Source organism: Drosophila serrata, unplaced genomic scaffold (assembly GCF_035046125.1).
Source record: "Drosophila serrata isolate PLE 108 unplaced genomic scaffold, ASM3504612v1 contig_293, whole genome shotgun sequence".
Taxonomy (NCBI): Eukaryota; Metazoa; Arthropoda; class Insecta; order Diptera; family Drosophilidae; genus Drosophila; species Drosophila serrata.
In genome coordinates, this window is record NW_028257191.1 from 794,790 (window position 1) to 866,878 (window position 72,089).

The window sequence follows — 72,089 nt, forward strand, 5'->3', positions numbered from 1 at the left end:
TCCACCTCGTTGACCGTCGCCGCCTCCACCTTGTCGACCTTCGCCGCCTCCACCTTGTCGACCATTGCCGCCGCCACCTCGTCGACCGTTGCCGCCTCCACCTCGTCGAGCGTTGCCGCCTCCACCTCGTCGAGCGCTGCCGCCGCCACCAGGTCGACCGCCGCCGCCTCCACCACGTCGACCGACGCCGCCTCCACCTCCTTGACCGCCACCGCCTCCACCTTGTCCTGGGAGACCGCTGTCGCCACCACCGCTAGTCGCATTTCCTCCATAAAAATAGAAATTCATTTTCTGAAAAAGAAAATAAATTAAAATAATTAAACTACATTTTATAAAATAAGTATATTGCGCGCTTACGTTAGAACGCGTGCTTCGATTCTGGAAAATTGGATTTACCGGAATTTAGATCCCGACTTATTCATCGATAGGGCGTGGGAAGCGGCCCTATCGATATGGCTGAGTTGGAAAAAGAAATCGCTGATTTCTCAAAATCTGACGGTTAGATCTAAATAAGATTTAATTCGAAATTAGAGAATATGTTTCCCTTTCTTTTGAGATACCGTGCAAGTTCGCAGGCGTTCATTTAAGAGAGTAAGATTTTTGTAAAAGTTTGCGTCGATTTTGGTTGTCGGGGAGCGGCATAACGTACCGCCATGGTATATGCTAAAATAATCTAAAAGTAACAAAATAGATAAATTTTCCTTAATTTAGATGAAAATCACACTAAATTGTTTTGAATGGCTCTTCTATTTATTGTCAGTCACTTTTCTTAATATTTTATTCAACAAATTCCTATTTTCATTTAATTTTGTATCTTTCATAACATGGTTCCATGGTCTGGTTCAGCGAGTGGTTGTTTGCTGGTTCCCATCTGGTTTCATTTTCATAGTTCGCGCCTTGGATATCAGCCCAAATTCACCACCCACTGTTATTCGATTTTCTCGAAATCTGACGGTTAAAAACAATTAAAATTTTCACCAAATATTCCTTAATCTTCCCCTAGTAAGCCTATATACCGTGCATATGCGCACGCGTTCGTAAATCGAAGTTATATGCCTTACTATTTTTGATGCCCTATTTTGTATGAAGCCGACCCCGAGGTTGGACCACTGTAATGCAATTTGCTCAAAAACTGACGGTTTGAAAAAATTGAAACTTGGTACGGTAAAACTACAATAAATATCATTTATTTTGGCGTATCGGTTATTGCTGCACGCGTTCGATTAGCCGAGATATTAAGAAATCCGTGAAAACACGATTTTTCACATGCTTTTTTTTAATATATCCAACTGTCAAATACTTTCAAACCCAGTATAAAACAATAGTAAATTCATTTTTTAGCATTTTGAAACTTTATTTTATTCAAATTAGTGTCCAAATTACGAAATAAATTAAAAATTAAAGGTCCCCTCCGTGTTCCATTTCGACGCTAATTTGACGGACATAGGAAAAAATAAATACAAAAAATACCAACAGCGCGGTAACACCTACCAGTGGTGTATATATGTAAGTGGCAACATATCATATGTTCTATATTTGCCAATACTACCATCGCTATTGTACGTTAAACTACCATCACAAAGTAAAAAGTGCGCGTAAGTGGTGATTTACACACATTTACACAATGCCAAAAGAGTATAAGCAAAAGTGCCGTGATGTTTGGCTAAAAAGCGACGAATTTAAAGATACCACAAAGTTTTGGATTGAAGTTTCCACCTACAAGGACTCTGGTGGCAACCGCAGATTCTTTGAACTCTCATCTGTCGCTATGCAAATGCTATCGTTGCCATGGTCCAACGCTGAGATTGAGCGCGTATTCAGCCAGCTTAGCCTGGTAAAATCTAAGCACGACTAACAGCATTCTTAGCATAAGGTTATATTTTATTGTAAGTAAAAAGATGAATCCAATTTTTATATCTTTTATATTAATATACAGATATGGTTTACGAAGACTGGGAAAATGCTGCTATGACTACGAAGTTCCATTAAATTATCTTCGCATGATCGGGAACAAACTTATCTTATGATAGCGAAACTAATGATAGTCGCAATGAATTGGACGACTTGTTAAATATTTTATAAATTACACAATTAAAGAAGATTAAAAACAAACAAAAATTTGTTGCGCTTTTTTCTTAATATTTTTAGCTTTTTTTTCTTTCTCTCTAGTTAAAAACAGCTTTTTTTTTATCAAAAGTTGGCAGTACTGCCCCCAGGTAAACGGTTCTACTCCATGTTCATTATTATTTTTTTTTATTTAATTTCTATTCACAAAATTATAACTCTTTTTATAACAGCATCACCTCACTCCCGGAAAGAGCGTGGCCTCAGCCAGGGATGCGCTCGCGCCAAGGCTGCCTCTTTTGGGGACTCAAAATTCCCGGAGGAGCAGCGCCTGAATGATTCGGCCACCAAAATACGATTCCCTCTTTGGTCCCTAATCCCGGCTGGAGCTCCAAGAGAAATATAGGGGTACGGGTGTTTGCAAGAAAAAAAAGGAAAGAAAACGACTGGGCTTCTACTCCGTTCCCCTTTGATCACAGCGCTCGTGTTGCACTAATACCGGACCCAGGATACGGCAAAGCGGAGGACAAAGATAACGACGCTCACATAACAATAAATAATTTATACTAAACTAATTCAATTTTTGTCTTTGCTTCAGCATCAATGGGGTCTGGAAAGCGGCGCGTAGGGCCGAGGCAATAAAAACAACATATATGGCCAACACCCCTTCTGATGGCCCATTATCCGGAACGGACTCACCGGATTAGCCCCTGGCGGCGCTCTGGGCTTCTGCGGCGACTCCTGGGCTACGGCGGCTCTCTGCTACGGCTCCGGGCGGCTCTGGTGATGGCTCATGCGGCACTGAGCTACGCTAAGACGGCGCTACAGCGGCTCCGTGGTACGGCTCAGGCGGCGCTGAGGCGGTGGCACTACTGTATGGCAGCGATCGAGTCACATTTTTAATCTCGTAGCTTAACAGAATCTAGTCGTGCACGTTTTGCCTCCAATTTTTTCACTCTGCGCTTTTTCCTCTAGCACCTCCCTTTATAGCCACGGTTCCTTCCATCTGTTCCGGGGCTCCAGCCGTTACTTATCCATTCCCTCATTGCACTTGCCGAGAGAAAATACAGCAAAACTTTTTTGACAACCTAATATTTATATTTAACCTTCTTTTTTCTTCACGCACAAACAAATTATTCCGATAAATATGTAATATTATAAATTTATTGTGACAAGGATTCTTTTAATAATATATAAAACAAATTATTTTAATTGAACTTAAAATGTTGGGCTATAATAATAAAATAAAAAAGGTTACAAAAAAACCAAGGATTTTTAAATTATTTGATTTGCAAACATGAATACAGGAATCGGCTGTATGGACGATTGCTAAAACTTTCAAAAATATTAAGAAAAGTGACTGCCCAATAAATAGAACAGCCATTCAAAACAATTTAGTGTGATTTTCATCTAAATCAGGGAAAATGATCTATTTTGTTATTTTTAGATTATCTTTGTATATACCACGGCGGCATGTTATGCCGCTCCCCGACAAGCAAAATCGACGCAAACTTTTACAAAAATCTTACTCTCTTAAATGAACGCCTGCGAACTTGCACGGTATCTCAAAAGAAAGGGAAACATATTCTCTACTTTCGAATTAAATCTTATTTAGATCTAACCGTCAGATTTTGAGAAATCAGCGATTTCTTTTTCCAACTCAGTCATATCGATAGGGCCGCTTCCCACGCCCTATCGATGAATAAGTCAGGATCTAAATTCCGGTAAATCCAATTTTCCAGAATCGAAGCACGCGTTCTAACGTAAGCGCGCAATATACTTATTTTATAAAATGTAGTTTATTTTAATTTATTTTCTTTTTCAGAATTTTTTTTTTTTTTTTTTTTTATTATTTATTTACAATCTGTCTAATTAACAATAGGTAAATTTTATGAGGAGTGTTAAGCTAACAGAAATAGCAGTTCTCCAGTGAGCTCTGCTATTATATATTTTACATATTTACAGTAGTTTAATTTATCTGTCGAGAATGTGGTATCTTTTCAGTCTTCTTACTGTTAAACTATTGTCCACTAGATTTAAGGCTAAATTGTTTTCATGGTTATGGAGTCTGTCGATGTATTTTTTACTGATTTTATTTATTTCTTCTTTTATGGTTGGGATGTTGAGGTTTTTGTGGATGTTTGCATTAGTTACGTAGAAGGGAGCATTGACAATTTGTCTCAAAGTTTTGGATTGGTAACGCTGAAGAATTTCAATATTTGAGTTGCTAGCAGTTCCCCAGAGCTGTAAAGCGTAGGTCCAAACAGGCTTTAGTAGGGCTTTGTAGAGGCGGATTTTGTTTTCCAGAGAGGTTTCTGATTGTTTCAGAAAATGAATTTCTATTTTTATGGAGGAAATGCGACTAGCGGTGGTGGCGACGGCGGTCTCCCAGGACAAGGTGGAGGCGGTGGCGGTCAAAACTAGAATTTTTCCAACGAAATGTTTCTAGAATATAAAAGTAAAGGCCACTAAGAAGAGGCAAGCGTTTAAACCCAAAATTGTGAGGGATTTTCCGTTTTGCAAAGAATTACTTCAAAAAATGTACTTAATGAGACATTATATTTATTAAATTTTTATATTACTTATGTTATAAATATTTATTTTATTTAAGCTCCTCCTCCTCCTCCACCGGCTGCTGTTGTTGCTGCTGCAGCTCGAACCGGCAAAGGGCGCAGCACCTCCATTATGCCGAGTCGAACCCGGCGTTGGTCTTCCCTTGAATAGCTTTGGGCTATTCGAAATGCATAGGCCTGGCGTTGTTGCCTGTTTAGGCCACCGCGTACAGGCACTCCGCCGCCTCCACCTTGTCGACCTTCGCCGCCTCCACCTTGTCGACCGTTGCCGCCTCCACCTTGTCGACCATTGCCGCCGCCACCTCGTCGACCGTTGCCGCCTCCACCTCGTCGAGCGTTGCCGCCTCCACCTCGTCGAGCGCTGCCGCCGCCGCCTCCACCACGTCGACCGACGCCGCCTCCACCTCCTTGACCGCCACCGCCTCCACCTTGTCCTGGGAGACCGCTGTCGCCACCACCGCTAGTCGCATTTCCTCCATAAAAATAGAAATTCATTTTCTGAAAAAGAAAATAAATTAAAATAATTAAACTACAGTTTATAAAATAAGTATATTGCGCGCTTACGTTAGAACGCGTGCTTCGATTCTGGAAAATTGGATTTACCGGAATTTAGATCCCGACTTATTCATCGATAGGGCGTGGGAAGCGGCCCTATCGATATGGCTGAGTTGGAAAAAGAAATCGCTGATTTCTCAAAATCTGACGGTTAGATCTAAATAAGATTTAATTCGAAATTAGAGAATATGTTTCCCTTTCTTTTGAGATACCGTGCAAGTTCGCAGGCGTTCATTTAAGAGAGTAAGATTTTTGTAAAAGTTTGCGTCGATTTTGGTTGTCGGGGAGCGGCATAACGTACCGCCATGGTATATGCTAAAATAATCTAAAAGTAACAAAATAGATAAATTTTCCTTAATTTAGATGAAAATCACACTAAATTGTTTTGAATGGCTCTTCTATTTATTGTCAGTCACTTTTCTTAATATTTTATTCAACAAATTGCTATTTTCATTTAATTTTGTATCTTTCTTAACATGGTTCCATGGTCTGGTTCAGCGAGTGGTTGTTTGCTGGTTCCCATCTGGTTTCATTTTCATAGTTCGCGCCTTGGATATCAGCCCAAATTCACCACCCACTGTTATTCGATTTTCTCGAAATCTGACGGTTAAAAACAATTAAAATTTTCACCAAACATTCCTTAATCTTCCCCTAGTAAGCCTATATACCGTGCATATGCGCACGCGTTCGTAAATCGAAGTTATATGCCTTACTATTTTTGATGCCCTATTTTGTATGAAGCCGACCCCGAGGTTGGACCACTGTAATGCAATTTGCTCAAAAACTGACGGTTTGAAAAAATTGAAACTTGGTACGGTAGAACTACAATAAATATCATTTATTTTGGCGTATCGGGTATTGCTGCACGCGTTCGATTAGCCGAGATATTAAGAAATCCGTGAAAACACGATTTTTCACATGCTTTTTTTTTAATATATCCAACTGTCAAATACTTTCAAACCCAGTATAAAACAATAGTAAATTCATTTTTTAGCATTTTGAAACTTTATTTTATTCAAATTAGTGTCCAAATTACGAAATAAATTAAAAATTAAAGGTCCCCTCCGTGTTCCATTTCGACGCTAATTTGACGGACATAGGAAAAAATAAATACAAAAAATACCAACAGCGCGGTAACACCTACCAGTGGTGTATATATGTAAGTGGCAACATATCATATGTTCTATATTTGCCAATACTACCATCGCTATTGTACGTTAAACTACCATCACAAAGTAAAAAGTGCGCGTAAGTGGTGATTTACACACATTTACACAATGCCAAAAGAGTATAAGCATAAGTGCCGTGATGTTTGGCTAAAAAGCGACGAATTTAAAGATACCACAAAGTTTTGGATTGAAGTTTCCACCTACAAGGACTCTGGTGGCAACCGCAGATTCTTTGAACTCTCATCTGTCGCTATGCAAATGCTATCGTTGCCATGGTCCAACGCTGAGATTGAGCGCGTATTCAGCCAGCTTAGCCTGGTAAAATCTAAGCACGACTAACAGCATTCTTAGCATAAGGTTATATTTTATTGTAAGTAAAAAGATGAATCCAATTTTTATATCTTTTATATTAATATACAGATATGGTTTACGAAGACTGGGAAAATGCTGCTATGACTACGAAGTTCCATTAAATTATCTTCGCATGATCGGGAACAAACTTATCTTATGATAGCGAAACTAATGATAGTCGCAATGAATTGGACGACTTGTTAAATATTTTATAAATTACACAATTAAAGAAGATTAAAAACAAACAAAAATTTGTTTCGCTTTTTTCTTAATATTTTTAGCTTTTTTTTCTTTCTCTCTAGTTAAAAACAGCTTTTTTTTATCAAAAGTTGGCAGTACTGCCCCCAGGTAAACGGTTCTACTCCATGTTCATTATTATTTTTTTTTATTTAATTTCTATTCACAAAATTATAACTCTTTTTATAACAGCATCACCTCACTCCCGGAAAGAGCGTGGCCTCAGCCAGGGATGCGCTCGCGCCAAGGCTGCCTCTTTTGGGGACTCAAAATTCCCGGAGGAGCAGCGCCTGAATGATTCGGCCACCAAAATACGATTCCCTCTTTGGTCCCTAATCCCGGCTGGAGCTCCAAGAGAAATATAGGGGTACGGGTGTTTGCAAGAAAAAAAAGGAAAGAAAACGACTGGGCTTCTACTCCGTTCCCCTTTGATCACAGCGCTCGTGTTGCACTAATACCGGACCCAGGATACGGCAAAGCGGAGGACAAAGATAACGACGCTCACATAACAATAAATAATTTATACTAAACTAATTCAATTTTTGTCTTTGCTTCAGCATCAATGGGGTCTGGAAAGCGGCGCGTAGGGCCGAGGCAATAAAAACAACATATATGGCCAACACCCCTTCTGATGGCCCATTATCCGGAACGGACTCACCGGATTAGCCCCTGGCGGCGCTCTGGGCTTCTGCGGCGACTCCTGGGCTACGGCGGCTCTCTGCTACGGCTCCGGGCGGCTCTGGTGATGGCTCATGCGGCACTGAGCTACGCTAAGACGGCGCTACAGCGGCTCCGTGGTACGGCTCAGGCGGCGCTGAGGCGGTGGCACTACTGTATGGCAGCGATCGAGTCACATTTTTAATCTCGTAGCTTAACAGAATCTAGTCGTGCACGTTTTGCGTCCAATTTTTTCACTCTGCGCTTTTTCCTCTAGCACCTCCCTTTATAGCCACGGTTCCTTCCATCTGTTCCGGGGCTCCAGCCGTTACTTATCCATTCCCTCATTGCACTTGCCGAGAGAAAATACAGCAAAACTTTTTTGACAACCTAATATTTATATTTAACCTTCTTTTTTCTTCACGCACAAACAAATTATTCCGATAAATATGTAATATTATAAATTTATTGTGACAAGGATTCTTTTAATAATATATAAAACAAATTATTTTAATTGAACTTAAAATGTTGGGCTATAATAATAAAATAAAAAAGGTTACAAAAAAACCAAGGATTTTTAAATTATTTGATTTGCAAACATGAATACAGGAATCGGCTGTATGGACGATTGCTAAAACTTTCAAAAATATTAAGAAAAGTGACTGCCCAATAAATAGAACAGCCATTCAAAACAATTTAGTGTGATTTTCATCTAAATCAGGGAAAATGATCTATTTTGTTATTTTTAGATTATCTTTGTATATACCACGGCGGCATGTTATGCCGCTCCCCGACAAGCAAAATCGACGCAAACTTTTACAAAAATCTTACTCTCTTAAATGAACGCCTGCGAACTTGCACGGTATCTCAAAAGAAAGGGAAACATATTCTCTACTTTCGAATTAAATCTTATTTAGATCTAACCGTCAGATTTTGAGAAATCAGCGATTTCTTTTTCCAACTCAGTCATATCGATAGGGCCGCTTCCCACGCCCTATCGATGAATAAGTCAGGATCTAAATTCCGGTAAATCCAATTTTCCAGAATCGAAGCACGCGTTCTAACGTAAGCGCGCAATATACTTATTTTATAAAATGTAGTTTATTTTAATTTATTTTCTTTTTCAGAATTTTTTTTTTTTTTTTATTATTTATTTACAATCTGTCTAATTAACAATAGGTAAATTTTATGAGGAGTGTTAAGCTAACAGAAATATCAGTTCTCCAGTGAGCTCTGCTATTATATATTTTACATATTTACAGTAGTTTAATTTATCTGTCGGGGAGATCGAGAATGTGGTATCTTTTCAGTCCTCTTACTGTTAAACTATTGTCCACTAGATTTAAGGCTAAATTGTTTTCATGGTTATGGAGTCTGTCGATGTATTTTTTACTGATTTTATTTATTTCTTCTTTTATGGTTGGGATGTTGAGGTTTTTGTGGATGTTTGCATTAGTTACGTAGAAGGGAGCATTGACAATTTGTCTCAAAGTTTTGGATTGGTAACGCTGAAGAATTTCAATATTTGAGTTGCTAGCAGTTCCCCAGAGCTGTAAAGCGTAGGTCCAAACAGGCTTTAGTATGGCTTTGTAGAGGCGGATTTTGTTTTCCAGAGAGGTTTCTGATTGTTTCAGAAAATGAATTTCTATTTTTATGGAGGAAATGCGACTAGCGGTGGTGGCGACGGCGGTCTCCCAGGACAAGGTGGAGGCGGTGGCGGTCAAGGTGGTGGAGGCGGCGGCGGTCAAAACTAGAATTTTTCCAACGAAATTTTTCTAGAATATAAAAGTAAAGGCCACTAAGAAGAGGCAAGCGTTTAAACCCAAAATTGTGAGGGATTTTCCGTTTTGCAAAGAATTACTTCAAAAAATGTACTTAATGAGACATTATATTTATTAAATTTTTATATTACTTATGTTATAAATATTTATTTTATTTAAGCTCCTCCTCCTCCTCCACCGGCTGCTGTTGTTGCTGCTGCAGCTCGAACCGGCAAAGGGCGCAGCACCTCCATTATGCCGAGTCGAACCCGGCGTTGGTCTTCCCTTGAATAGCTTTGGGCTATTCGAAATGCATAGGCCTGGCGTTGTTGCCTGTTTAGGCCACCGCGTACAGGCACTCCGCCGCCTCCACCTTGTCGACCTTCGCCGCCTCCACCTTGTCGACCGTTGCCGCCTCCACCTTGTCGACCATTGCCGCCGCCACCTCGTCGACCGCCGCCGCCTCCACCACGTCGACCGACGCCGCCTCCACCTCCTTGACCGCCGCCGCCTCCACCTCCTTGACCGCCACCGCCTCCACCTTGTCCTGGGAGACCGCTGTCGCCACCACTGCTAGTCGCATTTCCTCCATAAAAATAGAAATTCATTTTCTGAAAAAGAAAATAAATTTAAATAATTAAACTACATTTTATAAAATAAGTATATTGCGCGCTTACGTTAGAACGCGTGCTTCGATTCTGGAAAATTGGATTTACCGGAATTTAGATCCCGACTTATTCATCGATAGGGCGTGGGAAGCGGCCCTATCGATATGGCTGAGTTGGAAAAAGAAATCGCTGATTTCTCAAAATCTGACGGTTAGATCTAAATAAGATTTAATTCGAAATTAGAGAATATGTTTCCCTTTCTTTTGAGATACCGTGCAAGTTCGCAGGCGTTCATTTAAGAGAGTAAGATTTTTGTAAAAGTTTGCGTCGATTTTGGTTGTCGGGGAGCGGCATAACGTACCGCCATGGTATATGCTAAAATAATCTAAAAGTAACAAAATAGATAAATTTTCCTTAATTTAGATGAAAATCACACTAAATTGTTTTGAATGGCTCTTCTATTTATTGTCAGTCACTTTTCTTAATATTTTATTCAACAAATTGCTATTTTCATTTAATTTTGTATCTTTCTTAACATGGTTCCATGGTCTGGTTCAGCGAGTGGTTGTTTGCTGGTTCCCATCTGGTTTCATTTTCATAGTTCGCGCCTTGGATATCAGCCCAAATACACCACCCACTGTTATTCGATTTTCTCGAAATCTGACGGTTAAAAACAATTAAAATTTTCACCAAATATTCCTTAATCTTCCCCTAGTAAGCCTATATACCGTGCATATGCGCACGCGTTCGTAAATCGAAGTTATATGCCTTACTATTTTTGATGCCCTATTTTGTATGAAGCCGACCCCGAGGTTGGACCACTGTAATGCAATTTGCTCAAAAACTGACGGTTTGAAAAAATTGAAACTTGGTACGGTAAAACTACAATAAATATCATTTATTTTGGCGTATCGGGTATTGCTGCACGCGTTCGATTAGCCGAGATATTAAGAAATCCGTGAAAACACGATTTTTCACATGCTTTTTTTTAATATATCCAACTGTCAAATACTTTCAAACCCAGTATAAAACAATAGTAAATTCATTTTTTAGCATTTTGAAACTTTATTTTATTCAAATTAGTGTCCAAATTACGAAATAAATTAAAAATTAAAGGTCCCCTCCGTGTTCCATTTCGACGCTAATTTGACGGACATAGGAAAAAATAAATACAAAAAATACCAACAGCGCGGTAACACCTACCAGTGGTGTATATATGTAAGTGGCAACATATCATATGTTCTATATTTGCCAATACTACCATCGCTATTGTACGTTAAACTACCATCACAAAGTAAAAAGTGCGCGTAAGTGGTGATTTACACACATTTACACAATGCCAAAAGAGTATAAGCAAAAGTGCCGTGATGTTTGGCTAAAAAGCGACGAATTTAAAGATACCACAAAGTTTTGGATTGAAGTTTCCACCTACAAGGACTCTGGTGGCAACCGCAGATTCTTTGAACTCTCATCTGTCGCTATGCAAATGCTATCGTTGCCATGGTCCAACGCTGAGATTGAGCGCGTATTCAGCCAGCTTAGCCTGGTAAAATCTAAGCACGACTAACAGCATTCTTAGCATAAGGTTATATTTTATTGTAAGTAAAAAGATGAATCCAATTTTTATATCTTTTATATTAATATACAGATATGGTTTACGAAGACTGGGAAAATGCTGCTATGACTACGAAGTTCCATTAAATTATCTTCGCATGATCGGGAACAAACTTATCTTATGATAGCGAAACTAATGATAGTCGCAATGAATTGGACGACTTGTTAAATATTTTATAAATTACACAATTAAAGAAGATTAAAAACAAACAAAAATTTGTTGCGCTTTTTTCTTAATATTTTTAGCTTTTTTTTCTTTCTCTCTAGTTAAAAACAGCTTTTTTTTTATCAAAAGTTGGCAGTACTGCCCCCAGGTAAACGGTTCTACTCCATGTTCATTATTGTTTTTTTTATTTAATTTCTATTCACAAAATTATAACTCTTTTTATAACAGCATCACCTCACTCCCGGAAAGAGCGTGGCCTCAGCCAGGGATGCGCTCGCGCCAAGGCTGCCTCTTTTGGGGACTCAAAATTCCCGGAGGAGCAGCGCCTGAATGATTCGGCCACCAAAATACGATTCCCTCTTTGGTCCCTAATCCCGGCTGGAGCTCCAAGAGAAATATAGGGGTACGGGTGTTTGCAAGAAAAAAAAGGAAAGAAAACGACTGGGCTTCTACTCCGTTCCCCTTTGATCACAGCGCTCGTGTTGCACTAATACCGGACCCAGGATACGGCAAAGCGGAGGACAAAGATAACGACGCTCACATAACAATAAATAATTTATACTAAACTAATTCAATTTTTGTCTTTGCTTCAGCATCAATGGGGTCTGGAAAGCGGCGCGTAAGGCAGAGGCAATAAAAACAACATATATGGCCAACACCCCTTCTGATGGCCCATTATCCGGAACGGACTCACCGGATTAGCCCCTGGCGGCGCTCTGGGCTTCTGCGGCGACTCCTGGGCTACGGCGGCTCTCTGCTACGGCTCCGGGCGGCTCTGGTGATGGCTCATGCGGCACTGAGCTACGCTAAGACGGCGCTACAGCGGCTCCGTGGTACGGCTCAGGCGGCGCTGAGGCGGTGGCACTACTGTATGGCAGCGATCGAGTCACATTTTTAATCTCGTAGCTTAACAGAATCTAGTCGTGCACGTTTTGCCTCCAATTTTTTCACTCTGCGCTTTTTCCTCTAGCACCTCCCTTTATAGCCACGGTTCCTTCCATCTGTTCCGGGGCTCCAGCCGTTACTTATCCATTCCCTCATTGCACTTGCCGAGAGAAAATACAGCAAAACTTTTTTGACAACCTAATATTTATATTTAACCTTCTTTTTTCTTCACGCACAAACAAATTATTCCGATAAATATGTAATATTATAAATTTATTGTGACAAGGATTCTTTTAATAATATATAAAACAAATTATTTTAATTGAACTTAAAATGTTGGGCTATAATAATAAAATAAAAAAGGTTACAAAAAAACCAAGGATTTTTAAATTATTTGATTTGCAAACATGAATACAGGAATCGGCTGTATGGACGATTGCTAAAACTTTCAAAAATATTAAGAAAAGTGACTGCCCAATAAATAGAACAGCCATTCAAAACAATTTAGTGTGATTTTCATCTAAATCAGAGAAAATGATCTATTTTGTTATTTTTAGATTATCTTTGTATATACCACGGCGGCATGTTATGCCGCTCCCCGACAAGCAAAATCGACGCAAACTTTTACAAAAATCTTACTCTCTTAAATGAACGCCTGCGAACTTGCACGGTATCTCAAAAGAAAGGGAAACATATTCTCTAATTTCGAATTAAATCTTATTTAGATCTAACCGTCAGATTTTGAGAAATCAGCGATTTCTTTTTCCAACTCAGTCATATCGATAGGGCCGCTTCCCACGCCCTATCGATGAATAAGTCGGGATCTAAATTCCGGTAAATCCAATTTTCCAGAATCGAAGCACGCGTTCTAACGTAAGCGCGCAATATACTTATTTTATAAAATGTAGTTTATTTTAATTTATTTTCTTTTTCAGAATTTTTTTTTTTTTTATTATTTATTTACAATCTGTCTAATTAACAATAGGTAAATTTTATGAGGAGTGTTAAGCTAACAGAAATATCAGTTCTCCAGTGAGCTCTGCTATTATATATTTTACATATTTACAGTAGTTTAATTTATCTGTCGGGGAGATCGAGAATGTGGTATCTTTTCAGTCCTCTTACTGTTAAACTATTGTCCACTAGATTTAAGGCTAAATTGTTTTCATGGTTATGGAGTCTGTCGATGTATTTTTTACTGATTTTATTTATTTCTTCTTTTATGGTTGGGATGTTGAGGTTTTTGTGGATGTTTGCATTAGTTACGTAGAAGGGAGCATTGACAATTTGTCTCAAAGTTTTGGATTGGTAACGCTGAAGAATTTCAATATTTGAGTTGCTAGCAGTTCCCCAGAGCTGTAAAGCGTAGGTCCAAACAGGCTTTAGTATGGCTTTGTAGAGGCGGATTTTGTTTTCCAGAGAGGTTTCTGATTGTTTCAGAAAATGAATTTCTATTTTTATGGAGGAAATGCGACTAGCGGTGGTGGCGACGGCGGTCTCCCAGGACAAGGTGGAGGCGGTGGCGGTCAAGGTGGTGGAGGCGGCGGCGGTCAAAACTAGAATTTTTCCAACGAAATTTTTCTAGAATATAAAAGTAAAGGCCACTAAGAAGAGGCAAGCGTTTAAACCCAAAATTGTGAGGGATTTTCCGTTTTGCAAAGAATTACTTCAAAAAATGTACTTAATGAGACATTATATTTATTAAATTTTTATATTACTTATGTTATAAATATTTATTTTATTTAAGCTCCTCCTCCTCCTCCACCGGCTGCTGTTGTTGCTGCTGCAGCTCGAACCGGCAAAGGGCGCAGCACCTCCATTATGCCGAGTCGAACCCGGCGTTGGTCTTCCCTTGAATAGCTTTGGGCTATTCGAAATGCATAGGCCTGGCGTTGTTGCCTGTTTAGGCCACCGCGTACAGGCACTCCGCCGCCTCCACCTTGTCGACCTTCGCCGCCTCCACCTTGTCGACCGTTGCCGCCTCCACCTTGTCGACCATTGCCGCCGCCACCTCGTCGACCGTTGCCGCCTCCACCTCGTCGAGCGTTGCCGCCTCCACCTCGTCGAGCGCTGCCGCCGCCACCAGGTCGACCGCCGCCGCCTCCACCACGTCGACCGACGCCGCCTCCACCTCCTTGACCGCCACCGCCTCCACCTTGTCCTGGGAGACCGCTGTCGCCACCACCGCTAGTCGCATTTCCTCCATAAAAATAGAAATTCATTTTCTGAAAAAGAAAATAAATTTAAATAATTAAACTACATTTTATAAAATAAGTAAATTGCGCGCTTACGTTAGAACGCGTGCTTCGATTCTGGAAAATTGGATTTACCGGAATTTAGATCCCGACTTATTCATCGATAGGGCGTGGGAAGCGGCCCTATCGATATGGCTGAGTTGGAAAAAGAAATCGCTGATTTCTCAAAATCTGACGGTTAGATCTAAATAAGATTTAATTCGAAATTAGAGAATATGTTTCCCTTTCTTTTGAGATACCGTGCAAGTTCGCAGGCGTTCATTTAAGAGAGTAAGATTTTTGTAAAAGTTTGCGTCGATTTTGGTTGTCGGGGAGCGGCATAACGTACCGCCATGGTATATGCTAAAATAATCTAAAAGTAACAAAATAGATAAATTTTCCTTAATTTAGATGAAAATCACACTAAATTGTTTTGAATGGCTCTTCTATTTATTGTCAGTCACTTTTCTTAATATTTTATTCAACAAATTGCTATTTTCATTTAATTTTGTATCTTTCTTAACATGGTTCCATGGTCTGGTTCAGCGAGTGGTTGTTTGCTGGTTCCCATCTGGTTTCATTTTCATAGTTCGCGCCTTGGATATCAGCCCAAATACACCACCCACTGTTATTCGATTTTCTCGAAATCTGACGGTTAAAAACAATTAAAATTTTCACCAAATATTCCTTAATCTTCCCCTAGTAAGCCTATATACCGTGCATATGCGCACGCGTTCGTAAATCGAAGTTATATGCCTTACTATTTTTGATGCCCTATTTTGTATGAAGCCGACCCCGAGGTTGGACCACTGTAATGCAATTTGCTCAAAAACTGACGGTTTGAAAAAATTGAAACTTGGTACGGTAAAACTACAATAAATATCATTTATTTTGGCGTATCGGGTATTGCTGCACGCGTTCGATTAGCCGAGATATTAAGAAATCCGTGAAAACACGATTTTTCACATGCTTTTTTTTAATATATCCAACTGTCAAATACTTTCAAACCCAGTATAAAACAATAGTAAATTCATTTTTTAGCATTTTGAAACTTTATTTTATTCAAATTAGTGTCCAAATTACGAAATAAATTAAAAATTAAAGGTCCCCTCCGTGTTCCATTTCGACGCTAATTTGACGGACATAGGAAAAAATAAATACAAAAAATACCAACAGCGCGGTAACACCTACCAGTGGTGTATATATGTAAGTGGCAACATATCATATGTTCTATATTTGCCAATACTACCATCGCTATTGTACGTTAAACTACCATCACAAAGTAAAAAGTGCGCGTAAGTGGTGATTTACACACATTTACACAATGCCAAAAGAGTATAAGCAAAAGTGCCGTGATGTTTGGCTAAAAAGCGACGAATTTAAAGATACCACAAAGTTTTGGATTGAAGTTTCCACCTACAAGGACTCTGGTGGCAACCGCAGATTCTTTGAACTCTCATCTGTCGCTATGCAAATGCTATCGTTGCCATGGTCCAACGCTGAGATTGAGCGCGTATTCAGCCAGCTTAGCCTGGTAAAATCTAAGCACGACTAACAGCATTCTTAGCATAAGGTTATATTTTATTGTAAGTAAAAAGATGAATCCAATTTTTATATCTTTTATATTAATATACAGATATGGTTTACGAAGACTGGGAAAATGCTGCTATGACTACGAAGTTCCATTAAATTATCTTCGCATGATCGGGAACAAACTTATCTTATGATAGCGAAACTAATGATAGTCGCAATGAATTGGACGACTTGTTAAATATTTTATAAATTACACAATTAAAGAAGATTAAAAACAAACAAAAATTTGTTTCGCTTTTTTCTTAATATTTTTAGCTTTTTTTTCTTTCTCTCTAGTTAAAAACAGCTTTTTTTTTATCAAAAGTTGGCAGTACTGCCCCCAGGTAAACGGTTCTACTCCATGTTCATTATTATTTTTTTTTATTTAATTTCTATTCACAAAATTATAACTCTTTTTATAACAGCATCACCTCACTCCCGGAAAGAGCGTGGCCTCAGCCAGGGATGCGCTCGCGCCAAGGCTGCCTCTTTTGGGGACTCAAAATTCCCGGAGGAGCAGCGCCTGAATGATTCGGCCACCAAAATACGATTCCCTCTTTGGTCCCTAATCCCGGCTGGAGCTCCAAGAGAAATATAGGGGTACGGGTGTTTGCAAGAAAAAAAAGGAAAGAAAACGACTGGGCTTCTACTCCGTTCCCCTTTGATCACAGCGCTCGTGTTGCACTAATACCGGACCCAGGATACGGCAAAGCGGAGGACAAAGATAACGACGCTCACATAACAATAAATAATTTATACTAAACTAATTCAATTTTTGTCTTTGCTTCAGCATCAATGGGGTCTGGAAAGCGGCGCGTAAGGCAGAGGCAATAAAAACAACATATATGGCCAACACCCCTTCTGATGGCCCATTATCCGGAACGGACTCACCGGATTAGCCCCTATCGGCGCTCTGGGCTTCTGCGGCGACTCCTGGGCTACGGCGGCTCTCTGCTACGGCTCCGGGCGGCTCTGGTGATGGCTCATGCGGCACTGAGCTACGCTAAGACGGCGCTACAGCGGCTCCGTGGTACGGCTCAGGCGGCGCTGAGGCGGTGGCACTACTGTATGGCAGCGATCGAGTCACATTTTTAATCTCGTAGCTTAACAGAATCTAGTCGTGCACGTTTTGCGTCCAATTTTTTCACTCTGCGCTTTTTCCTCTAGCACCTCCCTTTATAGCCACGGTTCCTTCCATCTGTTCCGGGGCTCCAGCCGTTACTTATCCATTCCCTCATTGCACTTGCCGAGAGAAAATACAGCAAAACTTTTTTGACAACCTAATATTTATATTTAACCTTCTTTTTTCTTCACGCACAAACAAATTATTCCGATAAATATGTAATATTATAAATTTATTGTGACAAGGATTCTTTTAATAATATATAAAACAAATTATTTTAATTGAACTTAAAATGTTGGGCTATAATAATAAAATAAAAAAGGTTACAAAAAAACCAAGGATTTTTAAATTATTTGATTTGCAAACATGAATACAGGAATCGGCTGTATGGACGATTGCTAAAACTTTCAAAAATATTAAGAAAAGTGACTGCCCAATAAATAGAACAGCCATTCAAAACAATTTAGTGTGATTTTCATCTAAATCAGGGAAAATGATCTATTTTGTTATTTTTAGATTATCTTTGTATATACCACGGCGGCATGTTATGCCGCTCCCCGACAAGCAAAATCGACGCAAACTTTTACAAAAATCTTACTCTCTTAAATGAACGCCTGCGAACTTGCACGGTATCTCAAAAGAAAGGGAAACATATTCTCTAATTTCGAATTAAATCTTATTTAGATCTAACCGTCAGATTTTGAGAAATCAGCGATTTCTTTTTCCAACTCAGTCATATCGATAGGGCCGCTTCCCACGCCCTATCGATGAATAAGTCGGGATCTAAATTCCGGTAAATCCAATTTTCCAGAATCGAAGCACGCGTTCTAACGTAAGCGCGCAATATACTTATTTTATAAAATGTAGTTTATTTTAATTTATTTTCTTTTTCAGAATTTTTTTTTTTTTTTTATTATTTATTTACAATCTGTCTAATTAACAATAGGTAAATTTTATGAGGAGTGTTAAGCTAACAGAAATAGCAGTTCTCCAGTGAGCTCTGCTATTATATATTTTACATATTTACAGTAGTTTAATTTATCTGTCGGGGAGATCGAGAATGTGGTATCTTTTCAGTCCTCTTACTGTTAAACTATTGTCCACTAGATTTAAGGCTAAATTGTTTTCATGGTTATGGAGTCTGTCGATGTATTTTTTACTGATTTTATTTATTTCTTCTTTTATGGTTGGGATGTTGAGGTTTTTGTGGATGTTTGCATTAGTTACGTAGAAGGGAGCATTGACAATTTGTCTCAAAGTTTTGGATTGGTAACGCTGAAGAATTTCAATATTTGAGTTGCTAGCAGTTCCCCAGAGCTGTAAAGCGTAGGTCCAAACACGCTTTAGTATGGCTTTGTAGAGGCGGATTTTGTTTTCCAGAGAGGTTTCTGATTGTTTCAGAAAATGAATTTCTATTTTTATGGAGGAAATGCGACTAGCGGTGGTGGCGACGGCGGTCTCCCAGGACAAGGTGGAGGCGGTGGCGGTCAAGGTGGTGGAGGCGGCGGCGGTCAAAACTAGAATTTTTCCAACGAAATTTTTCTAGAATATAAAAGTAAAGGCCACTAAGAAGAGGCAAGCGTTTAAACCCAAAATTGTGAGGGATTTTCCGTTTTGCAAAGAATTACTTCAAAAAATGTACTTAATGAGACATTATATTTATTAAATTTTTATATTACTTATGTTATAAATATTTATTTTATTTAAGCTCCTCCTCCTCCTCCACCGGCTGCTGTTGTTGCTGCTGCAGCTCGAACCGGCAAAGGGCGCAGCACCTCCATTATGCCGAGTCGAACCCGGCGTTGGTCTTCCCTTGAATAGCTTTGGGCTATTCGAAATGCATAGGACTGGCGTTGTTGCCTGTTTAGGCCACCGCGTACAGGCACTCCGCCGCCTCCACCTTGTCGACCTTCGCCGCCTCCACCTTGTCGACCGTTGCCGCCTCCACCACGTCGACCGACGCCGCCTCCACCTCCTTGACCGCCACCGCCTCCACCTTGTCCTGGGAGACCGCTGTCGCCACCACCGCTAGTCGCATTTCCTCCATAAAAATAGAAATTCATTTTCTGAAAAAGAAAATAAATTAAAATAATTAAACTACATTTTATAAAATAAGTATATTGCGCGCTTACGTTAGAACGCGTGCTTCGATTCTGGAAAATTGGATTTACCGGAATTTAGATCCCGACTTATTCATCGATAGGGCGTGGGAAGCGGCCCTATCGATATGGCTGAGTTGGAAAAAGAAATCGCTGATTTCTCAAAATCTGACGGTTAGATCTAAATAAGATTTAATTCGAAATTAGAGAATATGTTTCCCTTTCTTTTGAGATACCGTGCAAGTTCGCAGGCGTTCATTTAAGAGAGTAAGATTTTTGTAAAAGTTTGCGTCGATTTTGGTTGTCGGGGAGCGGCATAACGTACCGCCATGGTATATGCTAAAATAATCTAAAAGTAACAAAATAGATAAATTTTCCTTAATTTAGATGAAAATCACACTAAATTGTTTTGAATGGCTCTTCTATTTATTGTCAGTCACTTTTCTTAATATTTTTTTCAACAAATTGCTATTTTCATTTAATTTTGTATCTTTCTTAACATGGTTCCATGGTCTGGTTCAGCGAGTGGTTGTTTGCTGGTTCCCATCTGGTTTCATTTTCATAGTTCGCGCCTTGGATATCAGCCCAAATACACCACCCACTGTTATTCGATTTTCTCGAAATCTGACGGTTAAAAACAATTAAAATTTTCACCAAATATTCCTTAATCTTCCCCTAGTAAGCCTATATACCGTGCATATGCGCACGCGTTCGTAAATCGAAGTTATATGCCTTACTATTTTTGATGCCCTATTTTGTATGAAGCCGACCCCGAGGTTGGACCACTGTAATGCAATTTGCTCAAAAACTGACGGTTTGAAAAAATTGAAACTTGGTACGGTAAAACTACAATAAATATCATTTATTTTGGCGTATCGGGTATTGCTGCACGCGTTCGATTAGCCGAGATATTAAGAAATCCGTGAAAACACGATTTTTCACATGCTTTTTTTTAATATATCCAACTGTCAAATACTTTCAAACCCAGTATAAAACAATAGTAAATTCATTTTTTAGCATTTTGAAACTTTATTTTATTCAAATTAGTGTCCAAATTACGAAATAAATTAAAAATTAAAGGTCCCCTCCGTGTTCCATTTCGACGCTAATTTGACGGACATAGGAAAAAATAAATACAAAAAATACCAACAGCGCGGTAACACCTACCAGTGGTGTATATATGTAAGTGGCAACATATCATATGTTCTATATTTGCCAATACTACCATCGCTATTGTACGTTAAACTACCATCACAAAGTAAAAAGTGCGCGTAAGTGGTGATTTACACACATTTACACAATGCCAAAAGAGTATAAGCAAAAGTGCCGTGATGTTTGGCTAAAAAGCGACGAATTTAAAGATACCACAAAGTTTTGGATTGAAGTTTCCACCTACAAGGACTCTGGTGGCAACCGCAGATTCTTTGAACTCTCATCTGTCGCTATGCAAATGCTATCGTTGCCATGGTCCAACGCTGAGATTGAGCGCGTATTCAGCCAGCTTAGCCTGGTAAAATCTAAGCACGACTAACAGCATTCTTAGCATAAGGTTATATTTTATTGTAAGTAAAAAGATGAATCCAATTTTTATATCTTTTATATTAATATACAGATATGGTTTACGAAGACTGGGAAAATGCTGCTATGACTACGAAGTTCCATTAAATTATCTTCGCATGATCGGGAACAAACTTATCTTATGATAGCGAAACTAATGATAGTCGCAATGAATTGGACGACTTGTTAAATATTTTATAAATTACACAATTAAAGAAGATTAAAAACAAACAAAAATTTGTTTCGCTTTTTTCTTAATATTTTTAGCTTTTTTTTCTTTCTCTCTAGTTAAAAACAGCTTTTTTTTTATCAAAAGTTGGCAGTACTGCCCCCAGGTAAACGGTTCTACTCCATGTTCATTATTATTTTTTTTTATTTAATTTCTATTCACAAAATTATAACTCTTTTTATAACAGCATCACCTCACTCCCGGAAAGAGCGTGGCCTCAGCCAGGGATGCGCTCGCGCCAAGGCTGCCTCTTTTGGGGACTCAAAATTCCCGGAGGAGCAGCGCCTGAATGATTCGGCCACCAAAATACGATTCCCTCTTTGGTCCCTAATCCCGGCTGGAGCTCCAAGAGAAATATAGGGGTACGGGTGTTTGCAAGAAAAAAAAGGAAAGAAAACGACTGGGCTTCTACTCCGTTCCCCTTTGATCACAGCGCTCGTGTTGCACTAATACCGGACCCAGGATACGGCCAAGCGGAGGACAAAGATAACGACGCTCACATAACAATAAATAATTTATACTAAACTAATTCAATTTTTGTCTTTGCTTCAGCATCAATGGGGTCTGGAAAGCGGCGCGTAGGGCCGAGGCAATAAAAACAACATATATGGCCAACACCCCTTCTGATGGCCCATTATCCGGAACGGACTCACCGGATTAGCCCCTGGCGGCGCTCTGGGCTTCTGCGGCGACTCCTGGGCTACGGCGGCTCTCTGCTACGGCTCCGGGCGGCTCTGGTGATGGCTCATGCGGCACTGAGCTACGCTAAGACGGCGCTACAGCGGCTCCGTGGTACGGCTCAGGCGGCGCTGAGGCGGTGGCACTACTGTATGGCAGCGATCGAGTCACATTTTTAATCTCGTAGCTTAACAGAATCTAGTCGTGCACGTTTTGCCTCCAATTTTTTCACTCTGCGCTTTTTCCTCTAGCACCTCCCTTTATAGCCACGGTTCCTTCCATCTGTTCCGGGGCTCCAGCCGTTACTTATCCATTCCCTCATTGCACTTGCCGAGAGAAAATACAGCAAAACTTTTTTGACAACCTAATATTTATATTTAACCTTCTTTTTTCTTCACGCACAAACAAATTATTCCGATAAATATGTAATATTATAAATTTATTGTGACAAGGATTCTTTTAATAATATATAAAACAAATTATTTTAATTGAACTTAAAATGTTGGGCTATAATAATAAAATAAAAAAGGTTACAAAAAAACCAAGGATTTTTAAATTATTTGATTTGCAAACATGAATACAGGAATCGGCTGTATGGACGATTGCTAAAACTTTCAAAAATATTAAGAAAAGTGACTGCCCAATAAATAGAACAGCCATTCAAAACAATTTAGTGTGATTTTCATCTAAATCAGAGAAAATGATCTATTTTGTTATTTTTAGATTATCTTTGTATATACCACGGCGGCATGTTATGCCGCTCCCCGACAAGCAAAATCGACGCAAACTTTTACAAAAATCTTACTCTCTTAAATGAACGCCTGCGAACTTGCACGGTATCTCAAAAGAAAGGGAAACATATTCTCTAATTTCGAATTAAATCTTATTTAGATCTAACCGTCAGATTTTGAGAAATCAGCGATTTCTTTTTCCAACTCAGTCATATCGATAGGGCCGCTTCCCACGCCCTATCGATGAATAAGTCGGGATCTAAATTCCGGTAAATCCAATTTTCCAGAATCGAAGCACGCGTTCTAACGTAAGCGCGCAATATACTTATTTTATAAAATGTAGTTTATTTTAATTTATTTTCTTTTTCAGAATTTTTTTTTTTTTTTTATTATTTATTTACAATCTGTCTAATTAACAATAGGTAAATTTTATGAGGAGTGTTAAGCTAACAGAAATATCAGTTCTCCAGTGAGCTCTGCTATTATATATTTTACATATTTACAGTAGTTTAATTTATCTGTCGGGGAGATCGAGAATGTGGTATCTTTTCAGTCCTCTTACTGTTAAACTATTGTCCACTAGATTTAAGGCTAAATTGTTTTCATGGTTATGGAGTCTGTCGATGTATTTTTTACTGATTTTATTTATTTCTTCTTTTATGGTTGGGATGTTGAGGTTTTTGTGGATGTTTGCATTAGTTACGTAGAAGGGAGCATTGACAATTTGTCTCAAAGTTTTGGATTGGTAACGCTGAAGAATTTCAATATTTGAGTTGCTAGCAGTTCCCCAGAGCTGTAAAGCGTAGGTCCAAACAGGCTTTAGTATGGCTTTGTAGAGGCGGATTTTGTTTTCCAGAGAGGTTTCTGATTGTTTCAGAAAATGAATTTCTATTTTTATGGAGGAAATGCGACTAGCGGTGGTGGCGACGGCGGTCTCCCAGGACAAGGTGGAGGCGGTGGCGGTCAAGGTGGTGGAGGCGGCGGCGGTCAAAACTAGAATTTTTCCAACGAAATTTTTCTAGAATATAAAAGTAAAGGCCACTAAGAAGAGGCAAGCGTTTAAACCCAAAATTGTGAGGGATTTTCCGTTTTGCAAAGAATTACTTCAAAAAATGTACTTAATGAGACATTATATTTATTAAATTTTTATATTACTTATGTTATAAATATTTATTTTATTTAAGCTCCTCCTCCTCCTCCACCGGCTGCTGTTGTTGCTGCTGCAGCTCGAACCGGCAAAGGGCGCAGCACCTCCATTATGCCGAGTCGAACCCGGCGTTGGTCTTCCCTTGAATAGCTTTGGGCTATTCGAAATGCATAGGCCTGGCGTTGTTGCCTGTTTAGGCCACCGCGTACAGGCACTCCGCCGCCTCCACCTCGTTGACCGTCGCCGCCTCCACCTTGTCGACCTTCGCCGCCTCCACCTTGTCGACCGTTGCCGCCTCCACCTTGTCGACCATTGCCGCCGCCACCTCGTCGACCGTTGCCGCCTCCACCTCGTCGAGCGCTGCCGCCGCGACCAGGTCGACCGCCGCCGCCTCCACCACGTCGACCGACGCCTCCTCCACCTCCTTGACCGCCGCCGCCTCCACATCCTTGACCGCCACCGCCTCCACCTTGTCCTGGGAGACCGCCGTCGCCACCACCGCTAGTCGCATTTCCTCCATAAAAATAGAAATTCATTTTCTGAAAAAGAAAATAAATTAAAATAATTAAACTACATTTTATAAAATAAGTATATTGCGCGCTTACGTTAGAACGCGTGCTTCGATTCTGGAAAATTGGATTTACCGGAATTTAGATCCCGACTTATTCATCGATAGGGCGTGGGAAGCGGCCCTATCGATATGACTGAGTTGGAAAAAGAAATCGCTGATTTCTCAAAATCTGACGGTTAGATCTAAATAAGATTTAATTCGAAATTAGAGAATATGTTTCCCTTTCTTTTGAGATACCGTGCAAGTTTGCACGCGTTCATTTAAGTAAGTTAAACTTTTTAAAAGTTAGTGTCGGAACATGGTTTGGGGCATGGCACATGGCGTTAGGGTCATTACGAAACCAGTGTTTGTGAATGAGGTCGGAAAGAGAAACACTTGAATTTCTGAAAATCTGACGGTTAGATCGAATTAAGATTTAATTCGAAATTAGAGAATATGTTTCCCTTTCTTTTGAGATACCGTGCAAGTTTGCACGCGTTCATTTAAGTAAGTTAAAATTTTTTAAAAGTTAGCGTCGGAATATGGTTTGGGGCATGGCACATGGCGTTAGGGTCATTACGAAACCAGTGTTTGTGAATGAGGTCGGAAAGAGAAACACTTGAATTTCTGAAAATCTGACGGTTAGATCGAATTAAGATTTAATTCGAAATTAGAGAATATGTTTCCCTTTCTTTTGAGATACCGTGCAAGTTTGCACGCGTTCATTTAAGTAAGTTAAAATTTTTTAAAAGTTAGCGTCGGAATATGGTTTGGGGCATGGCACATGGCGTTAGGGTCATTACGAAACCAGTGTTTGTGAATGAGGTCGGAAAGAGAAACACTTGAATTTCTGAAAATCTGACGGTTAGATCGAATTAAGATTTAATTCGAAATTAGAGAATATGTTTCCCTTTCTTTTGAGATACCGTGCAAGTTTGCACGCGTTCATTTAAGTAAGTTAAAATTTTTTAAAAGTTAGCGTCGGAATATGGTTTGGGGCATGGCACATGGCGTTAGGGTCATTACGAAACCAGTGTTTGTGAATGAGGTCGGAAAGAGAAACACTTGAATTTCTGAAAATCTGACGGTTAGATCGAATTAAGATTTAATTCGAAATTAGAGAATATGTTTCCCTTTCTTTTGAGATACCGTGCAAGTTTGCACGCGTTCATTTAAGTAAGTTAAAATTTTTTAAAAGTTAGCGTTGGAATATGGTTTGGGGCATGGCACATGGCGTTAGGGTCATTACGAAACCTGTGTTTGTGAATGAGGTCGGAAAGAGAAACACTTGAATTTCTGAAAATCTCACGGTTAGATCGAATTAAGATTTAATTCGAAATTAGAGATTATTTTTCCCTATCTATTGAGATACCGTGCAAGTTTGCACGCGTTCATTTATGAGAGTAAGATTTTTGTAAAAGTTAGCGTCGATTTTGGTTGGCGGGGAGCGGCATAACATGCCGCCGTGGTATATACTAAAATAATCTAAAAATAACAAAATAGATAAATTTTCCTTAATTTAGATGAAAATCACACTAAATTGTTTTGAATGGCTGTTCTATTTATTGGGCAGTCACTTTTCTTAAAATTTTATTGAACAAGTTGCTATTTTCATTTAATTTAGTATTTTTCTTAACATGGTTCCATGGTCTGGTTCAGCAAGTGGTTCTCTGCTGGTTCCCATCTGGTTCCATTTTCATAGTTCGCCCCTTGGATATCAGTCCAAATACACCACCCACTGATATTCGATTTTCTCGAAATCGGACAGTTAAAAAAAATTGAAATTTTTACCAAATACCAAATACCGTGCATATGCGCACGCGTTCGTAAATCGAAGTTATATGCCTTACTATTTTTTATGCCCTATTTTGTATGGAGCCGACCCCTAGATTAGATCACTGTAATGCAATTTGCTCAAAAACTGACGGTTTGAAAAAATTTAAACTTGGTAAGGTAAAACTACAATAAATGTCCTTTATTTTGGCGTATTGGGTATTGCTGCACGCGTTCGATTAGCCGAGATATTAAGAAATCCGTGAAAACACGATTTTTCACATGATGTTTTTTTTAAATATCCAAATGTCAAATACTTTCAAACCCAGTATAAAACAACAGTAAATTCATTTTTTAGCATTTAGAAACTTTATTTTATTCAAATTAGTGCCTTAATTACGAAATAAATTTAAAATTAAAGATCCCCTCCGTGTTCCATTTTCCCACCGTTTCATTTCTACGCTAATTTGACGGACATAAATGTTCGTAGGTGGCGCCACTCTAGCGGACGAGGCCTTTAAAGTCGGCTGTTTGTACGCAGCCCACCGTCACCGAGCGAACACTAATTATTTGACAATAACCTGCCACTTCATTAGTGATTTTGTTAAATGCGTGCAAACTTCTTAAGAAGCGTCATTTGGGATGTTTCGCTCATACCCTAAATCTTGTTGTACAAAATGTTTTATCCTCATCGCTTGTCAAGTCGGCACTTTGTAGGTGCAAAGCAATTGTGACGTATTTTAAAAGTAGCGCCACTGCTTATGCCAAATTAAAGACGGCTCAAGGTGATAATTCATTTAGCCTAATTCAAGAAGTGCCAACCCGCTGGAAAGCGCGTTCAATATGCTGAAAAGATTTTTGCAACTGAAAAATAAAATCAGCTCAGTTCTGTTAAATACTCCGAAGTCGAAGCAGATGTTGAATGCAGATGAAATAAACCTGCTTTTAAAAATTTATGACGATGCTACGCATTATGTCTCTGGCGATACAAAGGTGACAATTTCTTTAATAATACCGGTGGCGGGCGGATTGTACTTAAACCTAGAAAAAATTACAACCGAATTGCAAACCACAGAAGGACTTGAAGTCTGTGAATTATAAAAGAAAGGAGTTGAAGCTGTTTCAGCTCGAGACAAGGACGGTAACTAGGATTGCCACTATGTTGGATCCGAGATTTAAGAAGGAGGCCTTTAGAAGTCCTTTCAACGCCGCGGAGGCCATGAAGGCGTTAGAGGATGAGCTAACAATTTCTCCTACAATCGAAGTAGAGCCAGAAGAACAATCACAAAGAGAGGTCGACGGATTGTCCCTAATTGGGTACGTTCAAGAAAAATGTCAAACTAAAATCAAAAACAAGAGGGTGGACTTAATCTTGGCACTTAGGCAGTACACAGAGAAGGTCCAGTAAATGATAAAAGATTCTGACTTGCCAACGTTTGCTTCTCAACAAAATTTTATATCTTCCGATTATACTGTCGATTAGATCAACACCTCCCATATAACTGTTGTATTGTGCAACAGCAAAAGGACGGTCAATTTGTATATACTCCTTTTTGGCCTTGCAGTGTCTGTGGGAACTATTCCAGCGTAGTTCGATGCCAATAAAACTATATGATTATCAACCCATGAGGTGCAAGATATGTCTACTCCACTAAAATCAGCGACATACTCCACAGATATCCACGCTATTAAAAAACCTTTCTATTTGCAATGGCGTTAATCCTTTACCTGACATTATTCCTATGTAATACTATTGTAAATACCATTTTAAAAGAAACATAACTGTGGTCCCAAATACCAAATAATTATATATATAAAAAGACGTATGACATAACATATAAATAAACAGAAACACATGTATGTTGCGTATATACATCAAAACAGAGACTGTAGAAATCAACTCAGAAAAGCAGTTTGATGTATATCTGCAACACAACGATACCCACCCACAACACATAACACATAACATAATAACTTGACTGCATATGCATTATTAACATAAATACCTTCACAATTGTGCAGTTTTGTTTAGACAAATAACTTGTAGTTGAAGAAATATTTGGAATTTAAAGTTTGGAACGGAGGTCACGTGCGTGCTTCACAAAATTGGCGGGAAAAGTACACATATCTTGTGAAAACACATAGTAGAGTGTGAACCTTTCATACAACTGAAAAAAATCCTTGTTGCACCATGACATCAAATTAGCACATGTCACTTTCTTGATATACATACATTAAGAAATAATTGAATTCAAACGGTATGTTGCATATAGGCATCACGGCCATATAAAGGGTTAAACCATAAACATTAAATATTTTAAAACATGTTAAAGAGGAACATCATTTTTGTAACACTTTTAGGATTTTGCAACCTTTGTATATGTCTAAATACAGAAAAACAAGAAATATATTATTTAATAACATTTAATATATATATATTATTCAATATATATATAGTATTCAATATATATATATATATATTGTTCAATACTTATTTCTATATATTTGTTATGTTTACAAGGTTAAAAAATAAGAAGCAATTATTAAAAAGAAATAATAACAGAATAAATTTTATAAGAATTGTTTTAATTTTTGTAATTAAAATGCAAAAAAGGAGGCTGTCTACGGGTTTTGGGCATAGTCCGTTTCATTTTTCTGTAGTTACTATGTTACCTGCTAAGGAAAATACTCTCTCAACTTTTGCGTTACTTGCTGGTATTGAGAGGAGTTTCAGCGCTAATTTTGACAAAAGAGGATAAAATTTTTCTTTACTTTTCCACCACTCAATTGCTTCAAACTTTTCAGACAATGGCACTTTTTATCTGCAGTATCTTTCTATCTTTTCTAATGGAGTTTCAATATAGTGTGAACTAGAAGCTGTTACTAGCTGTTCTAGAGAAGAAAAATGTGGTTTTAGGCACTGCTCTTTATTTATTTGTTGCTAAGATTAGGGCTGAACTTTCAGGATTTTATAGGGATTGACTTGAGCTTCTAGTTGAACTGGTATTTACATTTGTCATTTTAGACATGCAAAACACTTTAATTTCAAAAATGTGTTCTTCCTGCAAATGTGAAGCGGGTGGATACAAAAAGAACGCCGCCTTATGCATATGCTTAGATTTGAGAGCCAAATTTCATCAATATTCTTTATAATTTTTTCCTTTAAAAGGCTATTGACGAAATGTCTCCAATATTTGGCGCGCACAAATCTAACATTTTCGAAACGGAAGGCAACACAAAACATAGCGATGGCGAGCTGTAACTTGTAAGTTTGCAACTCCTGAAAAATTCTTTGAAAATCTTCTAGAAGCTCTAGCAGTTATTTCAGTGTTGATTTATTTAGATCAATGTAGAATTCAGTCACTGGCGTCTCACCTAATATCTCGTCTACATTTACGCAGTTATCCAGAATCGATCTAAGCATTTTGTAGTTGGTTTTCCATCGAGTTGGTCAGGCACTTTTCAATGTTGTTTCCAATTTGTGTTGTAAATTTGACTTAAAAAATTTTTAAATTTTTTTTACATGTTTTAACAGTTTTATTTAACTTGATGGCCTCGTCAAACGATTTTTCCAATACATATGCAGCAGTCACCTGCAATTTAATCGAGTGTTGTCATTCAACGCCTTTTTAATATTTGCTCCTCTATCAGTTACAAACTTAACACTATTAATATTATATATGTTAAATTCAGAAAACAAGCCCTTAATTAAAAAAAAAAAAATATATTTTCTGAATTTGATTTTTGAAAATCTATTTAGTTAAGTCCTAAAATGATATCACATAGCTTAAAGGTTTTTTCGTAATGCGAAGTTAGTCCTAAAAAATTTCGTTGTACATAATGGTCAGTCCACATATCGACAGTTGCGGTTACACCTCCACTATCCATAGCTTCCCTTATTTCGGTTGAAATAAGACTTCTTTTCCCATCAGCCTTGGCTTGCGCTTTCCGACTTAAAGTGGCCGGATCTGGTAATAGGTCGTCAACGTCTACTGTGTCCCCATACACTGCTCCGATTTTTATAAAATATTTCACCAAATCCTTGAAACCAGCTCCAGTAACAGCAGAAAACGGCCGGCAGTCTCGTACTAGCCATTGGGTGCATTTCTCTACGGCTTCTTTTTTAAACGCTTCCGAAACTGTTTGCATGTCTTTTGGCTGTCTTAGCGTCAGGCAATATTTATGGCGGCATAAATTTGACGTCTGATTTTTATTGAACTTAAGGACTTTTTGGCATGTTCTGCATTTTACTTTTAACAATATCTGCCGTTTCTGACATATTTACGACCTCTTTCTTCGACATAAAAAATCGCCTGAATCCTAACAAGCTAACAAGTGTTCAAGTGAAAAACAAAGAAGGCGATCAATGCATAAACACCCGAGTGTTGTCCAGGCACCGCGGTCATAATTAAATGTTTATTCTCCCACAACCCTTTTATGCATAGTTGTTTTTTTTTTCTTACTGTAAGCCTGCTCTGAAATCCGTTGTTTGTTTGGCGAATCCGAGTTCGACTATAGATACATATTTGCAATTTATAACTCCTTCAATAATTGTCTGAATCCGATCGATAACAAGAATTCGAGACATACAAAATACAAGGCGATGACGTCATAAACACCCGGATGTCTACGAGACACCCGAGTAATATACATATGTGTGTTTTTCCCATAACCCTTTTTTGCCGTACCGCCTGCCTGCTCTACACGTTCGTTTGTGTCGAGTGCTTACAAACACCCATTAGATTTTGTGCGGGTGTTTGCCTGTTACTTTAGTTGCTGGTGGTGAGTGGCACCGGCATACGAATTTAACGGATAATTAAAGCTAAATTTTAACTAAAAAAGATTTTGGAAATGTGAAAGATTTAGGTGTTACCCTGCTAACTTCGTATCAATTTAGAAGGACATTAAAAAATTAAACGTCAAATTTTTTTCTTTCATGAATAATTAACGGCAAATTATGGCATAATCAAAAATTTAATTTTCCAAAGTTGCCCTGCTAACTTGATGCGCATGCAAATATTTTGAAAAAGTTACATGGGGTCGCTTTTATTAGGTTAATACATCTGAATTAAAGTGTATGAAATCAAAGTTTAGTTTCTTGGGTTCTTTATTTGATTTGGAGCAGCAATGGTGCCGCTCCAACGATTCTGAGATTTTTACATTATTCTTTAATTGTAACGGGACTGCCTTTCCTTGGGCAACGCCGGGCTAGCTCAGGGTGCCCAGTGCTGGGTTCGACCCAATGCCGCAGTCCGCACAATCAAAAATACCGATTTAATCGGACGTCTCGGACTAAACTACAAGTGTCATCACTAAACATCACAAAAGGTAAACAAACAACAAAAATACGCTGCTGGGTCGAATTTGTGGCTTGGTTGGTTCCGCCACGACGCGCCCACCCATCCAGGGATGCCTCCTCCACATTTCGGGGCATCTCCCATCTTCGGAGAGCCGGAGCTTACTCCAGGTGGTCTGGCGACTGGCCCATCTCCCCCCCAGGTAAAACTTACTCCATTTTCATTTCAATCTTTTACTAACTATTGATTATTATTGTTTTGCATCTTAAATTTAACAAAGTTACAAATATAGTTTTAGGCGCCAACTCGTCCACGGCGGGAACGTGGATGCGCTTGCGCCAAGGCTGCCTTTTATCGGGGACCGACAACGTTTGCGGAGGAGAAGCTATTCGGCCGCAAATTGGCCACGATTGGCTAACAAAAATTATTCCCTCTCTTTCACCTAGTATCCCTGCTGAAGCTCCAAGAGAAATAGACAAGGGTCGGGTTCAAGAACGAGAGTTTACTAATTGGCTTCTTCCCCGTTCCCCTATTGGTCGCAGCGCATGGGTTGCACCAATCCCGGACCCAGGATACGATCAAACGGAGGGCAAGACAAACACACTAATATTTTACACCTAACAATAACAAACTAATTTTTCTCTATTCCAGCTCGCTCTGGTTTGGCGCCGGTCAGTAAGGGCTGCCGGCAGGTCGGCGGCAGCTGCCTGGGCAGGAACTAATATGCAATCCGCCCTTTAAATCGTCCCATCCGGAACGGACTCACCGGATGGTAGCAGCTGAAGGGAATTTCCTGCAGTGGCTCGGCCGTCTGCTCTGGGTGGCGGTCCTGTGCTGCGGCGGTGGCTCGGCGGATCTGGGGGTCGTCTTTGGGTTGCGACGGCAGCGACGGCTACGACGTTTGCTCTGGCCGGCGCACTTGTGCTGCGGCGACTCTGGCCGGTGGTCGTTCTGGCCGCGGCGGATTCAGCGACGCGGTGGCCAGCAGCTTTGGCGGCGGCTCCAGGCAACGGCACTGGGTGGCTTTGAGGCGACAACTCAGGTGGCAAACGCGAGGCGGCGGCAGGCGACGGCACGGGCGACGGCCAGCGGCGAGTCTGGACTGCGCTGAGGCGGCGATCGGTCACGTCATCCACCTCGATTCATCGTGATCACGTTTTGTTCTTTTTCGACTTTAACCGCACAAAAAAATCCCTCGCACACGTTTTGTATCCAGATTTTTTCTCCACGTTTTTTTTCCACTTGCTCCTCCCTTTATAGCCCGGTTCCTTTCCTCCGTTCCAGGCTCCAGCCGTTACTTTTACATTGCCCTTGCCGAGAGAAAGGGCAAGAACCCTTTCTCTTAGGCCGCATTCGAACTTCCCGGTTCGCTCATTTTCCTCGCCCCCTCCTGGTCCTACCAATTCTACCTATCCCTATCGATACATCGATAGTCCTTCAGCCCGTTCCCCCCCGAAATGCCACATAATTCTAATTAAGACTAAGTCTCGTTGCTGCGCTGCTCGCAGGCGGCGGCTATGTACATACATATGTATATAATTATGTATATAGGCTATGCCCTCTTAAGTCGGAGCGCGAGGGATATGCACATGTAGTTCGTTCGTGTCACAATTATGCCGACGCTAGTACTTTCTTTGTGCGGGCTAAGCCATAGCGATCGGTTCATATTTCATTTAGGGTTTATGACTGGAACTTTGAATTATGTAAACACTGCAACAAAGTGTTACAGTGCGTACCCTTTAAGTACTCTCGGTACAGTGGGTATTCAATATGCGTGCATACTACAGAATATTAACTCTGTAAATTTAATAAATGATAGTATGGTTAAATTTCCGACCATATTTAATATGTAGTCCAATAAAATTATTTAAAATTGAGTATATATATTTTAATTTAATTATAAATTTTAATTTAATTTTAATTAAATAGCCGAAGCTTCCTTGACCTCGAGTATTGAGATTCTTAATTATTCTTTAAATTGAATAAATTTGCATAAAGCTGTTCAATATATTATAACAATTATTCTCATGACAGAAGACTATCAAAGAGTGAATCGTTTCCGTCGAAACGGACAGATGGACAATCAGAGCGGCCTGGCTAGATCGACTCGGGTGTTGATGCTGATCAAGATCTCTGCGTTGGAAACTTCTAACGAAAATGTTGATAGCCCGCAGAGGTATAATAAAGATGCTGTAGTTTAAATAGCCTTCCTAGTGAAGGAAAGGCCAACAAAGTTAAAATGGCGCCAGCAGTTTGCCATCTTAATAAACCGATAGCCAATGAGAACTCTTATTTGCCCAAAATGGTGAAAGTTATTTGCAAGAGAGGTTCATTTTTTGTAAGCTTTAAGGTTTAAACATATGTGTATATGTACATATATGTAGTACATACCTTAAAATTTACCTGTCGCCTTGTCAGAGTTGATAAAATAGTTTTAAAAATGATATCCATGGGACAGTCGAAATTCTTCATAAACTCGATTTGAAAAAAGCTCAGTCCATTTTTGACGATGCAAGATATTCAAAACCCGTTGAGGAACAGCACTTTTATTGTTCTTGTACTTTTTAGAAGTTTCTACTATAAGCTGATCGAACTCTAACTTGGTAAAAGTTATTAAAAATCGGAAGATTCCAGTTTCAAAGTAAGAATCATCAGATCCGTTTTCTGAGAACTTGCAATTCGTTTTAACCATTTTGTTTGGAGTCGACACTTTTCCCGTTATGCACATTTTGAGGTAAAAACGATTGTTGACCACGATGAATATACATATGTATGTATGTATGTTCATATAGTGGGCGATTAAACTTTGTTGTCAAGCTCCATGCTGATATATGACTGGGTGGAACAATGTTTACATTTAAGTCTATTAAATCGCATTTATAGTTCAGAACGGCGTCAACAATTAAGCCTTTAGCAATTGAAGGTGGTCTACCTGCAGGCATGTTGTCAATGATTTTTTTCTAAACTGCGCACTTTAACCTCGTGTCGGATCCACTTTTCACTTCATGCGAACAAAATACAATGTCCAAATTAATTAATTTTTATACTAAAAAGTTTGACCGACAACTAAAATGCAGCCCTGGATGTCAACACCCTCCCTGCAGTACCGCGTGTCATCAATAGCCACTGACATCAACCCGTCATCAACGCGCCGACTGCCGAGTCGACGCTCTGCCGGCTGCGACTTCTATAAAGTCGACGCAGTCTGACTGTGACTTGTACGGAGCCTACAGTCTTATCACTAAGCAAGAAATACATTTTATTATTATTATTATTTTTTTTTTAATTGTCCGATCATTCCTATGGCAGCTATATGTTATAGTCGTCCGATCCGGCCCGTTCCGACATATATACGAGTGAGAGTATATGGAAGACTAACTACAAAGTTTCATTTAGCTAGCTTTAAAAACTGAGAGACTAGTTTGCGTAGAAACGGACAGACGGACATGGCTTGATCGACTCGGCTGTTGATGCTGATCAAGAATACATATACTTTATATGGTCGGAGGTGCCTCCTTCACTGCGTTGCAAACTTCTGACGGAAATTATAATACCCTGCAAGGGTATAAAAACCGTCAAATTTTCAGGCGTTCAGGGTGGTCTACCCCCTTTAAAAATAATAATAGTAAAATATGAATATTCTAGAATTTTCTTCCATTTTGTACTACTTTAATTAAATTTTATTTGTTGGAGTCCGTTTAGTCACTTTCTTTTTCAAAAAATCCCAAAAATGTTCTATTTATATTTATATCTGGCCTTTCCACAGGAGTGTCAATGACTTCTTTGCAAATAAACAGGAGCAAGGTCCTGTACAGCTGCGATTTAAGCTTGTGTTCGTTTTCCTGGTGCAGTTTATATTCATTTCTTTTTGGACAAGTGACGTCATTCAGGCCAAATTTCTCCGCTCTTCTGCTCAATTCAGGACTTTCCTCACAGTCTTATGGCAACCTGTTTTTCCGGAATCATTTTTTAAGTCCAAAGCCAATTATCGAAGGGTTGTTGGCGGGTTTTTATCGATCTGTATCAAAATTTTAGAATGGTCTCGTCTGGAGAGCTTTGGTGGTCTGCCTGTAGCATGGTACAGGTGGCGTCTATTTTTCTTTTCACAAACTGTATGTCCTACTTAGGATGGCGAACGGTACAATATTGAAATCGCTGAAAACCTGTCTTCAGGCTACAATCACAAATATGTTTTTACAACTTCCTTTTACAATATATATTTAAGTAACACAAGTTTGCAGACTTTTATTTTCGTTTTCTGGAAATGCCCATGTTCAAAATGAACATTAATATTAATTAATTAATAATAATTAATTATTAATTTATAAACATTTAAGAATAGAAATTGATTTCAATTTTAAATTAAAAGCATTTCATTTGTTTTCATCGTATTCTTTTTTTCAGGTTTTAAGGGAATAAAAAAATTTAAAAATGATTGGAAAAAGGCAAATGCGTAGGTTAGTTAAGAAAGAGCAGGATAAAATGAAAGAAAGAATAGGACTTGCAGCAGCTGCAGGAACCTCCAATTATATAGAACTAGGAGACCTAGAAGAAAATATAGAATTTCAAAATGTAGAAGTAGAAGACATTTTAAATGTTGAGGAAGGAATAGATGCAGAAATGGCAGATGTTGGCAAAGAAAATTATTTAAATGCCGAATTAAAAGAATGGTATTTAAGACATAAGCCTACAAGAAATTGTGCGACAGATTTAATAAATATTCTTAATCGTCACAATTTAAAAATAAAGCCATTTTATAGATTTAATTGCAGTAATAAACCTGATATTATGCAAATAAATGGGGGCTGTTATTTGCATATCGGTTTAAGCAAACAGTTAGAAAAAATTGCAGCTTTAGAAGATATACCAGAATACCTAAGTATTGATGTCAATATTGACGGACTTCCGTTATTTAATAGTTCTCGTGCCCAATTGTGGCCAATTTTAATTCGAATTAATAACATTCGAAATCTTCCTGTTCTGCCAATAGGTGTTTTCATGGGGTATAACAAACCTCTTAATAGTGATGAATTTTTAAGTAAATTTATCACCGAGTTAACCGATATGATCCAGAATGGGGTCACTCTATTAAATAAAAAAGTATTTCTTAAGCTTAGGTCAATTATTTGCGATGCTCCTGCAAGAGATTACGTGACAGGCACTCCTGGTCACACATCCAGCCATGGATGTACAAAGTGCTTGCAGGTTGCAACAAAAATTAATTCAATTTTAACGTTTAGCACAAAGTGTGAGGATACAATTTCCGACGAAGATTTTCGTACCAGAAAGTATCCTAGCCATCACACTTTGAAATATTTAAATGATTAGTCAGTCCGCTTTTGAAAAACTTGGAGTTTTAATGGTAACACAAGTTCTGGGATTATAGCTCTTAAGGATACAATAAAAAAGATCATTTTTATGCATTTTTGCTTTTGCATTGTGCATATACATTGCTCTGCTCTGAAAAACAAGGGCCTCAAAATATTAACATTTCTCAGGAAATGTTAAATGTTTTTGTTGAACATTTCCCTTTGATTTTCGGCGAGAACAGTGTTTCATACAATGTTCACGGCTTGCTTCATTTAACCGATACAATCAAAGTAGTCGGAGATCCGATTAATGGTTCGTCTTACGCCTTTGAAAATTATTTGCAGACCCTAAAGCGTTTTGTCCGAAAACCCACACAAATTCTAGAACAAATATACAGGAAAATTTGCGAAGAGAAATTAGTGAAAAAAGAAGAGCAACACATTAAAATAGAAGGCAGAATTATGAAATTAAAAGGTTGTCAGCTTAGCGGGAAAAGTCCCGATAATTTTTGTTTTGTTCAGGATATAGTTCCTATTAAAATAGATTCCTTCGTTGAAGAGGAGGGAGAAATTTTTATTATAGGAAAAAGATTCTCTGAGCTCTTTAGTTTTTATGATGAGCCAATAAGCTCCTTTGATGTGGGTATATGCGAGGGTATTTTAGAAGAGGATTCCGCTTTAGAAAGGTTTTCTGTAACTGATTTTTGTAGCAAAGCCATTGGAATTCCTCATAAAAATAAGATAGTTTTAATACCCTTGCTGCATTATTATTAGGCTTTTATTTCAATGGGAGGGGTTTAGTCCGTAGGCGTCTTATAGGACGAATCGGGCATATATAGAGCGAAATCGTTCTATATATCTTTAAAATATTCACCTACCCGGTTCAGAAACCGAAAAAAACCTTACCTAGGTATTATAATTTATTATTTATTATTTATTATTTATTATTTATTATTTATTATTTATTATTTATTATTTATTATTTATTATTTATTATTTATTATTTATTATTTATTATTTATTATTTATTATTTATTATTTATTATTTATTATTTATTATTTATTATTTATTATTTATTATTTATTATTTATTATTTATTATTTATTATTTATTATTTATTATTTATTATTTATTATTTATTATTTATTATTTATTATTTATTATTTATTATTTATTATTTATTATTTATTATTTATTATTTATTATTTATTATTTATTATTTATTATTTATTATTTATTATTTATTATTTATTATTTATTATTTATTATTTATTATTTATTATTTATTTTTTTATTAAGCTTTATTATGAGTTCTCCAGCTCCTAAGAAGTTCTCAATGGATCATGTTATGAGCCGTAAGTATTCACAGGCTGGCAAATCAGCATGTTCTATGTATATGTCTCTGATATTTTAGTAAATAAGGATTTTGTTTGTTTCTACAGAGAACGATGCCTTTGGGAAAAAATTGATAGTATTTTATAAAGTTTATTTAAAATTTTTTAATAATTATTACATATGACAACATTTTAATCATTAAGGTCAACAGAAAGATGCGAAGGAGATGCGGGAGGATGTGGAGGTTATTAAAACTTCCCTCGCAGCGATGACGGATGCCATCGGTTCCCTAACGGCCTTTGTGAAGGTCGTTTTCACGGAAAAGGCGCAGGACAAGAGTTCTCTGGAGGTCTCATTTCCTCTAAAAACGGAAGAAGACCTCCAGAAAACGGATTCCTTAATAAATGAGGAATCATTGCCGAAACTTGTAAGTATTTCTTAACATTTAACCTTTTGTATATATTTTTTTTCTTTTTAGACTAAGACGATGGTAGATATATTGAGGAAGGGAAAGGTAAATAAAACAATAAAAGATATCCTAGGCGAAGGAATTTACTTAGAGTACAATATAGATGGTGCGAAGAGTAAAAAAAGCCTTCGAGACCATAAGAAGTTTTACTCTGCACTCTTAGGTAATTATGTATTTTTTTTTTAGATTTTGATTTCGATTAATTTTCCATATTTTCCTTTTTCAGATGCAATGTATGTTAAGCCCATCTATGTTAAGCCAATGTATGTTAAGCCCATCTATGTTAAGCCTATGTTAAGAGATGTTAAGATCATGTGAAACAGGAGAAGTAGAACATTCGGTTGCGTGGAGTGAAATAAAGAAGTACGAATTAAAACGCTCGGTTATACCTGCCACAAATTCAGAAGTGGGATAAATCTACGAAATGTACGAAATTAATTTAAACAGTTTTTCGGTCATCCAGCTGAAAAGGTGGCTATCAGTGTTGGGGCTGCCAACCCAAGGTGTTAAAGCTGAACTGATGGCGCGTCTAGGGCAAATACCACCTGAGCAACGAGGTCAAGTGCCAGAGGAGGAAGCCTGCCAGATAATTTTAGAGGATCAGACCAGCACCTCCAGCACCGGACCCCAACAGGTCAACACAGAGACGGGAAATGCAACCCAATCGTAGGAAAGTGATGCCGAAAGTTTTCCAGACCAAGAGTGCGGGCCACACTCGTTTCGCAGGAAAATGCGTTGCAACAAGCAGAAGCTCGTGGCGCCGCTCAGCAACAACAATTCGAAGAACTCAGCACCATTCAACGAATTCAAATGGAACAATGAGAGACGCGCGTCGCAATACAGGCGCGACAACAAGGCGCCGAAAGCCAGCAACAACATCAACAGCCAAGCTGCGGTACTGACGGCGCCCAGGAAGACAGACGCCATGCCGGGGCTAGACCACTCTCTTTTGCCAAGGAAGCGGCCATCGATTTCGAAGGCGACATTTGCGCTCGAAACTGGGTGGATCACCTCAGGAACCTCGGTCAGATTTACAATCTTGACGGCGACAGTCTGCGGATGTTGCTCGTCAACAAACTGAGAGGCAACGCACAACGCTGGCTGCATGCCAACCCTACACGAATGCTGGATTCGTTTGAACGGTTGTGCGAGCAACTGATCGTGGCTTTTGGTGAAACGGCGTCTAAAGCAGAGCGTCGTCGGAAATTTGAGCAACGCAAATGGAACAGGGATGAGCGTTTCACCATGTATTTTGAAGAGAAATTAATGATGTCCTAAACCATCAACATGGACACAAAGGAGCTACTCGAGCATCTTATCGACGGAATCGCAACGGCGAGCTTGCGTGATCAAGCCCGCATCCAGAGATTCGCTGATCCTGAGCAAATGCTGCTGGCATTTGCCAACGTGCGCCTTCCACAAGCCGGAAACTATGCTACGAAGAAGTCGACACCGGAGACGTCGGAGGCCAACAACTTGCGCTGTAAGAACTGCAACTCCAAGGGCCATTTTGCGAAGGACTGTCGAAAACCATCAAGGCAACCAGGATCCTGCTATGCTTACGGTGAGATGGGCCATTTCGTAGGAGAATGCCGCCAACGGAAAAGTAACAACGGCAGCAACGTTAACAACTACGTAAGAAGATTAAGAATTTTTTTTATTGATTTTACTGAACCCATTATTGCAAAATGCCTCATAGACTCAGGAAGCGCGATATCTTTCATTAAGCAATCCAAAATTCCATCTAAAGTATCATTGGAAAACGTGAACGAAATTTATCATGGTTTAAACAAGAGCCGACTTGAAATTTTTGGAAAAACTTTCTGTTACGTTTTAAAAGGAAAAATAAAAATTAAATTTGAAATTATTGTCGTCGCTAATGAGTCAATGAAACACGATGCAATCCTAGGAAGGGATTTCATGGATCATTATGGTTTGAGCATAAATCTAGGCACCCTTGGTATTGACGGAGATTTTAATATTAGCAATGAAGGCACCTATGATTTGAACTCGCGTTCAGAGGAAAATCATCAACAAATAGCAACTGCCGTAGTACCCAATTGCAATTCCAGCGAAAATATTAATGGAAATGAAACTGTTAGAGAGAAACTATTGGGAAATGAAACTGTTAGAGAGAAACTATTGGGAAATGAAACTGTTAAAAAGCAACTGTTAGGAATTGAAACTGTTAGAGAGAAACCATTAGGAAATGAAACTGTTAAAGAGCAACTGTTAGGAGATGAAACTGTTAAAGAGCAACTGTTAGGAGATGAAGCTGTTAAAGAGAAAATGTTAGGTTGCGAAGAGAAGATATTAGAAAATAAAACTGTCAAGAAAAAAGCGTTGATAAACTCAACTGTTATGGGAAAATTTTCGAAAAAGGAAACTAGTAGCGGAAAGAACATAGAAAGTCAACCACATGCAAGAAACATTCAAGGCTTTGATGAGATGCCGCAGATTGAAAGGACAGACAACTTTGAAAACGAAATGTTGAACATAAACGTAGTCGATGATCAGTTTTTAGACTACAGCTACTTCATAGTAAACTATGAAACAAAATGTAGATTTGTCCAAATGTTCGAAGAATTTTATGTCAAAGCAAAGAGACCAGATGTCCCTTTTACCAAATGCGAAATGAAAATTAGTTTAGACAATTCTAAACCTTTCAGTTGCTCACACAGACGGCTTTCTTTTAGTGAGAAGGAGCAGCTTCAGAAGCTGCTAGACGAATATTTAGACATGGGCATAATAAGAAACAGTGATTCGGAATACGCTTCTCCTATTGTGCTGGTAAAGAAAAAAACAGGAGATTTGCGTTTATGCATCGACTATCGAAAATTTAATAAAGGACAATTATCCGTTGCCTTTAATAGACGACCTTTTAGACAAATTAGTGAATAAAAGTGTATTTTCAAAACTAGATTTAAAAAATGGATATTTTCACGTATTCGTTGGCGCAGATTCTGTGAAATATACATCATTTGTCACTCCCCTTGGACAATTCGAGTATTTAAGGATGCCCATGGGCATCAAGAACGCATCAGCAGTATTCCAGCGCTTTGTAAATAAGATTTTTTCGGATTTAATACGCGAAAATAAAGTCATCGTATATATGGATGACATATTGATAGCCAGCGCAAACATGGAAGATCATTTAATCGTATTAAAAGAAGTGTTCATAAGACTGGTTAACAACAAGTTAGAACTTCGTATGGACAAATGTGAGTTTATGCAATCCAGTATAAAGTACCTGGGATTTTTCATTGATAAAAAAGGAATCAGAGCTGATGACAGGGGTATTGATGCTATTAAAAATTTTCCAATTCCTGAAAAAGTACACAACGTCCAAAGTTTTTTAGGTTTATGTTCCTACTTTAGAAGATTTATAAAAGATTTCTCTACGTTAGCTAAGCCACTTTACGATATTTTAAAAAAAGACAAGGAATTTTTTTTTGAAGAAAGAGAGCTAAATTGTTTTTTAAACCTTAAGAAAAAACTTATAGAGGCACCGGTTTTAGCCATTTATAATCACAAAGACGACGTTGAATTGCATTGCGATGCAAGTTCTATGGGCTTTGGTGCGGTATTGATGCAAAGAAAGGGAGATGGAAAACTCCATCCCGTGTTCTATTTTTCTAAGCGAAGCACTGAGACTGAAGCAAAGTATCACAGCTTTGAGCTGGAAACTCTGGCCATTATCTACGCCTTGCGTAAATTCCGAATCTATTTACAAGGCAGACATTTCAAAATAATAACCGATTGCAATTCTCTAACGCTTACTTTGAACAGAGTCGAACTAAATCCTAGAATCGCACGATGGGCACTTGAACTTCAAAATTATGATTATGAACTCATCCATAGATCCGGGACAAAAATGCAACACGTAGATGCTTTGAGCAGATGTAACATTTTAGTAGTAGAAACCACTAGTTTTGAAGACAATCTCTTAATCTGTCAATCAAAAGATTTAAAAATACAAAAAATTAAAGAAGAACTAGAAAGAAGTCAGCACAAACTGTTCGAAATGAGAAATGGCGTTGTTTACAGGAAAACTAATGACGACCGTTTATTATTCTTCGTACCTGAAGAAATGGAAAGTCACGTTTTGCACAAATACCACAATGAGCTTGGACATATTGGCAGAAATAAAATGATAGAAGTGATTACGAGGGGTTATTGGTTTAAGAACATCAAAAAAAAATGCCAAAGTCACATAGAAAACTGCCTAAAATGTGTAGCATTTTCTCCAAACTCTGGAAAATCAGAAGGTTTCTTACATAGCATTCCAAAAGGGGATAAGCCTTTTGATTTGTTACACATCGACCATTATGGACCAGTTGCAGCAGGAAGAGCAAATAAACACATATTTTTAATAGTAGATGTGTTCACGAAATTTGTTAGATTATATACGACAAAGACGATAAACACAAAAGAAGTTCTAAAAGCTTTAGCCGACTATTTCAGGTGGTACAGCAAACCGAAATGTATAGTTTCTGATAGAGGCAGTTGTTTCACATCTAATGAATTCGCACAATTCGCAACGGAAAACAATATTAAACATTTGAAGATAGCGACAGTGGACAAGTGGAACGCATAAACAGGACTATAGGACCAATGATAGCAAAGTTAACTGAACCTGAAAATGGAATACACTGGGATAATGTAATAGAGAATGTTGAATTTACACTCAATAACACTATACACCGAAGTATTAAACAAGTTCCTAGCAAGATGCTCTTCGGCGTAGAGCAAAAAAGTCATATTATTGATGAGCTCAGGGAGAGATTGGAAGAAATCAACGATACAACACAGGTAGAAAGTTTAGAGGAAATCAGAAAACTAGCTGTAGATAATCAAAATCGAGCACAGGCGTATAACGAAACATATTATGATAAAACAAGGAAAAAGCCAAAGGATTATGCTATAGGAGATTATGTAATGGTTAAAAATTTTGACAGTACTACGGGAGTTGCTAGGAAGTTAATCCCAAAGAATAAGGGACCGTATGTAATAGCTAAAATGCTGCGTAATGACAGGTTTTTGTTAAAGGATGTTGAAGGTTTTCAAGTTTCTCGGAATCCATACAAGGGTGTTTGGAGTGCTCAAAACATAAAACCTTGGATTGAAAAACGAACGAAGTCATAAAGAAACCATTTTTCGATAAACTTACTTTAAGAAAACGAAGAATTAGTTACAAAAAATGTTTATCTCAAAAGAAACCTGAATCAGGGGATCCAGATGGTCAGGATGGCCGAATTGTAGTAGGCTAGCAGAGAGCCCAATGTATGTTAAGCCCATCTATGTTAAGCCAATCTATGTTAAGCCTATGTTAAGAGATGTTAAGATCATGTGAAACAGGAGAAGTAGAACATTCGGTTGCGTGGAGTGAAATAAAGAAGTACGAATTAAAACGCTCGGTTATACCTGCCACAATATCTTAATATGTAAGTGTTTGTGTTAATTATAATTATTATTAATATTGTATTATTATTTTTAACTTATTTTGTATTATTATTATTATAAGAACTATTTTTAATTTCATTATTTATATTATTTTATTCATAAACATCGATGATTCATCAATGATTTGTTGATGAAACATCGATGAATTGTTGATGTTTCATCGATGTGTCATCAACAAAACATCGATGAATTTTTGATGAAACATCGATGAATTGTTGATAAAACATGCGTCATCAACAATACATCGATGAATTGATGATGAATCATCGATTTATTGTTGATGAATTTCTATTGATGACAGCCTAGGACATGCCCATGTTAAATTCATCAACAGTTTGTATGGCGTGTCATCGATGAATCATCAACAGCACCCCCTTCGCTGTTGATGAAACGTTGATGAATTACTGATGACAGGTACTGCAGGGCTCTTACAACAATACATGCATGCGCACACACTCACGCAAATTTAGTTACTGTCGAACTACTTTGGCGTTGCCACCTTTTTTACCAAATCGGGGGAAAAACATTTAAAAGAAAAAATACCAAACGAGCGAAAAATTTAATTTTTTTACGAATAATCAGCGAATAATAAACGGCAAATCCTGGAGTAAAAATATCTTGGATGTGTGAAGGACTTCTTCAACTTCGCAGGGCAACTTTTAGTTAAAAAAATAATATATATGTATATTTTTATATAAAATGGAGACACAAATTTAATTCTTTCACGAATAATTAACGGTAAGTTCTGGCCTAAAAAGATTTTGGGAACGTAAAGAAATTCAAGTGTTGTCCTGCTTACTTGATATCAACATAGCAGCTCAACTTTGTGTTTTTACTAATAAAAAAAATATATATTTTAAACATCATATTTTTTCGCGCCTTAGTGTATCATCATTATTATAAAATATCGTAAAACATATCAATAAGCGCCCGAAAAAAGCAAGATTTTAAGAGGAAGAGTAGACGGTCACTTTAGAAAAAGGCCGCCATCGGACAATAAGAAGAAAATAAGAAAACTGCTAATTTAAACCAGCCCGCGCGTTTTTATTAAACAAAGGCCTACAAGGTTTACAAATCAGGTGTGGGGTTTGCCCAAAGCATTATTTATGGTGAAGTACGCTAATATACTCAACCTGACGATGGAGGCTTTTTGAGTGGCTTTCTGAGAAACGTGTGCCGCTAACAACTGGGAAGGAGAACAATTATCAGTTGCGAGGAATGGTGAAGAGTATGCAAACTTGTACAATATTCTTATATTCACTATACTACTATGCCAGTTATATGATAATAATATCAGATTTTCATAAAGTAATTAATTAAATTAAATTTAAAATAATTAATTTAATTAGGTAAAAGATTGGTGAAAATTAATTTTATTTAAATTCCGGTGTTGTTGCTGATCAAGATCTGTGCGTTGCAAACTTCTAACGAAAATGTTGATAGCCCGCAGAGGTATAATAAAGATGCTGTAGTTTAAATAGCCTTCCTAGTGAAGGAATGGCCAACAAAGTTAAAATGGCGCCAGCAGTTTGCCATCTTAATAAACCGATAGCCAATGAGAACTCTTATTTGCCCAAAATGGTGAAAGTTATTTGCAAGAGAGGTTCTTTTTTTTTGTAAGCTTTAAGGTTTAAACATATGTGTAGTACATACCTTAAAATTTACCTGTCGCCTTGTCAGAGTTGATAAAATAGTTTTTAAAATGATATCCATGGGACAGTCGAAATTCTTCATAAACTCGATTTGAAAAAAGCTCAGTCCATTTTTGACGATGCAAGATATTCAAAACCCGTTGAGGAACAGCACTTTTATTGTTCTTGTACTTTTTAGAAGTTTCTACTATAAGCTGATCGAACTCTAACTTGGTAAAAGTTATTAAAAATCGGAAGATTCCAGTTTCAAAGTAAGAATCATCAGATCCGTTTTCTGAGAACTTGCAATTCGTTTTAACCATTTTGTTTGGAGTCGACACTTTTCCCGTTATGCACATTTTGAGGTAAAAACGATTGTTGACCACGATGAATATACATATGTATGTATGTATGTTCATATAGTGGGCGATTAAACTTTGTTTTCAAGCTCCATGCTGATATATTACTGGGTGGAACAATGTTTACATTTAAGTCTATTAAATCGCATTTATATTTCAGAACGGCGTCAACAATTAAGCCTTTAGCAATTGAAGGTGGTCTACCTGCAGGCATGTTGTCAATGATTTTTTTTTAATCTGCGCACTTTAACCTCGTGTCGGATCCACTTTTCACTTCATGCGAACAAAATATAATGTCCAAATTAATTAATTTTTATACTAAAAAGTTTGGCCGACAACTAAAATGCAGCCCTGGATGTCGACACCCTCCCTGCAGTACCGCGTGTCATCAATAGCCACTGTCATCAACCCGTCATCAACCCGTCATCAACGCGCCGACTGCGACTTCTATAGAGTAGACGCTCTGCCGACTGCGACTTGTACGGAGCCTACACTCTTATCACTAAGCAAGAAATACATTTTATTATTATTATTTTTTTTTTTTAATTGTCCGATCATGACTATGTTATAGTCGTCCGATCCGGCCCGTTCCGACATATATACGAGTGAGAGTATATGGAAGACTAACTACAAAGTTTCATTTAGCTAGCTTTAAAAACTGAGAGAATAGTTTGCGTAGAAATGGACAGACGGACATGGCTTGATCGACTCGGCTGTTGATGCTGATCAAGAATACATATACTTTATATGGTCGGAGGTGCCTCCTTCACTGCGTTGCAAACTTCTGACGGAAATTATAATACCCTGCAAGGGTATAAAAACCGTCAAATTTTCAGGCGTTCAGGGTGGTCTACCCCTTTAAAAATAATAATAGTAAAATAGGAATATTCTGGAATTTTCTTCCATTTTGTACTACTTTAATTAAACCCTTTTTATTTGTTGGAGTCCGTTTAGTCACTTTCTTTTTCGAAAAATCCCAAAAATGTTCTATTTATATTTATATCTGGCCTTTCCACAGGAGTGTCAATGACTTCTTTGCAAATAAACAGGAGCAAGGTCCTGCATAGCTGCGATTTAAGCTTGGGTTCGTTTTCCTGGTGCAGTTTATATTCATTTCTTTTTGGACAAGTGACGTCATTCAGGCCAAATTTCTCCGCTCTTCTGCTCAATTCAGGACTTTCCTCACAGTCTTATGGCAACCTGTTTTTCCGGAATCATTTTTTAAGTCCAAAGCCAATTATCGAAGGGTTGTTGGCGGGTTTTTATCGATCTGTATCAAAATTTTAGAATGGTCTCGTCTGGAGAGCTTTGGTGGTCTGCCTGTAGCATGGTACAGGTGGCGTCTATTTTTCTTTTCACAAACTGTATGTCCTACTTAGGATGGCGAACGGTACAATATTGAAATCGCTGAAAACCTGTCTTCAGGCTACAATCACAAATATGTTTTTACAACTTCCTTTTACAATATATATTTAAGTAACACAAGTTTGCAGACTTTTATTTTCGTTTTCTGGAAATGCCCATGTTCAAAATGAACATTAATATTAATTAATTAATAATAATTAATTATTAATTTATAAACATTTAAGAATAGAAATTGATTTCAATTTTAAATTAAAAGCATTTCATTTGTTTTCATCGTATTCTTTTTTTCAGGTTTTAAGGGAATAAAAAAATTTAAAAATGATTGGAAAAAGGCAAATGCGTAGGTTAGTTAAGAAAGAGCAGGATAAATTGAAAGAAAGAATAAGACTTGCAGCAGCTGCAGGAACCTCCAATTATATAGAACTAGGAGACCTAGAAGAAAATTTAGAATTTCAAAATGTAGAAGTAGAAGACATTTTAAATGTTGAGGAAGGAATAGATGCAGAAATGGCAGATGTTGGCCGAATTATGCCGAATTAAAAGAATGGTATTTAAGACATAAGCCTACAAGAAATTGTGCGACAGATTTAATAGATATTCTTAATCGTCACAATTTAAAAATAAAGCCATTTTATAGATTTAATTGCAGTAATAAATCTGATATTATGCAAATAAATGGGGGCTCTTATTTGCATATCGGTTTAAGCAAACAGTTAGAAAAAATTGCAGCTTTAGAAGATATACCAGAATACCTAAGTATTGATGTCAATATTGACGGACTTCCGTTATTTAATAGTTCTCGTGCCCAATTGTGGCCAATTTTAATTCGAATTAATAACATTCGAAATCTTCCTGTTCTGCCAATAGGTGTTTTCATGGGGTATAACAAACCTCTTAATAGTGATGAATTTTTAAGTAAAATTTTCACCAAGTTGTACAATATGATCCAGAATGGGAACACTATATTAAATAAAAAAGCTTAGGTCAATTATTTGCGATGCTCCTGCAAGAGCTTACGTGACAGGCACTCCTGGTCACACATCCAGCCATGGATGTACAAAGTGCTTGTAGGTTGCAACAAAAATTAATTCAGTTTTAACGTTTAGCACAAAGTGTGAGGATACAATTTCCGACGAAGATTTTCGTACCAGAAAGTATCCTAGCCATCACACTTTGAAATATTTAAATGAACAGTCAGTCCGCTTTTGAAAAACTTGGAGTTTTAATGGTAACACAAGTTCCTCTTGACTGCATGCATCTGGTCGAACTAGGTGTAATGCGAAAAATTGTATATAGATTGTATAATAACAAAGTTGCAGAAAAATTGAGCAACATTGAGAGGGGAACTGTTTCAAAAACATTGACGTCAATAAGTAGGTATATTCCAAAAGAGATTGCACGCAAGGCGAGAACCTTGTTGGAGCTCCCAAACTGGAAAGCCACAGAATTCAGACAGTTTTTATTGTATACTGGGATTATAGCTCTTAAGGATACAATAAAAAAGAAAATATTAACGTTTCTCAGAAAATGTTAAATGTTTTTGTTGAAAATTTCCCTTTGATTTTTGGCGAGAACAGTGTTTCATACAATGTTCACGGCTTGCTTCATTTAAGCGATACAATCAAAGTAGTCGGAGATCCGATTAATGGTTCGTCTTACGCCTTTGAAAATTATTTGCAGACCCTAAAGCGTTTTGTCCGAAAATCCACACAAATTCTAGAACAAATATACAGGAAAATTTGCGAAGAGAAATTAGTGAAAAAAGAAGAGCAACACATTAAAATAGAAGGCAGAATTTTGAAATTAAAAGGTTGTCAGCTTAGCGGGAAAAGTCTCGATAATTTTTGTTTTGTTCAGGATATAGTTCCTATTAAAATAGATTCCTTCGTTGAAGAGGAGGGAGAAATTATTATTATAGGAAAAAGATTCTCTGAGCTCTTTAGTTTTTATGATGAGCCAATAAGCTCCTTTGATGTGGGTATATGCGAGGGTATTTTAGAAGAGGATTCCGCTTTAGAAAGGTTTTCTGTAACTGATTTTTGTAGGAAAGCCATTGGATTTCCTCATAAAAATAAGATAGTTTTAATACCCTTGCTGCATTATTATTAGGCTTTTATTTCAATGGGAGGTGTTTAGTCCGTAGGCGTCTTATAGGACGAATCGGGCATATACATATAGAGCGAAATCGTTCTATATATCTTTAAAATATTCACCTACCCGGTTCAGAAACTGAAAAAAAACCTTACCTAGGTATTATTATTTATTATTTCTTACTTCTTACTTCTTACTTCTTACTTCTTACTTCTTACTTCTTACTTCTTACTTCTTACTTCTTACTTCTTACTTCTTACTTCTTACTTCTTACTTCTTACTTCTTACTTCTTACTTCTTACTTCTTACTTCTTACTTCTTACTTCTTACTTCTTACTTCTTACTTCTTACTTCTTACTTCTTACTTCTGACTTCTTACTTCTTACTTCTTACTTCTTACTTCTTACTTCTTACTTCTTACTTCTTACTTCTTACTTCTTACTTCTTACTTCTTACTTCTTACTTCTTACTTCTTACTTCTTACTTCTCTACTTCTTACTTCTTACTTCTTACTTCATACTTCTTACTTCTTACTTCTTACTTCTTACTTCTTACTTCTTACTTCTCTACTTCTTACTTCTCTACTTCTCTACTTCTTACTTCTTACTTCTTACTTCTTACTTCTTACTTCTTACTTCTCTACTTCTTACTTCTTACTTCTTACTTCTTACTTCTTACTTCTTACTTCTTACTTCTTACTTCTTACTTCTTACTTCTTACTTCTTACTTCTTACTTCTTACTTCTTACTTCTTACTTCTTACTTCTTACTTCTTACTTCTTACTTCTTACTTCTTACTTCTTACTTCTTACTTCTTACTTCTTACTTCTTACTTCTTACTTCTTACTTCTTACTTCTTACTTCTTACTTCTTACTTCTTACTTCTTACTTCTTACTTCTTACTTCTTACTTCTTACTTCTTACTTCTTACTTCTTACTTCTTACTTCTTACTTCTTATTTCTTATTTTTTATTTATTAAGCTTTATTATGAGTTCTCCAGCTAAGAATTTCTCAATGGATCATGTTATGAGCCGTAAGTATTCACAGGCTGGCAAATCAGCATGTTCTATGTATATGTCTCTGATATTTTAGTAAATAATGATTTTGTTTGTTTCTACAGAGAACGATGCCTTTGGGAAAAAATTGATAGTATTTTATAAAGTTTATTTAAAATTTTTTAATAATTATTACATATGACAACATTTTAATCATTAAGGTCTACAGAAAGATGCGAAGGAGATGCGGGAGGATGTGGAGGTTATTAAAACTCCTCTTGCAGCGATGACGGATGCCATCGGTTCCCTAACGGCCTTTGTGAAGGTCGTTTTCACGGAAAAGGCGCAGGACAAGAGTTCTCTGGAGGTCTCGTTTCCTCTAAAAACGGAAGAAGACCTCCAGAAAACGGATTCCTTAATGAATGAGGAATCATTGCCGAAACTTGTAAGTATTTCTTAACATATCTCAAGATATCCTACGCGAAGGAATTTACTGAGAGTACAATATAGATGGTGCGAAGAGTAAAAAAAGCCTTCGAGACCATAAGAAGTTTTACTCTGCACTCTTAGGTAATTATGTATTTTTTTTTTAGATTTTGATTTCGATTAATTTTCCATATTTTCCTTTTTCAGATGCAATAAGTCAAGTTGATGCAACGGAGCCACCTGCCAAACTCTTGACTAAAAGCCTTCGTTGCGCCAAAAATTTGGAGGCGCAGAACAAAAAAAGAAAAGGAATGAAGACGTCTTGGAATGTGGTCCAAGCGCTTTTCAATATTGTAGTAGGTTAGCAAAGAGCCCAATGTATGTTAAGCCCATCTATGTTAAGCCCATCTATGTTAAGCCAATGTATGTTAAGCCCATCTATGTTAAGCCAATCTATGTTAAGCCTATGTTAAGAGATGTTAAGATCATGTGAAACAGGAGAAGTAGAACATTCGGTTGCGTGGAGTGAAATAAAGAAGTACGAATTAAAACGCTCGGTTATACCTGCCACAATATCTTAATATGTAAATGTTTGTGTTAATTATAATTATTATTAATATTGTATTATTATTATTTTTAACTTATTTTGTATTATTATTATTATAAGAACTATTTTTAATTTCATTATTTATATTATTTTATTCATAAACATCGGTGATTCATCAATGATTTGTTGATGAAACATCGATGAATTGTTGATGAAACATCTATCAATTGTTGATGAAACATCGATGAATTGTTGATGAAACATCGATGAATTGTTGATGTTTCATCGATGTGTCATCAACAAAACATCGATGAATTTTTAATGAAACATCGATGAATTGTTGATGAAACATGCGTCATCAACAATACATCGATGAATTGATGATGAATCATCGATTTATTGTTGATGAATTTCTATTGATGACAGCCTAGGACATTCCCATGTTAAATTCATCAACAGTTTGTATGGCGTGTCATCGATGAATCATCAACAGCACCCCCTTCGCTGTTGATGAAACGTTGATGAATTACTGATGACAGGTACTGCAGGGCTCTTACAACAATCCATGCATGCACACACACTCACGCAAATTTAGTTACTGTCGAACTACTTTGGCGTTGCCACCTTTTTTACCAAATCGGGGGAAAAACATTTATTTAAAAAAAAAAATACCAAACGAGCGAAAAATTTAATTTTTTTACGAATAATCAGCGAATAATAAACGGCAAATCCTGGAGTCAAAATATCTTGGATGTGTGAAGGACTTCTTCAACTTCGCATGGCAACTTTTAGTTAAAAAATAATATATATGTATATATTTATATAAAATGGAGACACAAATTTAATTCTTTCACGAATAATTAACGGTAAGTTCTGGCCTAAAAAGATTTTAGGAACGTAAAGAAATTCAAGTGTTGTCCTGCTTACTTGATATCAACATAGCAGGGCAACTTTGTGTTTTTACTAATAAAAAAAATAAATATTTTAAACATCATATTTTTTCGCGCCTTAGTGTATCATCATTATTATAAAATATCGTAAAACATATCAATAAGCGCCCGAAAAAAGCAAGATTTTAAGAGGAAGAGTAGACGGTCACTTTAGAAAAAGGCCGCCATCGGACAATAAGAAGAAAATAAGAAAACTGCTAATTTAAACCAGCCCGCGCTGTTTTTATTAAACAAAGGCCTACAAGGTTTACAAATCAGGTGTGGGGTTTGCCCAAAGCATTATTTATGGTGAAGTACGCTAATATACTCAACCTGACGATGGAGGCTTTTTGAGTGGCTTTCTGAGAAACGTGTGCCGCTAACAACTGGGAAGGAGAACAATTATCAGTTGCGAGGAATGGTGAAGAGTATGCAAACTTGTACAATATTCTTATATTCACTATACTACTATGCCAGTTATATGATAATAATATCAGATTTTCATAAAGTAATTAATTAAATTTGTTGGCTGAATTCATAATTTTTGAAGTCTAGTGTAGTTAGTTTAGGGCGAAGGCGAGAGCGCAATAAAGCTCTCTCGCGCTCTTCGCGAATTCGCCTCGCCTTCGCCAACCTTAGATAAGCTAGGCTAAGCTATGAAATATAATGATTCGCATTTTTGAACTCGAAGCGACACACCACTTTTTTCGTTCGTGCCAAGTCTGCCACCACAACTCGGTTTTTCGTAACTTTAATTTTTTAATAAACTAATTAAAAAATTCATGGCACCCCCGGGTGGACAAGACAAAAAATTGGCAACATAATTAAATAATAAATAACAGTGACAGTGACACAGTATATATATATATACATATAAATACATACATATATATAAAAAATATAAAAATTCATAAGTGCAGTTGAACAAGCCAGTGATTAGTGCTTGTAGAAATTGTTGCCCGCGACGCGCTGTGTGAAATAAATTTAATTTAAATAAATTAACCGTGTCGGTCGGAAAAAAAAACTCTGCTGCGCCAACTACTGCCATCAACGAGGGAGCAAGAAGCACAGGAAAGTGGCAGCTGGAATATATTTATATATATATATATCATATCATATTTAAAATAATTAATTTAATTAGGTAAAAGATTGGTGAAAATTAATTTTATTTAAATTCCGGATCGTTTATATGGCTATATGCTTTAGAAATCCGATCGAACTTTTTCCGACTTATTTACTAATGAGAATAGTCAGAAGACTATCAACGAGTGAGTCGTTTGCGTCGAAACGGACAGATGGACAATCAGAGGGGCCTGGCTAGATCGACTCGGGTGTTGATGCTGATCAAGATCTGTGCGTTGCAAACTTCTAACTACCAATATTTTAGGCCGCAGAGGTATAGTAAAGATGCTGTAGTTTAAATAGCCTTCCTAGTGAAGGAATGGCCAACAAAGTTAAAATGGCGCTAGCAGGCTGCCATCTTAATAAACCCATAGCCAATGAGAACTCTTATTCGCCCAAAATGGTGTAAAATGAAGAAGACAACAATAAAATGGTGGGGATATACCATGGGTTTAATCACAAATTTATATAATTAACTAAATATCTAATTTAATGTAGTGTTTCTAGTCGTGGTGTTGGTTGATGTGGATGGATGCAGGATGGACAACTACCTGAAAAGTAAGTTTTTAATCATTTGCAGTCCAAGCTGCAAATTTAGTTACACACATAAACACGTGCATTTATAAATTTGGTGCAAAATTAAGTCATGTCGCAATAAAATGGCGTCAAGACCTTGTTTTTTTATGTTATTGATAAAATATTCAATACAACATATAATTTACTAACATACTTTATTTATTTATTTGTTTAATAGGAGCGGGATCGTCAAAATCTTTAGAGTTGGAGACGGAGGCAAAGCGGAAAAGAGAGCGTTCGATTGTATGGGACCACTTTAAAAAAAGTACCGACAACAAACATGGCATTTGCAACTACTGCGGTAAATGGCTGAAGACCGGTGGCAATACCACAAACCTGCTTGACCATCTCAAGCGCATGCATGAAAGTCGCTTGAGCACTGAAAGGGGAGAAATGCCTAAAACGATGGCAACCTTTTTAAACAATGAGCCGTTCTATGGCAATGACTCAGCAATTAAAAAGATACTTGATCAGAAAGTCATAAACATGATTATCAAAGACGTGCGCCCTATCAGTTGCGTGCAAGATTCATGTTTTGTGGAACTCATGCAAGAAGCAGTCCCCCGCTATAAATTGCCAAGCCGATCATATTTCCGTGATGTAGTGTTCCCCCGGGAATATGATCAGCTACAGTGCAAAGTGCGTGCCGTTTTGGATAAGGTAAACTACGTTAGTTTAACAACGGATCTTTGGACATCTTCACGAAACGATGGTTATATTACTATAACTTGCCATTTCGTAGACGAGAATTTTAAGTTGAACTCTGCAGTATTGTCGATAGCTCCTTTGATAACGCCTACGAATCACAACGCACAAAATGTTGCGGATTCAATTAAAGTGGTGTTGGCTCAGTGGCGTTTGTTATCAAAGGTAGTTTCAGTCACAACGGACAATGATAGCACGATGAAGAAAGCGTGCGAGATTTTACAATTGAAACATTTGCCCTACATTAATCAGGGATCTACTACATTAATACAGGAAGTACCAACAAGATGGAACAGCGCTTATGAAATGATAAAAAGGTTGTTAAAGCTGAACGAATATGTTACGTTAACTTTGGTAAAACTGCGAAATGCACCGGCGCCGATTACTGAAGACGAGCGCGAAGTTTTAAATGAGCTAACCGATATGCTGCAACCTTTTCATGAAGCCACACTATCGATCTCAACTAGCAAAAATGTTTCCGTATCGCTAATCATTCCAGTTATTACAGAGATACATCATAAAATGAATCAATTCAATACAAGCACGCTTGAAGGGAAATTAGTACATGACTATATAAAGCAACGTTTAGTTGATAGGTTAGACAACTTTGAAACCCGAACAGCACCTCGGATCGCAACTCTAATCGACCCCCGCTTCAAAAAGGACGCCTTTCTTAAGTCTTCAAATGCAGATCTCGCAGCCAAAGCGTTGGAGCAAGAATCGGTGTTCGCAATGTCCATCCATCCACGACGTCAACCAACACCAACCTCAGAACAAGAACCACGCAAGTTCACATTTTTAAAAAACAAAACTAATGAAAAGGAGCAGTCAAGCCGTGCGGATGCGATAATAGCACTAAGGCAGCACATTGAAAAGGAAAACCTTGGAGAAAATGGAGACCCACTAAAATATTGGGAGGTAAGACTTTAAAAGTATTATGCGAAAAATGCTAAATAACTATTTTTTTTATAGATGAGTACTGATGACTGCTCATTAAAATTGGTAGCAGCCAAATACTTGTGTATACAAGCCTCGTCCTGCGAAGCTGAAAGAGTGTTCAGCAAGGCTGGACAAACTATTAGCGACCGCAGGACAAGGCTGTCTCCAGAAGCTGTTGACAAGCTTCTATTTCTTAACAAGAATTCCCATTTCAATACCTCTAATGATACTCCTGAAATCTCAGATCTCTAATAAAATATTGTTGTTATTGTCATATTGTTAAATTCCAATTGTTTTTTTTTTAAACATCGATGTTTCACTCGATGTTTTTTTTTTAAACATCGAAAACATCGATGTCCGTGAACATCGATGTTTTTGCATCTCTAATCAGAGTCAACAACGAAAGACAAAGATGGCACTTCAGTGTGACCATACATTCAGTATTATAAAATGGTAAATCTATATATCGATAAATGGTATTTTTGATAGTTGAATAGGGCTATTCCAACACGCCCCCCTCAAAAATAACATCCATAAGTTTTCAAATTATTATTCTAATATTCTTATTCTAATGTGGTTGGTGTGAATTCTGGAATGGAAGACTGCAATGTGATCCAGCATTTGCTGCAAGGATACGGGGAAACCTAGAAAAACCCGATCAGATCACTATTTAACTACTTTGTTTACAAAGTAATATTGATATTCATTAACGTTAAATTAAAATGTACATTTGTTATGTCCCTATTAATGGACCTGCGTGGCATTTGGGCTGGCACTGGCTAGCTCTCTCTTCGGGCCGTGAATCCCCTAACCCTGCCCGCCACGCACAACAATAAATTTCGTCGATACTCGACATTTACACAACACTATACACCGCGCGGTTTATTTCAAACACGCGAAAACAAAGACAACTTCATCTATAGTTCCTCACACACACACAACAGACCTGGCTCCTCCTGATAAACTGGAGGCCACATGCTCATCCCTTCCCTACCATGCAGCTGCTCGCATGAGTCAAAAAAAACAAAACTGGGGGGGGGGGTCGCAGGGGATATATAAATGGAAAAGCAAAATCCGATATACCACTAAAAAATTGCGCAAAAACAGAACAACTTTACTGCTGCACCTCACTGACGTATTTTAAACATATGTGTATATAAATATAGAATAAATACATAAATAAATATAAGATAAATAAGGGATGAATGGGTATTAAATATGCAATAAATATGAAATAATAAAAAGAAAATTTGGCTGAAGCTGCAAAGCTCCCGGTGTCGCCACTCGGAAGGCGTGTCGGTCGTCCTCGACGATTCTCTTTCTTTGAAATTTGTTTTTCTTTTATTTAATGGCGCCTCTTATGTAAATATATATATTTATATATATATATAAAAAATGGGCCTGGCCAATTTTGTGACCAGGCCAGAATTATCTCTGCGAGGACTGGGTCTGGTCGAGCCTGGAAATGAGAGCCATGCTATTGGGGCTTCACATCCGGACCACGACCACTCACCTTTTGAGTTTTCTCGAACTGGCTTCCCGTCCTCGCTGATCCTCCGCTCAAGTGATTTCGTAGCCTTCCAACAATTTTAAATTTACCACTCAACGGTTTTTTTTTTTGTTTTCTGTTGAGTGCACGCGCACAGAGTTCTTTACTTTTCTTTTCAAAATTCACTTCTAATTTCAAACTTTGCGAACCGCCCGCTCGCGTATCTTGGCACAAATTAACCGCTCTACCCCTTTCCTTTTCACCTTCTGTTTTCTTTTCTGGTTGGAACCGTTGTTTCAGTTTCGAACCATTCCAGGTCAAGAACCTTTTTCCCCATAAGGTGGTGCATGCCACCGATCTGCTTTTGGGGCAGGGTGGCATCCCTGAGCTGATCGTATAACACCCCTATGTGGGTGTATCAATTCTATCGATATTTATTGGGTGAAACAGCTGCGCCTATATTGGCCATAACACATTATGACTTCAGTGTAGAGCTGGGAAAACATCGATGTTCGGTGACATCGATGTTTGAGAAGGAAAACATCGATTATAATCGATTATCGAAGTAAAAATAATTTTTTTTTGTAATTTCAACATTTATTTATAGAAGATCATCTGCATTTTGGTTTAAAAACAAAAGTTTATCTACAGTTTTTGGTTTTAGACAGCTTCGCGGTCACTAATTATTTGTCCGGCTTTGCTGAACGCCCTCTCGGATGCAGTTGATGTGGCTGGCACGCAAAGGTTTTGCTTTGCAGTAGCTTTGAAAGGTGCCATTTCGCCAGGGTTTAAATTTAAAATACGTTGAAACGTTGTTTTTCCTTCATTTGTTATTATTTTATTTTCCATGTCAGCCATTTTTTTGTTTAGCTCACAAGTCAAGGGAATGACTATTGATATGGTCACCACCTTTTCATGAGAAGTCGACTTCGTTGCATACTCAAAAGGCTCCAATATTTTAATGAAGTCTTCCAGCATAAGGACTTCCTCCGCTCCTAATATTTGTGGGGCCTTTGGAATACCTAAAAGCACTGTCGATATGTGGGTATTAGTAGATAAAATGCGCTGCATCATATATAAAGCAGAGTTCCAACGGGTGGGCACCTCTTGAATCAAACTGTATGGAGTTTCACCTTGCGCTTTCTTAAATTTTGCATACGCGATTGTGCTGCTTTTAAAGTAGTTGACAATCCGTTTGCATTTTTGTAACACTGGAGTCAGCATTGGAAGTTTTAAAGTGTCTTGTATCAGTGTATAGTGTAGTGTATAGTGTGCGCAAAACAAGGAAAGCATAAAGTCACATGCCTTTTTCATGCTGGCGTCATTGTCCGTTACTATTGATGTAACTTTTTTTTAGAGATTCCATTCCGTCAGTATTAGTTTTAGTGAATCCGCTATAGTGAGAGCAGAGTGGCTTTCCGGAGTTATTAATTTTTGTGTGGACAACACGGCTGACTTAAGTTCGTAAGATGGCAAGATAAAGTGGACCGTTACAGTTAAATAGCCCTCATTGGCTTTAGATGTCCAGCAGTCCGTGGTAATCCCAACGTGATCTACCTGCTCTAATAATTTTTTGGGTTTTTCTTTTGAGGCCTCATACTCATTTTTTAATATAACGTTGCGCAAATGGGTCTTACTTGGCAACTTGTACAACGGATCCACGCACTTCATTAATTCTACGAACCCGCGATCGTTTACAATGCTGAAAGGTTGCACGTCCAATGCTAACATTCTCATTACGGCTTTGTCTATAGCGATTTTTCGAGCAGAGGCATTGGAGTAATGCTTAGAACTTTCCAGAAATTGGTTCATGCATGTTGAAACTGAAATGTTCCCTGCTTGCTGACTTACAGGATGTGCTGTCCTTAAATGCTGCATCAAATTGCTGGTATTTCCAGATGTTTTAAGGACCTTTCCACATTGCGTACAAGCCGTTGTTTGATTTGTGCCGTTTTTAAAAAATTGCCAAACTATTTTACAACAGTTACTTACTAACTTATTGAAATTACTTTTCAAAAATCTGTCCATAATTCACCCACGATGACTGCCAACACCACCAATAAACTCTATTAAAATAAAAGATAACAATGGATTAGTTTTTGTTAATAATATTCACATTAATTTTCACTTACCTTACCACGCGTTGATGCTTCTTCTTTTACCCGGTTGCAAGTGACGATAATCGATGTTGAAAAATAAAACATCGATATTGAAAAATTTTCGCCAACATCGATAGTATCGATGTTGCATCGAGGTTTTATCCAGCTCTACTTCAGTGTCTAATATTCAAAGTTATATTCATATTCATTAACATTAAATTAAACTTTATAACACGACTTCAGTGTTAAATATTCAAAATAATATTCATATTCATTATCGTAAAATAAATTATCTTCGCATATTTCTACTCTTATGCCTATGAAATGTCGTATTTCTTTTAAGTCAGTCATTTTAAACTTTTCCATTAAATATTTTTTAAAATTATTCATTCTATTTATATCGTGTGTAACTATGACCACATCATCAACATATAATAAAACATATTTGTTTGCTCTAATGTTCCGCTAATCGAGAATATATATACAGCGATCAACTGGGGAGTTTACAAAATCGCATTCTTTTAGGACTTTTTAAAAAACCTCAAACCAGCATCTAGCTGCTTGTTTGAGCCCATAAATTGCCTTATTTAGCTTACACACGTTATCACCGTCACACAACACACCTTGAGGGAGTTTCATGCAAATATCTTGCTTTAACAACCCGTTTAAAAAGGCCGTTTTAACATCCATTTGATGGACTTTCAAAGTATATATTGCACTGCTAATGATAGCAAGAATTGGAAACTTGAAACTCTGGCAACAGGGGCAAATGTTTTCTCATAATCGAGCTACTAATCTAGCTTTGTATCTAACTGGGATTCCCATTTCGTCAAGTTTGACAGAAAATACCCATTTACTATCAACAAAATTTTTATCTTTAGGCTTCTTTGTTATTGTCATACTTGGACAATAACAACTCATGAGCACTCAGTTCAGCTTTTTTAGCTTCTTCCCAACAACTTTTATCGCTTCTACTTTTAATTTCATCGAAACTATTTGGGACATCATTAAAAATTGCATGAGCATTTAAAACAAATTTATTTAAGTCACTTTCATCTTCTTTGTATGATATATGTGACCTTTCACTTCTTCTATTTGTTCCAACATCATTCTTATTGTTGTCAATGCCATCAAGATCTCTCTTACTTTCATTCAGAGGATCAACTTGCTTTCTTTCCTACTGTGAGAGAGGCTGCAAATGAAGCAAACGTCTACATTTGTTGAGTTGATATTTCAAACTGAATTTTATTTCTTAAAGTCCTAGCTTAGGTAGCTAACATGAGATTTTTCTATCCTTATTTCTAGACCCACGGATCGGTATATCCTCGACCGCGGGAAACATAATCTCGCTCTTATGTCTAACATGTGGTGACCACTCGCAGGAGGTCATATAACCCACCAAGTGTTCTAGGTACCTAGTTAAGTTACGTATGCACACTTGTGCTAGAGTGCAGGACATCTGCAGGCCAGACGCAACACTTTGGTGTAGCTACATTTCTCTTGCCTATACATAGACAAGCTCTTATCTCTCTGATATACAAATGTGTGTTCTTTCTGAACATTCTGCCAAAGGCAGGCAAAACTAACATAAGATTTACATATTACATTGCTTATGGACAATTATGCTTTAATGATTTTCACCTTCTTCAATCAAGGATTGAAGCTGTTTGGTTACCATAAAGAATTTTATCGATTCTTTGTACACATAGTAATTTTCCTTAAGGACTTCTGTCATGTTTTCAATTCTAACTTGCATACTCCTAAAATTGGTGTTAACGTCCTCGGTTGTTCTTTTTAATAAATTAGTAGTTGAATCGACCACTGAAGTTTGCCTTTGAACTAATTTATCTATGTTTCTCTGATTGTCTAATAAGTTCTTCATATTTTCTTCTAATTGTTCCCTGTCATCTTCATCCATTATACCAAATAAAATGTGATACAATGAACCTATAAACTCGAAAGGAGCACGCTTTGTTCTAGATCTTGGTTGCATCATGAATCATTTATTATTCTCTTCTAGTTCTAAGAACTGATTTTGCATATTATGGCATTGATCTTCAAAGCTATGAAGTTTGTCACAAACTTTTCTCATTTCCTTTATTAGAGCCTTTCCTTTTGAAATCATCCTGAAATATGCATCCATGTTATAATAAATTACTAAATTCCAAGATGTACTTACAATTTCTACATCTCCTAGTGGATCTAAATATATAGCCGCAGTACTATTTATTTTTTGTACATCAAACACATTCTTTTTGAGTTTTATAGCTGACACACTGGATACCTGGCAAACCAAAGCAATCAATGTCAATATCATTATGCTACTTAGCTTAGATAACCTAGGAGAAACTCTTTTTTTATGGCTTACGATGGGAGTTGTGGTTGCAACCTCAGCCTGTTGTACACCAATTAAGGGACAAATCTTTTTAATCGGCCTCGTCAATGATGCTTCTGAGGTTTTCACTTTGACAACCCTAACTTTATCGTCACTGCCTTTATGAATTTCTTCCACTTTTGCCATTGGCCATCTGGCCGGGTGACAGTTTTCATCTTTTAAAAGCACTATCTGCCCTTTTTCTATATTTTGATTACCTTTTTTCCATTTATATCGTTGCTGTAATGTATATAAATAATCCTCTTTCCATTTGACCCAAAAATCTCTTTTCATTTTTCGAATTAACCTCCACCTATCTAAGCTTGAAATTTTTTCATTTTCTAAAACTGTCTCAACTATATCCAATGTAGGTCGGCCTATTAAGAAATGCCCGGGGGTTAGTACTTCATTATCATCCATGTCTTCTCCTGTTATATATAGCGGCCTAGAATTAAGTACTGCTTCGATTTGGCATAAAAGGGTTGACATCTCTTCGTATGTCAATATACTATCTCCAATTACTCTTTTTAAATGATATTTAACGGATTTAACACCTGCTTCCCATATACCTCCAAAGTGAGGTCCTGCCGGCGGAATAAAATGCCACTGAATTTTTTCGGTTTCCTTTTCTGCAGCTACTCTGGAGTTATGTTTTATGGCTTTTATTAATTCTTTGTTTAACTTCCGTGCAGCTCCTACAAAATGAGTACCATTATCCGAATATATATTGGAACATTTCCCTCTTCTCGCTATAAATCTTTGTAATGCTGCTAGGAATACATCAGAAGTTGAATCACTTACAACTTCTAAATGAATCGCTTTCGTAGCCATACATACGAACACTGAAATATAGCCTTTAAAAGTTTTTTGACCCCGATTTTTTGAGCATTTTAGGTGATATGGCCCTGCATAATCTATACCCGTATTTAGAAAAGGGTATGCTACATTTACCCTGTACTTGGGCAGATTACCCATTATTTGTTTGCTTGTACATTGCCGATTTCGTCAATATCGTCAATATCGTCTCAATACTTTCTTTAGAGAATCCCTGAATCTAAATATCCAATACTTCCTTTGGATTTGGCTTCTCATTAAATTAATCCCACCATGCAAAGATTCCTTATGTGCTTTTTCAATTATTAATCTTGTCATGTGGCATTTATCTAATATGATCGGGTGCTTGACATCAAATCGCAATTTGCTACTTTGTAGCCTACCACCGACCCTAATGATACCATCTTCGTCTAAAAATGGATTCAGCCCTAGAATCATACTTTTCTGCTCTATTTCCTTGTCAGCTCGCAAACATAATATTTCGGTCATAAACTGTCGTTCCTGCTGTTTTTTAATAATTACTATTCGAGCCATTTTAAATTCTTTTGCTGTCAGCAAATGTGGGTATGAAGCCTTCTTGACTTTCATAGGGATAAATCGCAACACCCAAGCTACAACTCGTTCTAACTTTTGCCAACTATTTATCCAGCAATTTCGAAATGGTGTCTTCGGATTTTACTATTACAATATTTACTCGTACTTCTTTACCTATTTGGAACTTGGGCCAGTTGTCCTCTGGTGTTGAGAGCCATTCGGGCCCATTCCACCCCAGCGAACAATCTTTTAATTTTGTAGCACGGATGCCTCTGGAGACAATGTCTGCTGGGTTATCCTCAGATCTTACATGATTCCATGCTGTATCCTTTAATTTTAAAATTTCGTCAGTTCTACATCTAATAAATTTATCTTTGCACTCAATCATGGTTGCAACTATCGTGCTATCGCCTTTCGATTTTGTGCAGCCCGACACTATCCATCCAAATGCAGTATTTTGACCTAGGAGTCCATCTATTTTTTTTATTCCATTTTTAAATATGTGTGCATATAGATCTGCTCCTATTATTAGGTCCACCCTACCTGGCTTGTTGAATTCGGGATCAGCAAGCCGGTATTTATCCCACTTTGCCGTGTCAATGTTAATCATTTGACCTGGCAGTGCCTTCATTAATTTTGGTAGGACTATCGCATCTACCTTCAAATTATTTTTATCCTCTTTTTGTGTTTTGATTTGTAAATTTACTGTATGCCTTGAAATGCATGTTTTACTTGTGGAAACCCCACTAATTTCTGTGTATTTTTTAATTTTCGGTAATTGGAGAATTTGTGAAGCTTCCTCTGAAATTATGGTACTTTGAGACCCACTGTCTATCAAAGCTCTTAATTTTTCAAACCCCCCATTCCGTGACTTTACTTGGACCAGGGCAGTGGCTAATAACGCTTGCTCTGTTGTCCTACAGGTATTCACTTTTTCTTGTTTATGCCCTGTAAAGTGAAGTAATGTATGGTGGGGCTTGTTACAAGTCAAGCAAAGTTGCTCGCTTGTACATTTTTTATCAAATGAATGCCTAAGACATCTTAGGCAAACACGATTTTTTCTTGCCCAGTCAGGCCTTTCTGCTGGGCTCATCACTTTAAATTTATGGCATTGAATTAAATAATGCCCCGGTAACTTGTAACACGCACAATTTTCACTATAATTATTGTGAGAAGTAATATTTGTTAAAATTTTCTTAACAGGTTTGTTTTCCTGTGAAAATGAAGATATTGAATTGAGCCTTTGTTCTAAAAATTCCATGACATCAGACAGTGATTGGATTTCTTTTGTCTTTTTGACATGGCTTTCGTAGAGATTAATTGACTCCTTGTTAAATTTTCGAAGAATAATGTGCGCAAAAACGGCATCAACTTCTTCGGATAAGTGTGCCTTTAACTTTATAATATATATAGTGACATATTCACAAATTCAGCTATGTTCCAAGAAATATGAATCTGCAGCGTAGGCGATCCCACGCTGAACCAATGTAAACAATCCACATCCGGAGCAAGCAATGCTCCTTCTCAATAACATAAATAATTCTTCAATCAATATCCCAAACGGGCGATCTCGCTCCCCAACTCTTGTAAACAAAGGGCAGTAGAAGTAAGATTTTTGTCACAATAATTTAGTCTTAAGCTGAGATCAATTGAATAAAGACGTGAAGCGGAATATTCGTTGTTTTAATTCAACTTAGCGTTGTCCTTAGTCAACTGACGGGACATTAGTTCGACTCACAATATTAAAACACTTCACTGGCGCAGTCGGTAGGATACAAAAAGTATCCGAAAAAAAGAACCTCGAGTGAAAAATAAATTAAATTTTATAATTCAGTTCTCGAACAATAATTACGCAAAACGTTTTAAAACACTTCAACTTGGATTATAATTCCAATTCGGTTGTCCAACAAAAAGTGGAAGAACAAAACAAAACAAAAACACAATAAGTCCAACGGCACCTAAAAGTTAATAACAACAAATAAATTTTAAGAAAATTAATTTAAACAAACACTTCAACTTTAAAAAGTGAAATCAAAAATAAACTAAAATAAATTGTTATTTTACTATAACAACAAATTTACTGTAACAATGGCACAACCAGTTATCGCCGCACCCCAAATCGTTGCACTAAGCGACAACAACCTTGCTGAAGCTCGTCGGCAACTAAAAGACATCATGCCTTTTAAGGGTGATCCAGAAACTCTCTACACTTTCGTCAGCAGAGTGGACTATGTAATTTCACTCTACCAAACTAATGATGTGCGACAACAGAGGATTCTTCTTGGAGCCATCGAAAGAAACTTGGACGGACACGTAACGCGATCATTGGGCCTTCCGAACATTGAAGATTGGCCTACCCTTAGATCGAGACTAGTTGCAGAATTTAAACCCCAAACACCGAACTACAAACTACTGGAGAACTTCAGGGAGACACCTTACAAGGGAAATCTGAGAGCATTCTGCGAAGAAGCAGAAAGACGACGTCAAATACTAATTTCGAAATTGCATCTAGAAGGTAACCAGCCAGACTTTCTTATTTATCTTCAGGCGATTAAAGATTCCATTAAAATATTGATCAGAAAATTACCAATACAATTATTCACTATTTTGGCTCATCATAACATTGAAGACTTAAGATCATTAATCACTATCGCACAAAATGAGGGAATATATGAAGAACATGTTAATTTTGAATTAAATAAAATTCCAGAAAATCGTAATAAAAACTCAAACCCTAATCAAAATTCTAAACCACACAAATTCAATACAAATACACAAACCCAATATCGACCAAGTTACCCACAATATTCTCAACCATTCCAACCTAATTTTAATCAATACACACAATCGTTTAGACCCACCTATACACAACAAATACCTAACAACCAAACTATGTGGCCAAATCATTTCGGACCCAACCAATACATGAACACACAACCATTTACTCACAAAAATCCTTTTCCACAATATTCAAATAAAATTCAAAATCCTCAAACAGCACATTTTAAAGGAAATACATACCCTCAACAACAACCCTCTACATCTAAAAATACTAACTTTCCGGTTACCAAACGACTAAGACCATCGGACAGTGAACAAACCAAAATGTCTATTGACGAATTAAGATTTCAAGACGCACACGAACACGAATACGAAGAAATACAACCTAATTATTATGAACAACAGTATTATGACCACAATCAATACCATAGGTTGACTAATGAACAACAACAGCAACAACAGGTCCAATACACCCAAAATAAAGATGAACAAAATCTAAATAGCTCAGAACCAAACGAAAATTTTCGGTTAACAGCCCCGGACAACACCAATACATAGAAATAGCATACAAAGGTTGCACATACAATTGCCTTATAGACACAGGATCCACAATAAATATGATAAATAAAAATATATTTTGCCTTCCTATTCAAAATACTATATGCGAAGTTTTGACATCAAATGGCCCCATTACATTGAATAATTTAATTATGTTACCCAGCAATAGTATTTTTAAAACAACTGAACCATTTTATGTACACAATTTTTCTAATAATTATGATATACTAATTGGCAGAAAATTGTTGAAAAATGCACAATCAATTATAAATTACAAAAATAGTACAGTTACCCTTTTTGATAAAACATATAAATTAATAACTTCAAAGTCAGAAAAGAACCAAAATTTTTATATCCAAAAGCCAATAGAACCAATAAACTATTTCAAAAAACAAATAATTTTCATTAAATCCGATAACAATAAAGTAGAGCATTCAACAATATTCGGTAACTCCATTACAACAATTCAATATAATGTAATGACACTCGACAAAGCCAAACAAATTTTACTTGATCATTTTATTCATAGAAACATTACTATTCATATTGAAAGCGATGTAGATTTTGAAATCATTCAAAGAGCACACAGAGAAATTATTAATACCACTTACACTAAAGTAATTCGCAGCCTCCACTTATTAAAGAATGTTTGTTCATACGCCGAATTCAAAGAAATTATACTTCAATCACATGAAAAACTTTTACATCCAGGTATACAGAAAATGACTAAATTATTTAAAGAAAATCACTTTTTTCCAAATAGCCAACTATTAATTCAGAATATAATAAATGAATGCAACATATGCAATTTGGCTAAAACAGAACACAGAAATACCAAAATGCCTCTTAAAATCACACCCAACCCTGAACATTGTCGAGACAAATTTGTGGTAGATATTTATTCATCTGAGGGAAAACATTACATCAGTTGCATTGACATTTATTCAAAATTCGCTACACTTGAACATATTAAATCAAAGGATTGGATAGAATGCAGGAACGCACTAATGCGCATTTTAAATCAGTTAGGTAAACCCAAATTACTAAAAGCAGACAGAGACGGAGCTTTCACCAGCTTGACTCTAAAGCGATGGCTTGAAGCAGAAGGAATTGAATTACAACTTAACACGGCAAAAACCGGTGTAGCAGACGTCGAAAGACTACATAAGACAATAAATGAAAAAATCCGAATAATCAACTCATCCGATGATGAAGAAGTAAAATTAAGCAAGATAGAGACAATTCTTTACACATACAATCATAAAATAAAACATGACACCACTGGACAAACACCTGCTCAAATATTCTTATACGCTGGACATCCAATATTAAACACTCAAAATATTAAAGAAAGGAAAATAGATAAAATAAATGAAGATCGACAGGAATTTAACATTGACACTAGATACAGAAAAGGTCCACTTCAAAAGGGAAAATTAGAAAATCCATTTAAAGCAAATAAAAATGTAGAAAAAATAGACGAAGACCATTACAAAATTACCAATCGAAATAGGGAAACCCAATACTACAAAACACAATTTAAGAAACAAAAGAAAACTAATGCCGTTAAACTTCCACAGGAATCTTCTGTACGATGATGTTATTTCTCTTATTCACCACGGGCCACACTCAACAAATTCAAATAACCAACACAGATTCCGATCTTGGCTATTTACTCTTCTCAAGCGTTCCAATTCAAATACCGGTAGTATATGAACATCACTGTTTAAGAATTAATCTAACAGAAATCAATATTATCACTGAATCTTTTGGTAACAAAATTAAAGACTCGCCCAGAATGAAATATTTATACAATAAACTACTAAAAGAATTAAATGGTATAACTATTCATCAGCAAAATAGGCAGAAACGTGGACTATTTGACATAATAGGTTCATCTTTTAAATTTCTTTTTGGCACACTTGATGAAAATGATAGGGTAAACATTAACAAAAAAATTGACATAATTGCAGAAAATTCAATTCAACTTCATAAATTAAATGATGTCATAAAGTTTGTGAATGAAGGACTAGAGAAACTTACTAACTACCAAAATAACCGCAATAGTATTGACACACTTGTTTATGAACTCATGCAATTTATTGAGTACATTGAAGACATCGAAATGGGCATGCAACTTTCACGTCTTGGACTTTTTAACCCAAAGTTACTCAATTACGACAAACTAGAACGCATTAACAGCCAAAATATACTTTTAATCAAAACATCTACGTGGATTGACTACAAAAATAACGAATTGTTACTTATTTCACACATCCCTATTAACCACAAAACCATTAACACCATTAAAATAATTCCTTATCCCGACCATAATGGATATCAGTTAGACTATTCAGATCAACAATCATATTTTGAAGATAAGAATAAAATTTATAATCAAGACAATAAAGAAGTTAATAATGAATGCATTAAAAATATAATTAAGCGTAAAAATCCAATTTGTAATTTTATACCAACTCCTACAAAAGAAATGATTCAATATGTAGAACCAAATATTATACTTACATGGAATCTAACTGAAACTACAATCGAACAAAATTGTCAAGAATTAAATGGCGATATTAAAATAAATGGAAGCAAAATTATTAGAATAAAACAATGTAGAGTTAAAATTGGAAATGTTATTTTAAGCGAAAATTCGTTAAGTCCAGAATTTGATTTAACAGCATTGTATTCACCGATTAATGTTACTAAGATAAAAATAGTAGAACATAATGACGTTTTAAAACTAATTTCAGAAAATAATACCACACTTTACGTAATTATAATATTAGTTGTTATCGTTCTTATTATTTTTGTTGTCCTATCAAAATTGTATACACAAAATCCACTTACCTTTTTATATACAAAATTTAGAAAACAAGCAAAAAATAATCAAGAACCACAACAAGAAATAGAACCGGCACAAAATCAGTTGCCTGCATTGTACCCTGAAATGCCAACCCAATCATAGGCAACCCTTTTAAGGGGAGGGAAGTGACATATTCACAAATTCAGCTATGTTCCAAGAAATATGAATCTGCAGCGTAGGCGATCCCACGCTGAACCAATGTAAACAATCCACATCCGGAGCAAGCAATGCTCCTTCTCAATAACATAAATAATTCTTCAATCAATATCCCAAACGGGCGATCTCGCTCCCCAACTCTTGTAAACAAAGGGCAGTAGAAGTAAGATTTTTGTCACAATAATTTAGTCTTAAGCTGAGATCAATTGAATAAAGACGTGAAGCGGAATATTCGTTTGTTTTAATTCAACTTAGCGTTGTCCTTAGTCAACTGACGGGACATTAGTTCGACTCACAATATTAAAACACTTCACTATATAGATTCATTAATCGTGTCAATGAATCTTTTAATTTGCTTATCCGATTCCAAATTTAAACTTGGCATATCCATAAGCCTATTCATGTGGTCTGAGAAAATTTTTCTTTTATTCTCATACCGCTTGGTCAAGAAATCCCAAGTGGCTTGATAATTTTCTCCAGATCCTAGCAATAAATGAGTAACTACATTCCTGGCTTCTCCTTTTAAGGCTGCCTTTAAATAATTGAATTTAAGAGAAGGACTGAGATCCTCTCTTGTATGAATGAGTTCTGTGAAGAGCTCATTAAACAAATCCCATTCTTTGGAATCCCCAAAGAAGGTGGGAATTTGAATTTTTGGGAGGATTGGTAAATCCGCTACCTTAACCACCGTCGAGACTTCAGAAATATTATTTATACCGGTGAGTCGACTATTGATGGCTGTTAAAATATTTTGTTTATCGAATTCCAGTTCGCTTATTTCTTCATCGAATACCGAACTTTCGAAATAGGTATTAACTTGCACGACTATGTTAACCACCTTATTCCAAAGGAATTCTATTTTATTTTTCCTTATATTAAGTATATCTGGGCTTCTGTCTATAAGTTTCGATGTTTCCTCTAAATAACATCTTAGTTGCCCAACAATATTTTGGAATGACAGCTCTATTTTATGTGCGCTGTCTTTCGTATTTTTAGAATTTACTTGTGTCTTCAAACTACCCATATTTTCAGGGTTTTCATTGGCGACTATTTTTTGCTGAACGGCAGAATTTAAATCTTCCCCTGAACTACCCATTTTCTCAGGGTTTTTATTGGGCATTATTTGCTCAATGGGATTACCTATCGCCTTTTCATATTTAATTTTTAGTTGCGCCAAAACCATCATAATTAAATCATACTGTTTTGAGTTAAAATACTCGTGATCGACAACGCCAATCTTCAATAAATTTGTATGATTAGAAACGAAAATTTTCCTAAACTCCTCTAGCTTTGCGAATTCGTTGGAATTTATCGTTGGTTTTGCTTCCAACTTTCTAACTTTCAACTCAATCGTTTTTTCGGACAACATTTTAATCAATATAGCAACTTGCAAAATCTGTTTGAAAGGGTTTATAATATTATTATTTCCAGCCTTTGCGTTTTCTTATAATTAATTTTTTTTTTAATATATGTATGTGCGTAAGTATATGTATATGTCAAAAAAAAAATAAAAAAAATTATTTTTGAATTGACTTCAGCAGTTGTTGCTGTTGCTGCTATTCTTGAAGTTGCTGCTATATTTGTTGTTGCTGTTATTGTCGCTGACGCAGTTGTTGTTGCTGCGATCGTCGTTCCTTCTAATGTCGTCTTTTGGTTTCTGTTTTTTTTTTTTTGGCTTGAAGGTGTCTGTGTTGAATTAGGGACTTTATTTTTTTTTTATGTTGGCACTAAGTTCCAGTTTAACTTAACGTCAGTTAAGTATTTTTATGCTCTTATGGCATTTATTTATTTATCAATTTTTGTTATTTTAGGAACTTTTTTTATTTTTTCACATTTCCACTCACTGCTAATGTAAAGCCTTAGCACGCTTCCACTTTTTTTATTTTGTATTTTGCCGATTTTTCGACCACAAAAATTAATTTTAACAAAATTGTTTTTATTAAGCCAACCAATTTGTTGAGTTGGAAAAATAATGCATTTATTTTTTTAAACAATGAGGACTATTGTTTATCCTTTTGCTTTTTATGTGATACTCTGTTCCTTACCATATAGGGAGAAACTAGAGTTAATTATTTTTGCTACCTTTAGCTGAAAGTGTAATTTTGCTATGCTTAAAGGAGCTGGCCTTTTTCTGAGTCCCTTACCATATAGGGGTAAACTGCAGAGTTTTTTCAAAGTAAATATTCTTTGAAGGCTCGATTGATCAAAATGTGAGAGAGGCTGCAAATGAAGCAAACGTTTACATTTGTTGAGTTGATATTTCAAACTGAATTTTATTTCTTAAAGTCCTAGCTTAGGTAGCTAACATGAGATTTTTCTATCCTTATTTCTAGACCCACGGATCGGTATATCCTCGACCGCGGGAAACATAATCTCGCTCTTACCTTACCTCCTTACTCTCATTCAGAATATTTTTACTTTCCTTACTTTCATTCAGGATATTATAATTTTCCGTACTCTCATTCAGGATATTTTCACTTTCCTTACTCTCATTCAGGATA

General features: G+C 37.0%; 2 protein-coding genes, 1 long non-coding RNA gene and 1 pseudogene across 3 annotated transcripts; 3 read left to right on the forward strand and 1 right to left on the reverse strand.

Moving 5' to 3' along the window:
- The first annotated feature begins 27,247 nt into the window (after positions 1-27,247).
- On the forward strand, positions 27,248-27,740 carry LOC147643081 (uncharacterized). Its single transcript, XM_086836873.1, is given in 2 exon segments — positions 27,248-27,447; positions 27,449-27,740. Coding segments are annotated over 2 exon segments (492 nt in total).
- Positions 27,741-40,030: 12,290 nt separating this feature from the next.
- LOC147643082 (uncharacterized) lies at positions 40,031-51,289 on the forward strand. The gene is made up of 3 exons (XM_086836874.1): positions 40,031-40,378; positions 50,877-51,092; positions 51,281-51,289. Exons 1-3 carry the CDS (start codon positions 40,031-40,033, stop codon positions 51,287-51,289), a joined length of 573 nt encoding a protein of 190 aa, XP_086693000.1.
- Positions 51,290-57,639: 6,350 nt separating this feature from the next.
- LOC147643083 (E3 SUMO-protein ligase ZBED1-like) lies at positions 57,640-60,869 on the reverse strand (annotated as a pseudogene).
- A 4,678-nt stretch (positions 60,870-65,547) lies between these two features.
- LOC147643084 (uncharacterized) lies at positions 65,548-69,817 on the forward strand. The gene is made up of 2 exons (XR_015272545.1): positions 65,548-65,736; positions 68,141-69,817. It is a non-coding gene; the product is annotated as an uncharacterized LOC147643084 (long non-coding RNA).
- The last annotated feature ends 2,272 nt before the right edge of the window (positions 69,818-72,089 follow it).

What these genes read in the sequence shown, in the direction of transcription:
- LOC147643082 (XM_086836874.1), top strand. Translation starts at nt 40,031, where the DNA reads ATGGACACAAAGGAGCTACTCGAGCATCTTATCGACGGAATCGCAACG. An exon ending in GCAGCAACGTTAACAACTAC is followed by an intron (nt 40,379 to 50,876) that starts GTAAGAAGATTA and finishes TAAGGTCTACAG; the next exon opens with AAAGATGCGAAGGAGATGCG.